Source organism: Salvia miltiorrhiza, chromosome 2, assembly GCF_028751815.1.
Source record: "Salvia miltiorrhiza cultivar Shanhuang (shh) chromosome 2, IMPLAD_Smil_shh, whole genome shotgun sequence".
In the NCBI taxonomy this organism is placed as follows: Eukaryota; Viridiplantae; Streptophyta; class Magnoliopsida; order Lamiales; family Lamiaceae; genus Salvia; species Salvia miltiorrhiza.
Window position 1 is genome coordinate 4,989,940 of NC_080388.1, and position 72,089 is coordinate 5,062,028.

Sequence of the window (72,089 nt, forward strand, 5' to 3'; positions counted from 1 at the left end):
CAAGTTTTACAAAATGAGGTACTCTTCTAAACTTAAATTAAATACAACTAAATATAGAGTAAATTAATTTTTAAAAAATGGTCATTTCTTAAAAAATTATTTGGCTTCCAGAAAAAATTGCATTGTTTAATAATTTTATATTTTACTTTATATTGCGCCGATCACTTTTCTTAAATCTCATACCTACTATTGAGTACTTTTATTAAAGTATAGCTTAATTAATAATATTCTCTTTTTTGCTCTAAAAATATACATCTTTTAAACAAATTTGCAATGCGTGCGATCCCAATATACACACACATTATTTTTATTTTGAAAATACACACGCTTTAGTTAATTACGATGCATAATAGTATAATATATTTGTGAAAATGTAATATTGAATGAATCTAATCTCAATAATTTCATTATATCATATATGTGAATGGTAAGAAATGCATCAAGTATATACATTGCACCTATATATTGTACGAACTGTACGAACTAATAGTCATTGTAAATACAATTTTTTTTTCTTCTAAAATTCAACATAATTTTTATTTTTTGCTCATAAATACATAAACTAAGGCATGCGACCACTGGTGCCACACAATGGGTGTCAACCAAGACCTATTGAAGATACACTCAACTTATCTGCACCAAGACCTATTGAAGATACACTCAACTTATCTGCACAAAGATGATTCTGTGGAACCAAATGACAAAAATTCAATCTTTAACACAGTAAGTGACTTGATATTATTAATTACTAGTCTTGGCTCCCGTGCGATGCACGCTAAAAGTTACTTCCTCCGTCCACGAAACGAGTACCCATATTTCCTTTTTCGTCCGTCCACGAAATGAGTATCCATTTCCCTTTTTGGCAAGTGTACCCTACCAAACTTTTTAATTAATACACTAAAAAAGGTGGGACCCTTATTCTATTCACACTACACTCAATACATTTCTTAAAACCCGTGCCGTCCACAAATGAATACTCATTTCGTGGACGGATGGAGTATTTAACTAAATTATTAAAAAGTATAAATAATCTATACTTTTTAAAAATGAATGTATTTTTATATTATACAATTATAATAAAATTAGTAATATTTTCACAACTTAAATGATACTAACATTCATAATTTTTTAACTTGTATAACATAGATCTCACTAATCCTATAATTGTTAAAATAAAGGTAACTTTTTATAGTTGTATTTGAGTCAAATCAATGACCAATATCTCAATTAACAACACATTTTTATCAACGCTCATTATTCGCCAGTTAAAATGTCCATCAAAATATCCATCTATTTTTTTATTTTAAGTTTCTACTAAGCAAGAAAGATTTTCTAAATTTTTTTTATGCATATTAGCAAATAAGATTTTCTAGAACTTATATGACTTAGTATTTTTTTCAAATACTTCATTCGCCCCAATTATATAGGGTGATTGAATTCTGCACAATGATTAAGAAAATCATTGAAAAAGAAAATTATACAAGTAACTTCCTAATATGCTCATTTGTATTATTTGACAATACATTAATGCTAGAATTAATCAAAGAATTAAATAAAGATATATTTGTAAATAATTTAAAAATACATTATCTTTTATGAAAATCGACCTATATTTTGGAATATCTGGAAAAGAAAATAAGTCTATTTAATTGAGATGGATATAGTATATTATATCAACGCGGATTAGGACAATAAAAATGAGAAGAAGTTGGATGATTATTGTGAGCACACAAAAATTTACACTCTTTTACGATGTGAAGTTATGATTTATTTTAGATAAATTTGAAACTAAAAGAAATTAATTTTTTAATGGAATAAATTGAGTGAGGAAAATGACATAAGATAATTATATAAAAGTTAAAGATTTTATCAAAGAAATTAAATGATTTATTTTTTAAAAATTCAATGAAGTGAAAATATTTTAAATTGATATGTTCACATTCTTGCTTTCTTTTTATATAGAAATAGACGCTTGATGAAAAAAATTGACCATCTTCATAAATTCAAATGGTAATAACGAATTTGATTTTATTCTAAATTTTTTAATCCTACTCACCTCTTAATTCGTATATACTACTGAAAAATTATAAAGTTGGTAACAAATGTAATAAATCACTTGTATTGATTGAGAGCTGCAACTACATTACTCGCCGTATTCTTTGGGAGGACCTCACTCATTATGTTACTGCTCATATGGCGATTCTTGGTGATTTCAACGCCATCCTTGGCGCGCATGAGCGCAGAGGCCGCAGTACTATCTCCCTTCTGGGCTCAATGCTAACATCCTTAGTCTTTTGCCTAAGAAGCCGAATGCTCGTTGCATCTCGGATTATCGACCCATCGTGCTTGGCAACTTCTTCTTTAAGATCATTGCCAAGATTCTGGCGGTCTGTCTCAATACGATCACCCCTACGATTACTTGGGAGAATCAATTTGGTTTTATTAAAGGCCGCTCTATTCATGAGTGCATCTTACTTGCCTCGGAGGGGATAAATTGCATGGATAGATCGTGTCATGGGAACAATATTGCTCTTAAAGTTGACATTCGGAAAGCTTTTGATACGATCAGTTGGCCCTTTCTCCAAGTTGTGCTTCAACATTTTGGCCCTTTCTCTTTGGTCTTGCTGAAGAGGTGTTAAGTAGGCTCCTGCTTGATGCTTCTTCGAGGAAGCTTATAACGCACATGCGTTATTCTCGACGGCAACTCTTTCCTTCTCATCTGTTATATGCCGATGGCGTGCTTTATTTTGTCAAGCTTCTAGATCTAACTGCATTATGATTGATTCCATTCTTCAGCTTTATGCGAATGTTTTTAATGAGGTTATCGGCTGCTTCCATTTCTCTGGTGGTCGCGGGGTGGCCTTCGAAGCGGAGCTCCTTGCTCTCATCATTTCTATGGAGAGCGCTTATCATGCTGGATGGCAGCGCGTCTGGTTCGAGGCTGATTCCACCTTCGTGGTCAGCTTACTGAGCTCGCGCTCCTCCAAAGTTCCTTGGCGTTTCAAGGCTAGATGGACTCGTGCTCTCACTTATATGTCTACCATCTCGGTTCGTGTTTCTCAAATTTTTCGGGAGGGAAATAGGGTCGCCGATTGCTTGGCGTCGCATATCACCGATGAAGGATATTGGCCTCATGATATTCATCATATTCGGCATTTGGTTATTGAAGACCTCTACCTTCCTTTTTTTACGCGTGTGGTCGACTAATCTTCGTCGGGCTTGTGCGGCTGTTGTCTCTAGATGGTTTTTTGCTCTCGGCTTTGTGGCTTTTGTTTTTGTTTTCGGGGCTCAGTGCTTTCTTTACGCTGCTCTTTGGTTTTGTTTGGGGTGTGGAAACTGGGTGGCTTGGGGGCAATGGTTAGGCCGACGTCTTCGAAGCCGCCTTCCCGTTTCACACTGCTTCTTCCTCTTATTTTTGGTTGGTTTTAGACGAGCACTCTTTTTCCTATCCTGGATTTTTCCCCGCTGAGATTTTTCCTTGATAGGTTTTAATGTGGCTCAGTGTTTTGTGCTATCAAGGGTTTTAAGTTTTCTGCTTTTGTTTTCTTTAATAAAGCTTTATTTCATCATAGTTTTAAATAACACGAAGTATATATATATATATATATATATATATATATATATATATATATATATATATATATATATGAGTGCATATAACAAGCAAATCAACTTTTGTATAACCAAGTTTCACTATATTTTATTAAATGAATTTTGTTTAGTTCAACTTATTAAATTGGATTTATGTAGAAATTATATTTGGCTCGATTATAGAATGGCCACTAAAAAAATTGTATACACATATATATATTTATATATTTATGCATATATGTACATAGAAAAATTTAAAATTTTGAGGGGGCGGTGGCCACTACCAGCCACCCCCTGTCTCCGTCTCTGGCGGTGGGTGGGACGGCACACATCAGCGGTGGCAGGAAGAAGGGTTTTTAGGGATTTTGGTATCTTGAACATCACCAGATGCGTCGTCTATGTTGTCACTCTCAGATCCTGTCTCTCATGCTCTTCATCTTTTCTTCTTCATCCGTAACACATTCTGATATAATTGTACCGATTTCCGCCATTCTTGCCATCTACCCTTCCATGTTGTGCCTGCAATCATAAAAAACAACAACGGCCTTGTGCATAAATGAATGGAAAGCAGTTGAAGATTACGTAGTTGGAAAAATTGCTCCGATTTATGAGAAGTTATGGTTGCTTCTAAGAGATTGTGAGAAAATCATGTGAGAGAAAGATAAAGAAAATTGATATTGTTAAAAGAATAGTGTGAGAGAGATTATAATTGCTTGAGAGAGATTGGGGAAGAACGTGGGGAAGAAGAGAATGTGTGTGAGAAACAGTGTTTAAAATTTTGCCGGGAGAAAGTATTCGTTAAACTGCTGTTTTATATAATACTATATAGATATGAAATAGAGGATCTTGCAATTTACTCTTGATGTTATTCGAAAACATATAAACAATTCTATATATTAATATATGAAACGACAGTTTTTAACAGTAATTAAAATTTTCTCGGTAAAATTTGGGTAGTTTTCTTTTCCAAAATTATAGGCATTTTAAATAAACGTGCCTTCAGTATGTTAATCTCAGCAATCTCACCATAGAAATGTGCGAAATTTCTTAAGCAATCGGGTGAAATTATTTATGTAACACAAAGACTTTTTTTTCTAAAAGTGAGTTCTTTTCTCTTTTTAATTGAAAATAAATAGAAATTTGAATACAACTAAAAGAAAAGAAGAATACACATAACACCATTCAAACATTCATTCTCCAGATTGAAAGAACATTATCAACGACACACATAGCTTTAGTAACGTCTGCAGATATAGGCATTTAGGGCTCTACATCTCCAAATGCAATTTCAACGCATTCAACTTCAGTCTGGGGCTATCGACACATTCAACTTTATACTTTTGAAAATTACAATTTCACAACCATTATTTATAGGAATTAAGAAGAAGAAGATGCAGGATGGTGAAAAAGAAGCAAAAGATGTATGAAAAACGCAAGATGAAGAAGAGAAAGAAAATGAAAAGGATGAGAAAGAGAGAAAATTGATATTGTTAAGAGAACAGTGTGAGAGAGATTATAATTGCTTGAGAGAGATTGGGAGAGAACGTGGGAAAGAAGAGAACGTGTGTGAGAAACCGTGACTTTAAATTTTGCCGGGAAAAAGTATCCGTTAAACTGTTGTTTTATATAATATATAGATTCTCGAATCGTTTATATGTTTTCGAATAACATCAAGAGTAAATTGCATGATCTTCTATCTCATATTGTATTTAATTTCAAACTTTATTTTATTTTCACTTATACTAGCGAGTGACCCATCGAAATTCGACGGACATCTATTACTATTACGTGTTCCCCAAGTTACTATCAGTCTAGTGCTATTGCATAGATAAAAAAAATACACTTGATCGCTTCTTTATACATAAATAATATTCATCTGGTTGGAATAAAGATCATTTGAATAAATTATGGTTGCTAATATAATTTATTAGATTATATATTGCGATTAAGAGTATCTTAGTTAACTTGAGAACTTAACACGTATTCCTTAGTTTAAGATGAAATTGTGATGGCATGCACGATATCAAACCGACTTTCCTTAGGGATCACAAAGAGTATATGCCGAAAGTCGCCTCCTAAAATAACCACCAAACCTTCAAAAGGTCTTTTAGCCCTATCGGAAGATCTCATAATATCCTTTAAGCTTCTTTCAAGTGATTCAAAGCATTATCTGTGAGTTATCGGTGCCTCATCCCAAATAATAAATTTTATTTTCTTGTGACACGTGTATCTCTCATCCTATAGATTGAAAATGCATTATTATAAAGCTTTGTATGACTAACATGATTTTTTGGGTATCTTTTTAAGCACTTTGAATTCACCATGCATGATGTTTTTTTTTTGTTAGTAATATTTGATCACTATTTTTATAGCAATAATAACTGCAACTAAACAGTGTAATTGTAGTACGAAAACAGCAAGCAGAGTATCGTATCCACAGAGACTGTAAAACGAAATTACTCTATCTACTTCCTAAACAGACTCTCACAGTATGCAGGTAAAACGAATTTGAAGGTGAATTACGAACTAAGATTAACTAAATAAAAACTAAAGAGCATGTAAACTATGATAATTAACTCAAATATAAGGAAAGCTCTGACCCTAGGGATGTACTTTCACTAATCAACTACATGTATTCAACCTATTGATTCAATTACCAATTTTAATCCAACCCTGATGAAAGATCACTATATTATTCACAAGCGTCTCTAACGACCACCTATGTAGTAGCCTGCTATTTTATTTTATGATTAAGAGCAATAAATGCAATATTTATTTTTGCATCTTTCAGTTGATTTAATCCAGTGATTAATATTAAGTTAATTCAGCTCAGAGTTCTGAATTAGATGCCATTACCTGAGATGACCACGATTGAATTATTGAGTAGTCAATGATTTATTTCAGAATGATAATTGACTTAGCGAAGTCGAGTTATTATTTTATTTGTAATCGAAATATTATTTCTATTTATTTAACTTTATTACTTGAGTCGTGAGTTTACTCCGAATTGTGAAGTGAATTAAATCTACGGATACAATTTAGATTCATTCTACGAGTATCACGATATTAGTAAGGCAGGAAATCAAATATTGAATAACGAGATTTATTAGAGTATTCAGTATAGTAGCAAACTCGAGATTGTATTACACTTTCAGATACACAAACATCACCCAATTCCTAGCCTACTCCCTACATTCCTATTATTACAGCAGCAATAAGAAAAGAAAAGGAAAATGATGCGTGTGGGAACAAGCAAACTGTCAATCAGCTGCAACTCTACACTATCTATTACAAACATCACTCAATTCCTAGCCTACTCCCTACATTCCTATTATTACAGCAGCAACAAGAAAAGAAAAGGAAAAGGGATGCGTGTGGGAACAAGCAAGCTGTCAATCAGCCGCAACTCTACCTATTCTCTCTCAAGGCTTTCACATGGCATAGAGGACTAGATACTCAAGTATAGCTACCAAATTCACGCCTTTAATAATTCAGCAGCAAACTTCCTTCTTATCACCCCCATTCTACACTAAAAACTTCACCAAAAGAAAAGAAGGACTTCATTTACTGCTGCCGACTTCAAAGGATGTAAGCCTTGGCTTTAACTCCTCCACTTCCTCCCTGAATTTCAGCCCTGCATTTAATAGGGAAACAATACACAATTCATTTCAGCTATCTTCTCATTGAGACCAATTCAATGGCAATAGACAGCCACCGACACCAAGCATTTGCAGGTGAATACTAAACTCAGCTCTTCATGCATCATACCATCACATACATGTTTGAATAGAAATATAGAGGTGTAAACATGTATATATGCTTATGGACCCAAGAGTCACACGTAAAGAAGTCAGTTTTTTTTATGTGTTATTCATGAGTCAGACAATGAGAACTTTTGAAACAGAAACGAAACACTATGGCTAGTTTACCCACTGCATAATCGAATTATAGAAATGCTAGAGCTCAATAGAATCATGAACTGAGTTTACAACAAGCTTTGAGTTTCGTTCACAATAGAGTATTAAGAATGAACTTAGCTTTCTTTAAGGAGGGGAGGCTGCCCTGTTCCGCCGAACCTAAGAGCGTCGGCGGAGGCAGAGCTCTGTTGCTCGTCGGGCGAGATCAGGGGAGAACCCAGCGACGACGACAGTGAGGCTCTCGCCAGTTCACAGAGCGGCAGCGGAGGTTACCATGTCGATTCCTCAGGCAGGAGTTAGGGCTCCGATTCCAAACCTCGATTGAACATGTGTACGTCTGCCTTGAGTGGAGAAAAGAGGAAGCAGAGCCATGGGGCGACAATCATCGCCGGATTTCGGAACAGAAGCGGCATCGAGGGAGAAGACGCCGGTCTTTCTCCGGCTTCCGGATTCAGGCGGCGGCGATTTCGATTCAGGAGGAAAATTAGGACTTTCTTTTATTTCCTTTTCAGTCGATTGAGGGCGGAAATTGGGAGGAGAAATAGAAGGATGGCCATACAACTCCGCCGGCCTTCAGCAGCAGCGAAGCCGCCGAAATCTCTAGAGAGGTGGCCGAGCCTCCGAAATCAAAAGAGGAGAGGGAGATGCAAGCTCGGTTTCATGAGGAAATCGAAGGCGGACAAGAGAGAGAAGGGCGTCGGACTCAGGCGCGGCGACGGCCGACGCCGGCCGGAGCCAGAGGCGGCAGAAGCCCTTACGGAAGCGAGCTGTTGAACGATTGAGAGAGAGAGAGAGAGAGAGAGAGAGAGAGGATGAATGTTAAGGAAGAAAAAGAGTTGGACTGCCCTTATTTATTTCCAGTGGGCCGAATTATTAGAGAATTGGGCTGGAGTACTTTTTAACCAGGCCCACATTCCATCATTTAATTATTTGGGCCCAGACTTCTTATTATTTATGTATGGGTTGTCATGGTTAATTGATTGAACCCAGTTTCTTTTATTTTATTAGATTGTTGTAATACCCCGTTTCCCCGAGCTAAATTTAGAATTTATTTTAAACTTAAGATTTAAGATGATTCACGCCGGATTGAGAAAAAGAGTTTATTTTAATTCCAACAAAAGTGTTTAAAAAAAAACACACATTTATAAATTTAGTTATTAAATTTATGTGCGTCGCATATTTATTTAATTTAGCATTCAAAGCATTTTTGCGAGCATTTAGTCAGCAAACCCTGAAGAATTATTACAGTTTTCATAGTATAACCCGGAAGACTTTATTTTATTATATTTAATTTCTCCACCAAATTTCCCACATCTACCTACTCTTCCACCTACTCCCTCCTTTTTGAAAAGTTATCATCACTACCCACTCCCACCACCAACTCCCTGCAAAAATCATGCAGTAGCACACCCACTGATATACTTCACCCATCCCCTTCCACTTCTACTCAATCTCCCACCCACTTCTCACAAATCCCTCGCAAAAACGAATGGAAACTCAACTTCAGGAGCAAGCTTTTTCAGAATGTACATCAAGCTCATCTCCCTCACCTATTTTCAGCACACACAATTGAGCATCCCTCTCGATTAAGGTTTTTACTCTCCAAATTCTAAGTTGTTTCAAATTACGGATTACACTTTCATGTACCTCTTTCATGACTTGTTTTAGACAAAGGCACCACAACAACCCATCCACTGGACTGAATAAAGAAATGAACTTTACATATGCATATATCTTTGTATATCTTCCCCTATATGTGTTTAAGCAAAAGTATCAAATGTTTTTACAATTGAGAATAAAGCAATGAGATAGATATTGATAAACAAGCATGCTTCAAACTTGAGTTTTGAGCTTTGTCGGGAGGTGGACGGAGGCACGGCACGGCAGCGGCGCTGCTGTCGCCCGGCCACGGTGAGAGAGAGGGAGCTAGGGCTCGGGCGCCGCTCTTCGCGGTGGGATGTCGGGCCTGTTTCAGCCGAGAGAAGAGAGAACCGAGGGGTAGTGGTTGTCGCCGTTGCTCCGGCGAGCTCCAGCGGCCGTGAGAGCAGTCGAGAGGGAGACGAGCAGCGAGGAGGAGAGAGAATAAGGGGGGGTACAGAGAGCTTGAGGGCTGGGAATCGGCGATGGTGGCAGCGTATGGCTGCTGCTATCGGCCGGAGTTGGGAGAGGGCTCGACGGCTCTGCTGTCATTCCGAGCGGGCTAGGCGAGAGACGAGCGAGGGAGAGGGAGCTGTGCAACGGCGGCTGTCGCTTTACCGGCGGCTGCTGCTGCGGCGCTGAGTATGTGGGAGTGAGCGAAAAGCGAAAAAGAGAGGACGGGGATGAGAGTCGAGGGTTCCGGAGGGGCTGCGCTCTCGCCGGTGACGGAGGCGGCGCTTCGCCGAAGAAGAAGGGAGGGGCGCCGCTTGAGAATGCTGCTTCATGTGTGTGTGAGCGGCTGAAAAGGGAGGGGAAGAAAAGGGAGTGGAGTGTAGGGTTGGGCTTTGGAGTGGGCTTGAGTGTTGGGCCGGGTTTTAATTAGTGTTGGGCTGGGTTTTAATTAGTTTTGGGCCGAGATTTTTTTTATTTATTCTGATTGGGCCATTTTCATTTAATCAACTGGGCCGATTTTTATTTAGTTATTGGGTTGGGGTTATTTATTTCTTTTGTTGGGCTGCATTTAAAAAAAAAAAATGGTTGGCCCTTGTATTTTTTATTTATTTAAATGAGCTATGCAGATTTTATTTAAATGAACTGCACTATTTTAATTAATTAGACTTATTAAGTTTGATTAATTATTTTTAATTTGCATAATAATATTATATTATTATTATGTGCATATTTTAAGTAAATTACTTATTATATGCTAAAAATGACATGATTTGCATTATATTTTGCAATAAGAATAAAAGTATTTAATTGGTTTTAATTATAATTCCATTATTAAAGAAAGACGAGTAAGAATATTGTTGGTGTTCTTAACTCAAGAGAAATGTTTTCAATTATTTATTCATTAAATTTTGAAACCCGGCGTGATGAATCATAGAATGTTAAGCATTTTTCCCCAAGATATTAAGTTAGCTTCACGAGACCTATTAAGAATAGAATTTCTTGTAGGCTTTGTGATGACCAGGAGGATTAGCGCTACTTTTCCAAGACAGGTTTATATGTGTATGATCTTCAGGCTTTGCCTATCCAGGTGGGCATTACTTTTACTATACGTATATAGAGATCCCCTGCGTGTCGTAGGCCTCTTATACGAATATATGCATGAGATGATTTTAACTGTTAATTTCAGTTTATTATTATGCCCTTTATGAAAATGTTTATGAAAATGAAATGTTCATGAAATGAAATGAAATGTTTATAAAATGATTGACTGCCAAAATGTTTATGTTTTTATATGTATCCTATCTGTGTTGGTTCGCCAACTTTAAAGGAAATCCAATTGGGATCCTATGCTAGACAAAGGTCGCTAGCTAGGGTTAACGTGTACACTTATGGAGACCGCGAGTCGCTTGCGACCGGTCTTGGCGTCCGTGGTAAGGAGGCCTCCTTCCCGGCGCGTGACAGAAAGGAACAGATATGGATCATATGAAGGAAAATGATCGGCCGATCGACTTTATGAAAATGAAAGAAATATTTTAGTAAGCACAGGTCATTTAAGAAAACCCCTGTGTGTTACTGTTATGGCAGTTCAATTTATATATGTATGCATGTTGTATTTTCGGCTATGCCCACTGAGTATTTTTATACTCAGCCCTGCATGTATTTCTAAATGTGCAGGTTGAGCAGTTGATGGAATGGAATGATGTTGAGCGGGTGTTCCTTTGACATTTCAAGAAACGTAACCTTGAGAATACATCTTCATATGTATATCTCACACGTTTTCCGCTGCAAAACACTTTGATTAGGATAACTTTATGTTATGAAATTGTGACACGTGTTATTGGGTAACCCACCTTAATCAGTTCTCATTTATGTATATGTTTTATAAGTATCCAAATAATCATATATGATCCTAGCATTTTATCTATGAGTGACATTTCCATATACTTTAATGTTAAGTAATTGTCCATTTCCATTTCTTATTGTTCACCCCAAGTCATAACCCCTGTTAACCCGTCATTGGGATAGTGGGCTGTGACAGAGTGGTATCAGAGCGGTTCGTTCGCTCTGGCCCTAGAAACCTTATTCTAAAGAGTCGAGTTTAGTTTGATTCTTTATACTTACATGGGTTCATATGGCACCGCTCAACACTCCATTGCATCGTGCTCAATCAAGGAAAGAAGGTAACTGCAGTTTCAACGTTTTAAAGATGTTAATGTTCTAAAATGCTTCATGAATATGTTTATGTGAAGAGCATGTTATGATGAAATGTTGAATGTTTTGCCTTTCATGGCATATTTTTGTAGTCTATGATGTTATGATCAGATGAATGATAGAAAAGTGACATATGTCTTCCCAGAGAACATAGATTGTTATAAGTTGCATGATCACAATTTTAAAAGTACATAGACTACTAGATTAGTAGTATATCTCTACAATCTAGATTCTTAAGGTGATGATGTAGAAGAATGAAAGAGAACTTAGAGCGTTTCAGCTCCCTTAAGAAAATGATGGTTCTTTTGAACTACAAAGAGAATTGAAAAGATATGTACGAGGTAAAGGAAAAGCACAGAATGACGATACACGACGAATTCTAGGTAAACGTTGCATCAAAGGTTGAACCATAATCTCTACGTTCAAATGTTCAAGTGCAACGGAAGTACGACGGAATATCAAATCGACTTTTGCTATAGTATAGATTTTAAGAATAGTGTGTTTTGTCTGTGTACGTATGTCTGTGTGTATATGTCTTAAGAGAGGTTTTGGGGTTTGAGATCAATAGGATAGGGAACCTTAAGATAAGTTTAGTTGTCATGATGAACTTATGCTTTGTTATGTATAGTATGTTCATGGCTCTCCAAGTTCGGGACGATGTTTCCCGTGTGACTGGGAGGTGATGATGTTGGACCTGGCCAGTCCACATGATCCAAATCTCAGTAGACGTCTTTTGGGTTGAAAACCCATGTGTTTCAACTTTCGGTTGAAAAGCCAGATGGGTTCATACTCGAGGTCATTTTGTTCGACCTAGTAGTTAATCATTTCATACCCTCTGGTCATTCTTTTGATTCTCTTGAACAATTTCTACAACACCTTGTTTTGATGTTGTGTTGAGTTTGAGCCTTGCAACTCGTGAGTTGTCATAATAGATCCCCTTGTTTGATATGACCAAGAAATGTTAGTCTACCGATGTAGTATACTACCCAAACTATGGCTTCGTATAATTGTGTCTCATTGTAATTAGTTGATATTAGTTTTTATCCTATAAATGATATCGACCACTCATTATGATAGGAATTCAGAGTCCAAGCTAAGACCGTAATATAGTGTTCGAGTACGAGGACTTAAGTTAATTGGTCTATGATAGTTTTAAGATAAATTCATAGGAAAGTGTTATTCATGTGATAGGTAACAAGAAATGGGTTGATGACTATTTTAGTCTTTGGAAAAAAGAATACCCCGTAGATGAGCCCTAGGAATGAGGTAGGAGCAAAATGAACCGCCGAAAAAGGACGAGGGAACTTATTCTCAAGTAAATCTCGTGTATATAAATTGGAATTAGGAATCCAATTGATATGAGGATAGACCCGAATCTATTCTAGATCGGAAAGTTAAAGTACTAAGGAATAAGTCGATACCCTTAGTAATAGTTCTTTGGAAGCACTATGATCAAAAAAAAAAAGGCGATGTGGGAACTCGATTCTAGCATGAATGAGAAGTACCCAGAATTATTTTCTGTGGTACAAATTTCGTGACGAAATTTCTTTTAAAGTGGATAGTATGTCATACCCCGACTTTTAATCCCTGATTAAGGGCTTAATTATTAATAATTAGGATTCGGCATCCATTTATAATAATAATAAAAAAAAAAACTGGTTTGATTTATTTGATGTGATTTAATCATTATATATGTGTTTTAATGTGCTTAGTTAAAGGAAAATTTTTATAAATATGGTGCATAAGTTTTAATTGGTGAGTTAAGTGTATTTATATGAGCCACATGAATTTTAAATTATGCATGAAGTCATGAATTTTATCTAAATTTGATAGTACATGTAACACCCCGTACTTTTCCCTATGTTGTGAGATAGTGTCTTAACACTATTGAGAATACTGAGATGTCAGAGAGATTGACTGTCCTATTAAGAAAATAGGAATAATGAGTTGGAAATAGAGTCGAGAAAGAAAGAGTGAAAAACTTTGATAAAAAAAAAATAAAAAAAAATCGGTCGGAGAGACGTCTAGTTTGTCTGTGTTTGCCGACTGCTTTGACGTGATATTATGTGAAATTACGTGACTGTGAGTTTTGTTACGTATGAGCAAGTTATTATGATTTTTATTTGATGACTTTAGCACTTGGAATTTTAATTAAGTTTTCAAAGCAAGTGCAGTTTATTTTTACCGAGAAATCAAAGAATGCCGGTTTATGAAAATTTTTCCAAACAAAATATTTTCAAATCATTTTTCCTATGATGAGGAATATTATAATTGAGTGAGTGCACTAATATTAGTGCCATATTTATTTTAAATATTGGTCACAAGAGTTTTGTAGCATTGCATTAATTAGTAATTAGTCTTTTATGATTTTGTTAATGTAGCTTAATACATGATTTATTCTAGACTACACAACCTTACACACACATGATTATTTTAATCTAATAAGCATGTGATTAATTTCCTTAGCCTTACTTGAAGTGGACGTGTGGTATGAAGATGAAGGGAAGGGATTAGTGTATAGGGGGGACAAGTATTAAATGGTGAATAGTGTTTGGTCTCCAATCATCCTTCCTAAGCAAGACAAATTCACTTCATTTCCCTCATTTTCTTCACCATTCGGCCACTCTCAATTTCTCTCCCTCTCTTCCGATTTTGCTCCAAAAGATCACCATAAATGAATCACCAAAGCTTCCAAGTTCACATCAAGATCAATTCCTCCACCAAATCAACATAAACACCTTTCAATTCTTGAAGATTTCAAGAGGACCGTGGGGTTTGGTTTGAAGAGTGAGAAAGGAAAACTTTGATCTTTGTTTAAACTTGGGTAAGTGATTCTTATTTTTATAGATCTAGATTGTATGATGTTATATGTGAGTATATGATCATGATTGAGCAAGAAAATCACCCAACTTATTTCTATGAAATTTTCGAAAATTAGGGGCTTGAAACCCTACGAAATTTTGTTGTTTGTTTTCTTGAATTGGCTTGAGTTATATGATGATTGATGATTATTGAGTTAATATATATGAATATCTTGATGATTAGCCATGAGATATAGATTTTTCTATTAGGTTAGTTTACCTAAAATTGGGATGTTGAGATCCTATGGATCAATTGATGTATTGATGATGGATTTGAGTTTATGAGATGATTTAGATGATTAATGATGGATGAGATTGAAGCTTGAGGTTGAGAGGTGAAAAATGAAAAGTGTTAGTTTGAGGAAGAAGATGACATACATGTGTATCTATATGTGATCTTGTTTTATGATGTTGATTTGTGCTAATTGGTAACCTAGGATGTTAGATCTATGATTTGATCAATAGGTTATACATGATTAGTGATATTTTCAAAAGAGTTTAGTTTAATAAAAATTAGGACTTTTTGCCTATGTGTTATTAAAGTGATTTTGGCTTAAGATATATGTATTTGAGCATGTTATTAGTGTATAATTATGTTTGAGTAAGTCTTTTGTTGGCTAAGAAAATTTTTGACTTAGTTTAGTTTATATGAGTTTTTGAGTTTTCATATTTTGAGAAGTCGATGATTGATAAAATGAGGTTTAATTGCTTTATGACCATTATGTGAAAGTTGTCATGTTTTTTTTTAAGAGTTTTATAATGATACATGAAGTTTCATTAGAGTTTAGTACATGATAAAAGGGAATCTATATGTGTATAATGATTTATATGATGAATGAGATCGTGTTGAATAATTGAGTAATTTTGTGCATGAAAATGAAAAGAGAATTTTAATGATGCGTTCATTGAAACGTTTTACTAGAGATTTGAGGTTATGATGTAAGAAGAGAGTCAAGATTTGAGTATGATGAGCATTATAATGTGCCTGAATGTTTGTGAGTGTTATATGTGTTTAAAATGAGCTTTGATGAGTTTCCTTGAAGGAATATTGAGTTGAGTATTTTAAGAGTTTGAGATGAGATTTTGGTGAATTTCGTAGGCCTACTGACCTACTGTGATCGACGGTTTTTCAATGTCAAAAAGCTTTGAAAATTTTATAACAAGTCTCTACATGAGTCTTGAGAACATCGGTAAAATTTCAAGTCATTTGGACTTCGTTTACTATTTTTATAAAATACAAAACCGAAACTGCACATTACTACCGAGAGTTTCAGAGAACAGGGGAAAGAGTCATTCATTTCAGTAGCTTCCTGTGTGATATAGCTTTCCAAAATTTTATGGTATTAACCTTATTGTGTTATCTAGATATCCACAAAATTTGAGCTCAGTTTGACAACATTTACTATTTTTCAAAAATCCAAGTTTTCGATTGCTCAAAACTGCCGAATATGGTAAACTGTAGTAAAACAGTCATATCTCCTACAATACTTGGAGTTTTGACTTTATTTTTTTATTTTTATATGAAAATAGACTCGAAGACCTTTCTTTTGGTATGAGTCTCGAGTCCAGGAGGTGTCGAAGTAAGAACAGGATAGATTTTGAAGTTGAGTCAGTGTAAAAACAGAGCATGTTTTGATAATGTTTGATTGTGTTTTCTTATATGCTTTATGTGATTGTGTTGTCTATGTGTTGAATGAGATTGGACGAGCCTTATATGAGAGATAAATCGAGACTTAGTACCATGATCTTCTTGAAACTTATCCTTGAACTTAAGGATTTGAGATGAGTGGAGAGTTATATAGAGTTGAGTAAAGAGATAGAATATGAGATAGAGCATGAGTTAAGGCTTTATGAGTATGGATTTTAAAAAGATTAAAGTGTTTTAAATCAATTCCTTTTTAATGGAGTTTAAAATGCTTATTTAAGTCATTTATAAATGAATAATGAGAATGCGTAAAGGAGTTCGTAAATGAATTGCGGCATGAGATTTTCAATTCCCCTAGTAAACTAGGGAGATATTATGAAGGAACAAGCAATGAACGAGACTCTCACCACCGAGTCACTACAACAATTGGAGAAGGAAAAAGTTCACGCACAAACAAGATATGTACACCACCTCAAGATGGAGGTAAAGAAAAAGGAAATGGAAGGAAAACACTAGAACTAAACTTAAGGTATAACCCAACCCCAAGGCTAGTAGGCTCAAGGTAAGAGAGTGAATGCTTTGGCTAAAGTGCCAGAAGCTACAGCAAGAATAAAAGTTGGAACGCCACCACAATGGAAACTTAGAAACCCCATTAAATAATCATTTGGAAATGAGAAAATGAGTTTACATGGCAGAAGGAGTGCCATTAATCTTTAAGTGAAAGTTACCAAGATGATGAGAAAAGTTTGATGTTAGAATTTCCTAGTCAAATCTGAGAAGGTGACTTAGGACGAAGGAAACAATTAAGGTAGTTCACCACTTTACTAAGATGAAGTGGGTGAAAGAATGTTGTTAGGTCCTAAACTGGTCCAATAGATGATTGAGAAAGTCGACCACATCAAGCAAAGAAACAAAGAAACTCAAGATAGACAAAAGTCTTACGCCGATAAACGCCGATCGGAATTAAAATTTAATGTTGGGGATCGAGTTTTCCTCAAAGTCTCTCCCTCAAAGGGAGTTATACGTTTCGGAAAGAGGGGCAAGTTACGACCCCGTTATATAGGACTTTTTGAGATTCTAGATAAGATAGGCCCTGTAGCCTATAGGTTGGCATTGCCACCTAGTATTGGAGACGTGCACAATGTGTTTCATGTCTCTCAGTTAAGAAAGTATGTGTTTAATCCTAAGAGTTTGATTAAGCCAGATAAAGTAGTCCTAGTCAGGACTTAAGTTATGAAGAAAAACCAGTCCAGATACTTGATCGCAAGGTTGAAGTTTTATGAGACAATAATTTTGTTCTCATCATGAAGTGGAACCATCACACGATGGAAAATGCCACAAAAGAAATAAATGAAATGAAAGTCAAGTATCCCAAGCTAGAATACCAGATATGTAATTTCGGGGACGAAATTTTTTTAAGGAGGGAGGAATGTAATACCCCGTTTCCCCGAGCAAAATTTAGAATTTATTTTAAACTTAAGATTTAAGATGATTCACGCCGGATTGAGAAAAAGAGTTTATTTTAATTCCAACAAAAGTGTTTAAAAAAAAAAAAACACACATTTATAAATTTAGTTATTAAATTTATGTGCGTCGCATATTTATTTAATTTAGCATTCAAAGCATTTTTGCGAGCATTTAGTCAGCAAACCCTGAAGAATTATTACAGTTTTCATAGTATAACCCGGAAGACTTTATTTTATTATATTTAATTTCTCCACCAAATTTCCCACATCTACCTACTCTTCCACCTACTCCCTCCTTTTTGAAAAGTTATCATCACTACCCACTCCCACCACCAACTCCCTGCAAAAATCATGCAGTAGCACACCCACTGATATACTTCACCCATCCCCTTCCACTTCTACTCAATCTCCCACCCACTTCTCACAAATCCCTCGCAAAAACGAATGGAAACTCAACTTCAGGAGCAAGCTTTTTCAGAATGTACATCAAGCTCATCTCCCTCACCTATTTTCAGCACACACAATTGAGCATCCCTCTCGATTAAGGTTTTTACTCTCCAAATTCTAAGTTGTTTCAAATTACGGATTACACTTTCATGTACCTCTTTCATGACTTGTTTTAGACAAAGGCACCACAACAACCCATCCACTGGACTGAATAAAGAAATGAACTTTATATATGCATATATCTTTGTATATCTTCCCCTATATGTGTTTAAGCAAAAGTATCAAATGTTTTTACAATTGAGAATAAAGCAATGAGATAGATATTGATAAACAAGCATGCTTCAAACTTGAGTTTTGAGCTTTGTCGGGAGGTGGACGGAGGCACGGCACGGCAGCGGCGCTGCTGTCGCCCGGCCACGGTGAGAGAGAGGGAGCTAGGGCTCGGGCGCCGCTCTTCGCGGTGGGATGTCGGGCCTGTTTCAGCCGAGAGAAGAGAGAACCGAGGGGTAGTGGTTGTCGCCGTTGCTCCGGCGAGCTCCAGCGGCCGTGAGAGCAGTCGAGAGGGAGACGAGCAGCGAGGAGGAGAGAGAACAAGGGGGGGTACAGAGAGCTTGAGGGCTGGGAATCGGCGATGGTGGCAGCGTATGGCTGCTGCTATCGGCCGGAGTTGGGAGAGGGCTCGACGGCTCTGCTGTCATTCCGAGCGGGCTAGGCGAGAGACGAGCGAGGGAGAGGGAGCTGTGCAACGGTGGCTGTCGCTTTACCGGCGGCTGCTGCTGCGGCGCTGAGTATGTGGGAGTGAGCGAAAAGCGAAAAAGAGAGGACGGGGATGAGAGTCGAGGGTTCCGGAGGGGCTGCGCTCTCGCCGGTGACGGAGGCGGCGCTTCGCCGAAGAAGAAGGGAGGGGCGCCGCTTGAGAATGCTGCTTCATGTGTGTGTGAGCGGCTGAAAAGGGAGGGGAAGAAAAGGGAGTGGAGTGTAGGGTTGGGCTTTGGAGTGGGCTTGAGTGTTGGGCCGGGTTTTAATTAGTGTTGGGCTGGGTTTTAATTAGTTTTGGGCCGAGATTTTTTTTATTTATTCTGATTGGGCCATTTTCATTTAATCAACTGGGCCGATTTTTATTTAGTTATTGGGTTGGGGTTATTTATTTCTTTTGTTGGGCTGCATTTAAAAAAAAAAAAATGGTTGGCCCTTGTATTTTTTATTTATTTAAATGAGCTATGCAGATTTTATTTAAATGAACTGCACTATTTTAATTAATTAGACTTATTAAGTTTGATTAATTATTTTTAATTTGCATAATAATATTATATTATTATTATGTGCATATTTTAAGTAAATTACTTATTATATGCTAAAAATGACATGATTTGCATTATATTTTGCAATAAGAATAAAAGTATTTAATTGGTTTTAATTATAATTCCATTATTAAAGAAAGACGAGTAAGAATATTGTTGGTGTTCTTAACTCAAGAGAAATGTTTTCAATTATTTATTCATTAAATTTTGAAACCCGGCGTGATGAATCATAGAATGTTAAGCATTTTTCCCCAAGATATTAAGTTAGCTTCACGAGACCTATTAAGAATAGAATTTCTTGTAGGCTTTGTGATGACCAGGAGGATTAGCGCTACTTTTCCAAGACAGGTTTATATGTGTATGATCTTCAGGCTTTGCCTATCCAGGTGGGCATTACTTTTACTATACGTATATAGAGATCCCCTGCGTGTCGTAGGCCTCTTATACGAATATATGCATGAGATGATTTTAACTGTTAATTTCAGTTTATTATTATGCCCTTTATGAAAATGTTTATGAAAATGAAATGTTCATGAAATGAAATGAAATGTTTATAAAATGATTGACTGCCAAAATGTTTATGTTTTTATATGTATCCTATCTGTGTTGGTTCGCCAACTTTAAAGGAAATCCAATTGGGATCCTATGCTAGACAAAGGTCGCTAGCTAGGGTTAACGTGTACACTTATGGAGACCGCGAGTCGCTTGCGACCGGTCTTGGCGTCCGTGGTAAGGAGGCCTCCTTCCCGGCGCGTGACAGAAAGGAACAGATATGGATCATATGAAGGAAAATGATCGGCCGATCGACTTTATGAAAATGAAAGAAATATTTTAGTAAGCACAGGTCATTTAAGAAAACCCCTGTGTGTTACTGTTATGGCAGTTCAATTTATATATGTATGCATGTTGTATTTTCGGCTATGCCCACTGAGTATTTTTATACTCAGCCCTGCATGTATTTCTAAATGTGCAGGTTGAGCAGTTGATGGAATGGAATGATGTTGAGCGGGTGTTCCTTTGACATTTCAAGAAACGTAACCTTGAGAATACATCTTCATATGTATATCTCACACGTTTTCCGCTGCAAAACACTTTGATTAGGATAACTTTATGTTATGAAATTGTGACACGTGTTATTGGGTAACCCACCTTAATCAGTTCTCATTTATGTATATGTTTTATAAGTATCCAAATAATCATATATGATCCTAGCATTTTATCTATGAGTGACATTTCCATATACTTTAATGTTAAGTAATTGTCCATTTCCATTTCTTATTGTTCACCCCAAGTCATAACCCCTGTTAACCCGTCATTGGGATAGTGGGCTGTGACAATTGTCTTATCATTTATTGAGCCCAAGTAGAGATTGATTCTAGAATTATTAATCGATTAATTAGACTCAGTTAATTCTAAATATGGATAAATTTAGAACAAGATTATGAGATTGCTAAGCGGGTTAGCGAACCCTAAGACAGTGGATAAATTAAGATTAATAATTCGATTTCATAAGATGAGCTTTAATCCCATAGTTTGGATTATTATTAACGGAATACGAGATTCATGCATAGTTAAATTACGCATTCTCATTTAATTGAGAATTTTCCCTCGATTTAAAGTCTTACGTTATTTTCTCGGATTAAAGGTCGAGCGCAAGAATAAGAACTCGTCAAGGAGTCACTAATCTGTAGCAAAGCTTTGCTATCAGGTGGGCATTACTTTCATATATATCAGATGAGTTTAAATGTTACGTTCAAGCAAGTTATTTCATGATAAAATCTTTGAGTTAAAGTTATTTCAAGTATTGTCTTGCCATAAAATGTTTCAATTTTAGTATGATATCTATCTGCTTTGGCTTTGCCAATGATGAAATCGAATTCGGGTCCTGAGCAGTTGATAGCTATCCTGCCAGGGCTAGTGTACACCAGTGACCGTGAGTCATCTAGCGGGTTGGCCGGTCAAGTGATCGTGAGAGGTGGCCACCTCTCCGGCACACAGTTCCAGATATGATAGATTACAAGAGAACTTAGACTGCAGTCGAACTTTAAGAATCACAAATGAACTTAGTAAGCTTGGGCCTTTTTAGCGAAAAACTCCCTTGCTGTACTGTTTATGATGGCATGACAATTTACAGTTTTGAAGCATGTATTTTTATACTTAGGCATACGTGCCCACTGAGTACTTTTGTACTCAGCCCTGCATATATTTCTAAATGTGCAGGTTGAGTAGCTGCCGAAGGTGATGAAGTGACGAGCGGGACTCTTTTGTCTTATTATGTATTAATGAACTCTAGGGATACATGTCTTCATACATGTAATCAGAACCTTATTCCGCTGCGTACTCAGAAGTTTTATGTTATTTTGGCTAAGTCGGAGTTATCCGAACTTACTAGTTATTTGAGTCTCTACGACTAAACCTCCGTTATATTATAAATATCCCTTTTGTTAACAATGATGAAATACGATCCTTCCTTGTTTGATTATTCCCCTTTCTACCCCGCTTCTAATCTCCCTCCATTAGTCACGGTTTCCCCGGCTTAATTATCCTTAATTAAGGCCGGTCGTGACAACCTATGAACGTAGATTAATTAATCCCTTTTCGCATTCAAGACTCCAAGGAATAAATTAACTCCAAATAGCACATAAAGAATAGCTTCCTATAGCTTCACCTATCGCATTCAAGACTCAAGGCTAACACTATATCATGCATTCCTGAATCGGGTGAACAATTATCGCATTCAAGACTCAAACTGAACAGCTAAACATGTAAATCATTGATCAGATAATTCACAAGAAATTAAGCACCAGGAATCATGAATCACAAGTTGGAGGGCAAATTGATATCAATAAATCAAAAACACATAATCAATCAGCTATATACAAACCCTAGGTTCAGAATAAAAGAACTAGCCAGACATAATAAAATCAAACATAAACATAATTAAATTGAACGCAATTGTAAAAACAAATTGTATAAAAACCGAATTAAAACGATTGTAGCGGCTTGAATCTTCAATCTTGATCCAAGCCTTGAAAACTGGAAAGCTAAAATATTCTAAAGCTATAAAACTGAAATATGAATGTTGGGAACTCAAAAACTAAAGCTAGGAACCCTAGATAGGTCAAAAGAGGACCTATTTATAGTCTTAGGGTAAAATACAGAGTTTGAGCTCGAAAATAACTTGGAAAAACGTAAAAACGCGGAAGATATAAAAACACGCGTAAAAAACGGCGACCCGTTCGGCGTTCGCCGAACAGGTCGCCGAATTTGGCCTGAAAACAGCTGAAATTCGGCGATTGCCGAATTTTCTCCTCAAAGCCAATTTCAATCCAGGGATTTCGGCGACCTACTCGGCGATCGCCGAGTTGGTCGCCGATTTTGCTCATAAAATCGCCCAAATTCGGCGGTCGCCGTTTAGGTCGCCGAATTGTGACTGCTGCGCGCGATATTTTTGTTTCGGCCATAACTTTCTCGTCCGAACTCCGATTTATGATCCGTTCACGCTCACGAACTCGTATCGAGATGATCTACAACTTCTATTTCAGAACATTGTTCCAAATTCGAACTCAATAAATCTGAAAATTCCTTCAAAGTTTGAGTAAGAATCATGTTTCACAAGATAAAGCAAATTAAGCACAAAACAATCATCCAACACTCAATTTCCTATAAAATTAACATCATAATAACATTAAAAACCATGGAAACATGAGTGTTATCAATATTTTTCTTGCTTTTCAAATTTGATGAGGAGTAATATGTGCAGAGCAGAGAAATGGTCTCAGCCAGAGGAACGGGCTTGACAGAGGAGCGGGCTTCATCAGTGAAATGGGCTTCCGCAGAGAAGTCAGAGGGATGGGCCTTATCAGAGGAACGGTCAACACCAGAGAAGTCAGTCCCGCCCGGGAAATGGTTTTTTGCCAGAGGAGTCACCAAAAGAGCGGGAAAATCTCCCGCGTGAAGACATAATTACCATTATGCCCCCGACCATGCAAGATGCGTGTTCCAACGATGAAATTACTCTTTTACCCTTAACGTGTAATCTATAAATAGCCCTTAGCATGTACCTTATAAACTTACGCTTTCAATACTTTTACTACTGCAACAATCTTCTCTCGTGCTCTCAACAATCTAGCAATCTCTTCTCACTTTTCCGATCAATCTCTAGGTAAAATCCACAATTCACCGATAATTTACCGAACAAACGATCACCGTTCATTTATGCTTCACCAAAATTATTTAGTTTTCGTATTTTTATGATCTAAGGGTCGGCTGGATGTAACAGATCAATTGTAAGCTTTGCATTTTCATCATGGTGTATCAGTCCACTATAAATTATCGAAGCAATCGTCTAGCAATAAGTAATTTTTCCTTCATGATATATTTAAAAACTAAATATCTAAAAAATTATTATATAAATATTCTAATAAAATAAATTATATCTTATGTGGCGTCGTATAATCACTCCATTCTAATTTTCCTCAATTCTCATTCATTGTTATTTTTTTAATTTTTAATCAATGTTCATATCCAAAAACTATTAAATATCTAAAAATCATTTTATTAATATTTCACTTATCAATTAAATTTATTTATATCCATACACGAAAAATAGATAATACACAAGTATTTGTAATTTTGAGGTTGTAATGATTTTGTAATATTATACTTCATGATATCCAACTTTGCAATTTCAAGTTAAAAATGTACTTCATCTACTTTAATATATATGACTTTGATGTTATTAGTTCTATTTATATGTTTTAGATTTGAATTTCATAAATTACTTTTATGTTTAACAAACATAAAGATTTGAACATGTTGTAAGTTATCTATAGGTTTGTATGATTATTTAATGGTGTAGAATTTTTATTAATAAGTTTATATAATTATTTAATAATTTTTAGATGTAAAGATTGATTACGGATTTATAAATAAATAAGAATAAATTAGAATTGAGGAAAATTGAAATAGAATGGTTTTTAGATAGTTAATGATTTTTTAGATATTTTTCAATTGACCCACGAAAAAATATGTTTTAGGATTTTATTTTATGCATATTGATGGCCAATATTATAGTATATATCTTTGTTTAATGGTAGTATGTATTTTTTGTGTTTAAAATTAAACGCATAATATATAGATACACTTAAATGGCATGATGAAATTTCGTTGAAATAGAAAAAGGATCAGTTTCAAAAAGTTGAAATTTTTGGAGTTTATCATTTGATAGTTTCTAATTTTTCTTTCGAATTTTTCAAAAAGAAGAATGGTTGAGTTGGAGTTCTAGCATATATATTATTTATTAGATATCGAAATTTGTTGATTAAAAATTTAGAAAAAATAAGAATGAATGAGAATTGAGGAGAATTGGAATGAAGTGGTTATACGACGCCACGTAGGATAGATTTTATTTTGTTTTAATATCTATATATATCTATATATATATATATATTTCACTACTAAAATAATAGTACTCGATTAGCTGTAAAAATAATGTACAACAGTAATTGTGTAATGGATATAATGGCATTAATATACATTGATAATAAAAACAGTGTAAATGAAACTACGTCTAGCTAGTCTCATACTATTCATATATTCGAATTATTTTTCTTAATTATGTAATTAATTCAAATGGTTACAAACTTGCTGGCAGTCTTTGTCCTTAATGTAAGTTTCGTTGACTTAATTGTTTCTAGTTTTGTGTATAATTCTTGGGGGGGGGGGATGCCAATTTCCTTTCTCGTTCAATTATTTTTCGCAGCATAGTTTTAGTATATAATAAATTAATCTAATATTAAATTAATTGATGACGAAAGTTGTACCTTACGTTTTATGTATTTTCATAGACATTTCCAGTGATTGGTGGTATGAAAATTATTGTAATGACTTTTAGCTCCATCTGAATAAATTATAATTTGGATTTTACTCTCATTATAACATTTCTGAATATATACGGCTCAAATTATTTACAGAAAACTTTGTTGATTATGAAATTTTTTGGACTCATTTGTAGACCATCAAAGATATTTATCCAAAGCATACACAAGAAAAATCACACCATAAAAAAAATTGGCGAGATATGAAACTATTTTTTATTGGGTAAATATCATGAAAATCCCTGAACTATACTCACTTTATCAAAAATACCCTGAAACTTTCAAAATGTTCTCTAAACCCTCAAACTATCAGGTTTTTATCAAATATATCCCACATCTATTTTTCGGTCACCAGAAACGTGATGTGACTCGCCAAATGCCACAATATAATTTATATTCTATTTTTTTAAAAATGACATGGCAAAAACGGCTTCGTTATTAGAGTGAATTTCAAACACGATAGAAGTGAATTTTACATTTCAGAGTAGATTTTTTAAAGTGATATGGTACGAAACGACGGCAATTTTCCATTGCATTTAAAAGAACTGGAATATAAATTACATTGTGGCATCCGGCGAGCCACACCACGTTTTTGGTGATCGAAAAATAGATGCGAGATATATTTGATAAAAATATGATAGTTTAAAAATTTAGAGAACATTTTGAAAATTTTAGGGTATTTTTGATAAAATGGGTATACTTTAAGAGTTTTCATGATATTTACCCTTTTTATTTTATACATGAACTTAAAAGCATGACATTCCAATAATATAAATTTTACACTTATTGTAATTTTCACAAGATTTTTATTTTTGACCAAATTACTGTCGACATGATTGAATGCCACATTAGTGTTCATGTCTCTAACATGTGGTTACAAATGAATCGTGTGAAAGTTACATAAAAAGTTTAATTAAGGATTAATTCTATATAAATAATCAAATAATTCAATAAAATTTCATTTTGCACACCAACTTTAGAAATTATATTAATTTTTATTTTATTATTTTACATACTAGCCTATTTTTCAGCTAAACTTTATGCTTGAAACGAAATTGTTTCAATCCAACCATACAATACAATGTCGATTTTATTTTCCATGTTGTCATATTTATATAACACGAGCATATTTATTGTCACGTCACCACGCTGAAAATGAACTAGTATATAAAATGAGAAAAAATTAATACTTAAATAATTTAAACATAGATATTAAAGTTGGCGTGCAAAATAAAAATTTGTTGAAAGGTCAATAATTTGTATGCAATTAATCTAAAGTTTAATGATTATTTTATTTTATACTTGCTTCTCCGAATGGCATGTAACTTCGTCTCTTTCATTTTTATTTATTTATTTATTTTTTTTTTCGGTGGCTCCGGGGTAGCTTTACATCTCTTTACGGGTCTCTGGTATGCTAAAACTCGGAGGTGCTTTTGCTTGGCTCCACGTGTTTGCTTGGCTGGTCCGCGTCACTTTACGGGCTTCTGGTGAGCTAAAGCTCGGAGACATGCGATTGTTGATTTGTTCCTTTTCATTATGGATTTATGTTATTTCAGGAATGTTTTTCTTTTTTATGGCCTAGCCTCCTTGAGTTGGGATGAGATTATCGGATTCTGGGTGATGATTAGTTCGAAGCTCGAGGTTTGTCTATCGTTCTGAATTCTTGTTGGTGGTTGAACTTCTTTGTTCGTTGTGATGTTTTATTGTTTTTTTGCCTCTGATTTTCCTTCTTAAAGTTTTTCTCACTGGATTTTTTTAAGAAGATTTTAACGAGACCTTTGTTTGTATCATTGTGCTTTCAAGGGTTCTTCTAAGCTATTTTTCTTTTTCTTTTTTTATCTATAATAAAAATCATAATTTAATAATAAATTCATATATAAAATTAAGACGGTCTAAAATTCGTGTATTTACGGTAATTATTCATGAACCATGTCTTGATTACTATATACACCGTCCCAACTTTATTTAATTTTATTAGTTCACATAATTATATTACAACACAAATCTATACTAATTTATATATCTAAGTTTTTTTTTTTTTTACTTGAATTTATATATATATATATATATATATATATATATATATCTAAGTTAACATTATAAACTGTTAAAATCGAGCTAGACATGAAATGAAATAAACACAAGATATATACATTACATCGCATTGTTTGTTAAAGGCCAAACACGTCCCAACAAATGAACTATCTCTCTCTCTCTTCTCTCTCACTCTATATATATATATGTATATATAACAGAGACAAATCCAGACACACTTTATTATATACGCACAAAAAATATTACTTTCTCTCTCTAGAAAAAACACACACACACGCACATACAAATATAGAATCGAGTCTAACCGCTCACTGTGTGAACTGTGTGAATATCTCAGTGGGTTGAGTCTTTGTCTTGTCTGCTGCTAAAACCCTAATTGCGGGGAATCTCAAAGCGAAGGGGAGCTGGAGTGTTAATCATCCTCTCCGCCTCCGTGATTGGAGTTAGGTGTTGATTAATTGCGTGATTATGGAGAGATCCGACGGCAAGGATTTCAACGACTTCACCGACTTCTCCAGCAGCTCGGCTTCTGGTAGGAAGCTTTTTCTGTTTCAGCTGCTCTGTTTTGATTATTGTGTTGTTTTGATTCAATTCGTTTGTCTTTCGATCCGTGTTCGTTTCCATTTTGAGTTTGTGTTTTGGGCGTTCGAGCTTTATGAAATGAGTGTGGGTGTGATTTCAGCTGGAATTTATGGACGCGAGGTTCTGATATGGCGTTTTGATTATCTGTGCAGGTAGTGCGATGTTTGACGCGTCCCAGTATGCCTTCTTCGGTAAGGAGGCAATGGATGAAGTGGAATTGGGGGGTTTGGAGGATGATGAAGAGGTTGTACGTTCGATTGGGGGAGGATTTTGTGGTGAAGAGGAATTGAATGAGTATCATTTGTTCCAGAAAGACGAGGTGAATACGTTGAATTGTTGTCGTGAAACTGTATTTTCTATGAAGTTAGATGTGTTACTGTGCTGTTCATCTTAATGGTTTTGTTGGGCTCAGTTAACCCTCATTGTTGAACCCTAGTCTTATAAGTTAGAGCAGTAGAAGCTCATAGTTGTTCTATAGTGAAGTGGTTAATCAACATATGAAGGCCATTAAAGGATAGCCGTATTTTTTATGTGCCTTAGTAAAGAGGGAACCTCTCTTAAACGAAAATGATATTGTAATTCTTAATGATGTTCTTTGAATTTTTACTAATTTGGTCCTGTCTAATCGTGATCTTTTAATATATTCAGATAAGAGGGGCTCCTATAGTTCTTAGGATGGTCTTATTTGTTGGCTATGGAAGTCCTGTTTCTTATGTCAAACTTTGCAAATCTTCTTGTATAAGGGCCTAACTTCTTTTATACATTTATTTTGACCTAATGTCTTGTATACAATTTTCATTTTCCAGGGCTCAGGAGTAGGATCTTTGTCTGATATAGATGATCTGGCAACTACATTTGCAAAAGTGAGTTGTTTTGGAACATATACTTCTGGTGCATAGTTCATTCTTGTGATTTTGGATTGATATTTTTCTATCGATGTGTTACTCATGTTATTGTTGAATCATGTATGCTTGAATCTCCATCTGAACTTTCAATAAAATTGGTGCAATGCTAATCCGTGCTTCGTTAAGCATGTCTTTGTGCACCGTCCAGAAATGGAAGCATAGCCACACATGAAATACAACAAATAATACATTTGGCAGCAAGAATTTGATCGTTGGAACGCAGCTCAATGAGATATGAAAAAAGCTAAATGGAAAATTGTATGGCCAAGAAAGCTAAATGGAAAATTGTATGGACAACAATATTATGTTGCTTCTAGTAATTTATTCTAAAAATAGACAACAATAACAGGATGTACAAACAAAATAATCAAAAACTTAGCTAATTGAAGTCTTATGATCTCCTAGATATGTAAATTTGTCCAATATTTGCTCAGTCTTGATCACTTTAATACCTGCTTCTAATTATTGTGTCATGCTGTTATCATGCAGTTGAACAAAGTTGTTTCGGGACCAAGACATCCTGGAGTTATTGGTGATCGAGGGTCTGGATCTTTTTCAAGAGAGAGTGAGTTCTTATTATATGCCTATGACTCTATTTGTGGAGTTATAATTCAATTTATCTCTCTGCCCTTAGTTTTATGCCAATGATTGCAGCCACCCTGGTTTCTACTGTATGTGTACATTAGTTGACCCTTTTTTTTAAGAAAGTTTGTTCCAAAATGTTAAACAGTTGAAGCATTTTTTCTCAACATGAACTATGAAGCTTTGCAATTAACTTTTTTTGGCAATTACAATATTGATACCTCATGTAATGTGAATGCTCTCAAGGCAAAAAATAAGCATCAAACCCTTTTCTCAATGTCTTCACCAATATGAAGTATTCAGAAAGTAAAAGCAAAAATAAAAAAATTGGATTCTCTCCTTGGTGAAGGAAAAACACTGTTCGCACTGGGATTCACATCATTATTAAACCTAGATTAAGACATTTGATCTTTTGGGTTATTATTTCTTGTTCGTTCCTGCATGCTAGGTGGTATTAATGGACACTTGTTTCTTATTTATTCTTGCAGTATCTTGCCCTTTTAACAAGCATATATTATTTTATAAATTTTCTGTTAAGAAGCTAGGTATTACAAATTTACAATATTTGTGAATTTCCATGAGGTCTGATCTTTCTAAGGTGTATGTGAAAGATATCTTAGTAATCACATTCTAAATGATTGCTTTTTGTTAACGACACACCTTTAACCTGCTTTCCATTCCATGCTATGTTCAATTTCTTCTTTTCTTTTTCCAGTTGTTTTCTGGCCCTCTGATTAACAAATGTTAATTCAGGTTCATCAGCTACAGAGTGGACGCGGGATACAGATTTTCCTGAATGGTTTGATCACCATATGTCTGACTCAGAATGCTATGAAGAAAATAAGAGATGGTCATCACAGCCCCACCTGTCCTCAATGTTTCTCTCAGAATCTAAACCATTATATAGAACATCATCCTACCCTCAGCAACAGCCGCAGCTGCTTCACGCTTCAAGCGAGCCTATTTTACCCCCTAAGTCATCATTCACTTCTTTCCCTCCACCAGGTTCTCAAAAAACTTCTTTCAATTTGTCATCTCTTTCTAGTGGACCTCAGTCGCCATTCTCTGCACAGAACAACTCTCTGCTCTCTAACTCCACCCTCAATTGGTCAAGTTTACCTGTAGGGTTCCAATATAATGCTAATATGAACCTAATGTCTCCAAATATATCTCACAATAATCATTTGCAAAACCACTGGATTAGCCATGCCGGTGTTCTTCATGGGGATCATTCCATTCTCTTAGACAATATCCTGCAGCATCAGTATCATAATGGACTATTACCTCCACAGCTATTATCCCCACAGCAGCCAAGACGACACCTTTCTTTCCAACCATCTTTGGCCCAATTGTCAGCCTTACAGTCTCAGATGTTTAACAGTGTTCCTTCTTCATCAGATTGGTGCAAATATAGATTGACTCAGAAGAGCAAGTCAAAATCTAAATCATCACAGAAAGGTAAACATTCTGTACGGTTCTCTAATCAAGGGTCTGATGCTAGTATCCATCGGAGTGATAGTAATTTTCCACAAATCAAATCTAAGCACATGACTGCTGATGAAATAGAGAGCATACTCAAAATGCAGCATGCGCATGGCAATGACCCTTATGTAGATGATTACTACCACCAAGCTCGCCTTGCAAAGAAATCTGCTGAAATGAGGTCAAAGTACCGTTTCTGCCCATCCCTCCCTCGGGAACAGTCTTCTCGGTCCCGTAGTAGTACTGAATCAGAACCACATCTTCAGGTTGATGCTCTTGGAAGGGTTTCTTTTTCTTCAATTCGCAGGCCTTGCCCACTTCTTGAACTTGACCCCCCTCCTTCGGCCTGTGGAGATAGTGGCTCTGAGCCGAAGATATTCGAGAAGCCACTGGAGCAGGAACCGATGCTTGCAGCAAGGGTGACAATTGAGGATGGGTTTTGTCTTCTTCTGGAGGTGGATGACATTGATCGTCTTTTACAGGCTACTCAACCTCAGGATGGTGGAAACCAGTTAAGGCGAAAGCGCCATACCCTTTTAGAAGGATTAGCCGCCTCTCTGCAGCTAGCCGACCCACTTGGTAAAAGTGGCAATTCAGTCGGCCTGTCTCCCAAGGATGATATTGTGTTCCTGAGGATAGTTTCTGTTTGCAAGGGCCGGAAGCTTATTTCAAGGTTTCTTCAGCTTCTTTTACCCGGTAGCGAACTTGCTCGAATAGCCTGCATGGCTATCTTCTGCCATCTGAGATTTCTGTTCGGGGGGCTACCAGCTGATGCAAAAGCGGCTGACACCATTAATGATCTCGCTGAGACAGTCTCCATCTGCATTGGTGGTATGGATCTTAATTCCCTTAGTGCTTGTCTTGCTGCAGTTGTTTGTTCCTCGGAGCAGCCTCCTCTCCGACCAATCGGCAGTCCCGCCGGAGATGGTGCCTCGGTCATCCTGAAGTCTGTTCTAGAAAGAGCTACTCATTTACTGAGAGATCCTATTCCTTTGCCTGCCAGCAACTTGAGCACGCCCAACCGCGCCCTCTGGCAGGCGTCGTTCGATGCCTTCTTCGGCCTCCTGACGAAATACTGCGTCAGCAAGTACGAAAGTATAGTGCAGTCCCTAATGTCTCAAGACAAGGAGGAGATGGGCTCGGAGGCTGCAAGAGCTGTAAGCGGGGAGATGCCGGTGGAGGTTCTACGCGCTAGCATCCCTCACACGAACGAGAGTCAGAAGAAACTGTTGCTGAATTTGGCGCAACGGTCGATGCCCACCGCGGGGTCCGGCTTTAGTTCCCAGGGTGGAGGTGGTGGACAAGTGAATCCTGAATCGGTGAAGGGGTAGGTGAGCTGTGAACTGTAAATGCTTTGCTCTGCTCTGCTTCTCTTGTCACTGTAGGGGAAAAGCAGCATCTGCTGCTGCTTTTGGGGTTTGGCAGATTTTTAATGCCAAAAAATTTCATTTTAATTAATAAGTTTCTTGCAAACTTTGTATAATGTCAAAAGCTCCCTTTTAAGCTTTTAATTATTATTATTATGGCTCCTTTGGGGACACCCAAATGGGGATGACTTCTTGTGTTAACAGTCTCGGTCTAGCATTTTCAGGGTGAATGTACAGGTATGAGGTATCATCATTAAAAAAAGGCTCAGGATTACATGTCTCTCTCTGTCTCACACACACACACATAATTTGTATTTTGGGGGAATCTATATATAAAAGCTCAACCACTCTAAAAAATAGTAAGTTATATTTTTTTGTCAAAAATCACCTTACTATTTTTGAAAATAATTTTTTGTTTCTATTTTTTTTAATTCATTTAGTCTTATGTTAAATTATACAGGTATTTTTTTATTCTAATGTTTTCTATTGATACAATCATACAATTTATCACATTTTCATAGTTTTTACCGTAATTTTTATTTAAAATGGAATTATTGGTTAACACTATCTTATATGATTAATATTGCATGTTTATTTAATGAAATATATAATAACATATTTTTGTCTAAAATGATCATAAAATGTTTTCAGAGCGTATATACAATATTCAGTTACATGTTTATGTAATAAAATACATATTTTTGTCTAAAATGATCATAAAATCTTCAGTTAATGTATATGCGATATTTAGTAAACCTAAATAAAATTATTAAAATATTAACATTGATCAAGATTTATGCTTTCATATAAACTTTTAACAAAATTAATTAATTATTTATTTATTTATTCTTTCTTTTTTTCATGAACATTCAGTTAGCAAGTACTCCATAAAATAAATTAACATTTAAAATTAATCAAGTCACTATAATTGTATATCAATTATAATCGCACTAAATTAATTATAATATAATCATGACACTATAATTTATAGTATTATTTAATTTTTTATCTCTTAAATATGACTTATAATCACACCATTTTTTTTTACAAAATCACTTATAATTTCGGTTGGAAAGTTTAATTGTTTGTTGGTCGAATTTGATCGAATTAATTTATTCATTTAATGCATAAAAACTATTTAAAATGTCATGATCCTTGATCATCTATTTTAGGATAATCCTTGCTAAGTTGTATTTGTAATTTTTTTTTTATCAAAATATAAATTTTAAAATTAAATTATATATTCATTAAATATAAAAAAAAGTATATATATATACATATGTATATATTTTAGGGAATGGGAACATATAGATCCCAATGCTTATAATAGATCCCTAGATCCAAATCTTGACCACACATTTATGACATGTGGCGCATCAAGATGGTGACACGTGGCAAGGATTCCAAGGCAAAATCTGGAGAGGTAAAATTGGAATGTAATTTTCGGATTTAATAATTAAAAAAATATATTTTTTTTTAGATTTTCTCAAAATAGATATATTTTAGATGCATATAGTTTCACACAAAGATGCAAAAAGTTTTCACATGAAATGCATAACTTTGAACAGAAAAATGCATTTAATTTTTCCAGTTTTGGTATTTTCACCACCCCACCCCATACCACCCCCCAATCCAGCCCACACCACCCCCCAACCCTCCCCATTACCACCCCCCAAAAATATGCATGTTTTACATGCATATAAAATCAAACAAAAATGCATAAAGTTTTCACATAAAAATGCATTAAATTATACAAAAAATGCATTTCATTTTAATAAATCTGGTAGTTTCGCCACCCCACCCCTGCCCCTGCCCCCCCCCACCCCCACCCCCCCCTCCCCCAATTTTTTTTTTTTCAAAAACTGATTTTCTAATTGCTGGCCCACCCCCACCCCCCACCGACCCACCCCCCCACCCCCAACCCCCCCCAAAAAAAAATTTTTAGATGCATATAGTTTCACACAAAGATGCATAAAGTTTTCACATGAAATGCATAACTTTGAACAGAAAAATGCATTTAATTTTTCTAGTTTTGGTATTTTCACCACCCCACCCCATACCACCCCCCAATCCAGCCCACACCACCCCCCAACCCTCCCCATTACCACCCCCCAAAAATATGCATGTTTCACATGCATATAAAATCAAACAAAAATGCATAAAGTTTTCACATAAAAATGCATTAAATTATACAAAAAATGCATTTCATTTTAATAAATCTGGTAGTTTCGCCACCCCACCCCTGCCCCTGCCCCCTGCCCCCCCCCCCAAAAAAATTTTTTTTTTTTTTTTCAAAAACTGATTTTCTAATTGCTGGCCCACCCCCACCCCCACCCCCACCCCCAAAAAAAAAAAAAAATTTTTATTTTTTTAAAAACTGATTTTCAAAAAAAAAAAATTTGGGGGGGGGTGGGTGGGTGGGTGGGGGGTCAGTGGTCAGAAAATCAGTTTTTGAGAAAATAAAAAAAAATAAAAAAAAAATTGGTGGGTGGGGGGGTGGGTGGGGGGGTGGGGTGGGTCAGTGGTCAGAAAATCAGTTTTTAAAAAAAAAAAAAAAAAAAAAAATTGGGGGGGGTGGGGGGGGTATGGGGTGGGTGGGGGTGGGGGTGGGGTTCTGGGGTGGGGTGGGGTTCTGGGGTGTGGGGGGTGGGGTGAAATCTTATGCATATTTATATGAAACTTTATGCATTTTTATATGAAAGTTCATGCATTCTCGTATGAAACTTTATGCTTCTAAAATATACCTATTTTGAGAAAATATAATTTTTTTTTTTTAATTTCGAAAATTACATTCCAATTTTACCCCTCTCCAGATTTTGCCTTGAAATGTCTTGCCACGTGTCACCATCTTGATGCGCCACATGTCATAAATGTGTGGTCTAGATTTGGATCTACGGATCTATTATAAGCATAGGGATCCACCGGAACCCAACCCTATATTTTAGTACTGTATATATTTAAGTAGAAATTTCGTATAAATTATTTTAATATAATGTGTATATATATTATATCATCTTTAATATAGATTTGGACGAAATTAAAATTTAGGACAAATTTTAGAATGGACTAAAGTTTATGTATTTATATTACAACTTTATATAGTTGAAAAAAATACCAAAATTTACTAATAATTTGTGGATTTACAGTCAATTAACGCCTAAAAAAAATATGTTGTGAAATGCAAATTAATAAAAAGTAATTAAAAGTTTCAAAAACCATTTCAAGACTAATAGAAAATTTGAAAGAAAAATATCTAGATATTTTGGTGGAAATTTTAAATAGATAATAATAATTATTAGATAAAAAAAGTTTTGCCAAGATCTTGATCATTCATTTAATGCGCCTCCAATTATAAGATGAAACAGTTTCATCTTTATTTTAACGATACTATCTTTATTAAAGCTATTTTATACAATAATATAAGCAATTTATAAAATGTTATTTTTTAAATATAATATTCTAAAAAATATAATTTTTTTACTATTTTAATTAAGTAGGTACCGACGTGCATCGCGCACGAGAGTAATACTAGTTTGTATGAAAAGGGATCTTATAAATCTAATTGGGCACATTGTTAACAGAGACAACATTTAAGTAGAAAACTGTACGACGACTTGCTCATAGACTGGCCTGATCTGTATAGTTACTATAACAACATAAGGGAACATGTACAGTCCAGTCATAGTTTCTGGAAATATAAGTGGAATAAGCATGGCAGGTTTTTTAAATATCGGCCTGAAGTATATTTCAGATGTGTTTAAAACGTATTCAACCAGTTGCCTAGCTATAAAGGTACAATTATTCTTTATTTCTATTTTATTATTACAAAATATAATCCATTAGTTTTGATCTAAATGCAGATTTGGGGTTGATACCAAGAAAAGTGAAAACAGTTAAAGACATACGAGAAGACATAAGACATGCTGTAGACTATTGGGTAGAAATTTGTGGTGAGGAGAGCAAAGAAGGACTAGTAATCAAAGAGTTGATATTTCAAGTAAACCGCGTCGGGGAAATAGCAAGTAACAAAGATAAAATTTCTGGGCACATTAAATCTGAAAAAGACTTAATTATGTTGCTCTAAACGCCTAATTTATTTACAATGTTGATGCAAGGTTACTTTAACATTTATAATTTATTTTAACGATACTATCTTTATTAAAGTTATTTTATATAATAATATAAGCAACTTATAAAATATTATTTTCTAAATATAATATTTTAAAAAATATAATTTTTTTTACTATTTTAATTAAGTAGGTATCCTTGTACATCGCACGAGAGTAATACTAGTTTGTATGAAAATGATCTTATAAATCTAATTGGGCACAATGTTTCAATTAATTCTTATTTTAGATTTGAATCGAGTTAGATTTATGAGGTATGATTTTATGAATACCTAAAAATATATAGTCTACAATTGATGGACTAATTCTTTTGGTCCAAAGTTGTACTTTATTTATTTTAAGAAGTAACAAAAATTGTACTTTATTTATTTTAAGAAGTAACAACGTCAAAATACACGATTCTTTACACATTTTTTATTTTACACATGAACTTAAAATTTTGCTTAGATATATGAACTTTCATTTTGATTTTGATTTTGCATGCAATGAATATTTTCGACGAATGAATGTTGAGGTAGAAGTTGGAATTATCTATATGGTTTAAACGGAAGTCTTTTTAAATGATGTAGTTGGACATTAGGTAAATTCTTTTACAAGAATACAAAAATACATTAAGAAATCACTCGTCAAAAATATTCATCGTGAGCAAAATTAGAAAGAAATGAAAGTTTGCGTTTAAGTTTATGTTTTGAAAATTTGTGTATTTTAGCGTTATTATCCCTTTTATATACATGTATATGTGAATTGTGGTATGGAAAATTTGTTGTAAAAATTATAGAATAAGTAGTGATAATTTTTTTTGGAATTTTACTTTCTCCCATCGCAGTAGACTCATCCCCAACCCTAACTTTAGTCTGCAAATCGTTCAAGCATATGCATCGTTTTTTGAGACTATGTTTTAGAATTGTAGTTGATTTAATCATATTTTAATTTTTTTTTGGAGAGAAGTGGTTGAATTTAATCGTGATTGTTTTAAAAAATTACATCCCAAATAGTTTCGATTTTCTAAAAGATGCAAAGAAAAGTTGATATGAAGTACTCCCTCCGTCCACGAAATGAGTATCCATTTGTGAACGTCACGAGTTTTAAGAAATGTATGGAGTGTAGTGTGAATAGTTTAAGGGTCCCACTTTTTGAGTGTATTAATTAAATAGATGTGTGGGGTACACTTGCCAAAAAGGGAAATGGGTACTCATTTCGTGGACAGACGAAAAAGGAAATATGAGTACTCATTTCGTGGACGAATGGAGTATTATTTATTTATTTATAATGTAATGATTTATTCTATAATTGGAGTGAGCAATCATAAAGGAGTTGTAGTGACACATGTTGTATGATTGGTTGTATATAGTGAGATATGACTAAATTAATTTCCTTTTCTATACACCATAACTACCTCTTTATTTGTGTTCATTTACATACCTTTTTTAGAAATAACAGTGCACGAAAGTGATAAGTTTTTTCCCCATCGATATCTTATCTTGGGTGCACCCTACCTAAAAGTAAGAGTTGTCGAATATATATTATTATTATTAGGGGTATTGGCATGATAATACTCGAACTTTTTTTATTTTTTGATTTTGCACCTTAATTTTAAAATCTGTCTATAAATACCTGAACTTTGTATTTTTCTGAATTTATACTCGACGAATTTTTACTCTCAAATCATTGCTGACATGACAGTTGAATTGAGAGAGAAGTTTGAAGTGCATAGTGCAGTCGATAAATTTGTTGTCAATATGGTATCTAGAATATGTAATTGTAGGTTTTGGGATGTCAATTCCGCTGCCATGTCAACAACAATTTGGGAGTAAAAATTTACCGGGTGTAAAATCAAAAAGAATACAAAGTTTAGGTATTTATAGATAGATTTTAAAGTTGGAGTGCAAAGTCAGAAAATAGGAAAAATTCGAGTATTTACAGCCCAATATTATTATTATTATTATTATTATTATTATTATTATTATTATTATTATTATTATTATTATTATTATTATTATTATTATTCATGAGGGACGATTCAATAGTTCCAATTTTCAACCACTTTTGTAGGAAATTAATCTATATAATTTATTAAAATCGTATATCTTTTTTAGTCTTTATCTAAATTTATTCGACTTGCCTTACACCTCAAGTTCACGTTTATTCCATTTAATATACATATTATATTCATGTAACATTCAAGAATCTCGTTTGCAAGTCGTGCAATAGTTTTGCCATTTAGAACTGCAATTTTGTTTACTTTTTCTTTTCTTCCATATATCATTTGTCGTTACAATTTAATAAACTTTGGCACCTATATGCTATTCTAGCTTAAGCTTTTTAAAAATCTTTACATAGCTATTGGGATGTGATCAGAACTCCCCCTCTTCAACTTTAAATTAAAAATAAAAAATAAAAAAATGACGAAATACAATTTGTTGTTAAGACACTTCTCCTTCAATTACTCAATTCTGGTTTCGATTCGTTTGGGCACCTCTACTTAACGATCCAATTAATTATGTTTAATTTTAACGTTATTTTTCATCCAAAATATGCATGAGGTCACATATGAATCATGATTATTTATTTTCAATGCATATATATGAGGCTAGTTCTCACATGTAATTTATCTATTTATTTGTTTAAATTGTGTCCGGAAAAATTAAATTATGTATATGTAACACTTAAAGATACGAAAATATGACTAAGCATATTTAAAAAATAATGATATTTTTTCAAATAAATTCACAATTTTTATATAATCATTTTAGTAAAAAATTGTGAATGCTTAAAAAAAATCATAAAACGCTAAAGAAATTATAAACCTAAAATAAGTTGCTTAAACATAAAAATAAGTAGTTCGGCCACTTGTAGCCTAGCACAGTCCGGCCCACTGCAGTGCCCGATTTGACCCGATCCACTTACTAAACAGGTCCGAACTATGCTGGGTTCGACTCAATTTCGCGTCATGTGAGCTAGGGATGGCAATAATACCAGCGAGTACCCGATCCTAATGGGCCGGGCATGGGGTGAAATTTCTGGGGCGGGTTCGGAGGCGGGTACGAAACTTATACCCGTGTCAGGTTTGGGGTATAGATATCCGCTCCAAACCTGCCCCGATTATATTTTTATATGTTTGATAGAGTTTTTGTTAGAAGATATATTTACGTTTCAATCGTGAAATTTATGGTTTGTTTATGGTGTTGAATGATACTGTTATTTATTTTGAGTTTTTATATATTTGATGAAATGGACAAAATGCTTGTTGCATAAGAAAATTTTGCAAAATCAATAAATAAATAACTTGGTGGATACCCAACAGGTACCCTTTTTCCGCTGGGTAATCTTCGTCCTGAACCCGACCCTATTTAAATGGGTATGAAGACGGGTATGGGGTTTAAAATTTTGAGGCGAGTATGAAGGTGGAAAAACACTCCCCGCCCCGAACCCACCTTGTCGCCATCCCTAATGTGAGCCAACCAAGCTCTGTTTGTTCTATTCGTCGGCTTGGGTCAAGCCTCATACCTAGCGGGCCTCTTGGCATGGTCCATTTGACAACTCTAATTTGAGTCATTCGGAGGGATAATACGTGAGTGTGTTGTTGTTTTAAAAAACACTTTTAAAATACTGAAAGTTGAGGGTTTTAATAGAAAATAAAAATTGGGATAGTATTTAAAATTCAATAAAGGCAACATATTTAATCCTATAAAGGAATAATGCATATTGACATAAAATCTAAAAAATAAATATTCAAAAATATTAGTAAAATTTATGAAAAGCGAAAAAGTTGTTGTCATGGGCAGTCCAATTCCCTTCGGCCACTTCCTCTTTCTTACCAAGAAGAGACTTGGACTCTCTCTCTCTCTCTCACGCACGAAGACACACACACAGACTAAACGTGAATGCATGGTTGAATTCATTTTTTTCGGCAGTATTTTGGTGTCAATATACGTTTTCTCCTCATTTCATGGCTTTCTTCATGTTGCTATACTCATCAAACACCAAGCTCCATTTTTTCTTTCGTCACATTTATCTCATTCTATGCCACTCTCTCTCTCTCTCTCTCTCACACACACACACACACACTTGCCGTTTTGATTATGTGGAATTTGATTATATTTGGTCTAAACTTCAGTTACTATGCGGGCGTTAATTCTCCATTGAAATCTCTTCTTTTGTTTTCTTCATCTTTCTGGTAAGTCATTATCCATCCAAAAAAAATCAGTCTTTTTCTTTCACCAAACTTCTCATTAAAATGAATTTAATTTGGAATTAATGCTTTGAAACTAGATTTTTTATTTTATTTTATTTCATTGATTTAATTCGGAGTTTGGGGTGGGAGCTAAAAGTCAAAAGTTTTAATTTTATTTACCTTGATGTTTAATTAGGTTGAGTTGATTTTTCTCGTAAAAAAAGTCGTGATTTTTGCCAAACTGTATTTATTTACTTGGAACCCCCCTCTGAATTAATGGTCATTTTTCAGTTGAGAATTATTTTATTTGCCATGAAATAAGTGGCAAAATCTGTTGGCGAGTATGTGATTTTTTGGGGATTTTCATGACATTTAATCACGTGGGATTTGATTTCTTGAATCTGCTAATGAAATTAGTTCTATATTTGGAGATTGCTGTTTCTGTTTTGTATGTAATATGATTGTGTTAATTGCCCTCTGCATATATTAATGCTTTTTTGTTGTCTTCCAAAATCGATATACATATTAGCTTTAGGAAAGTTGGAGCTGTGATCAATCACCATTGCTGAGCAAGTTCCATTTTCTTTATTTTATTTGTGAATTCTAGCTTTTATTTTAAGGTAAAAATATCAGGTTTCTTGCTTCTTTGATGCTTGATGGATTCTGTTTTGGCTTTTGGGATGAGGTTTTTTCATTCTGATGAAGTTGAAAATGGCTGTTGAAAACCAATGGTGCAGAGGTATGCTGCTTAAGGATCACAATTCAAGTGTAGGGATGGATTACATAGAGATGAAGCGACGGAGCAGCTTCACGAGAAGGATCCTCTTGGTCGTTGTTGTTTCCGCGCTTTTGATCTTCATGGTTAAAGGCCCTTCTAGTATTAGTGGCTCTTCAAAGGTATATATAAATTGCCTAATTTGCCTGCATTTGGTTTTTCATTTTGTATGATTGCAAGTAGACTTGAAAATGTGTGTTGCTTTGATTGGAAGAGATGGTTTGTTAACTAATTCACTTGCAAATCAAATGCTACTATTCTGTTTCTGAATGTGACTAGTTGTTTAGCTGTGTTGTTCTTGACCTTTACATCTTTAGTTTTCTGAGCACGAGGCAGGCGTCACACATGTCCTAGTGACGGGGGGTGCAGGCTACATCGGCTCCCATGCTGTTCTTCGCCTTCTGAGGGATTCATACCGCGTAACCATTGTGGTACATCAGCTTAATCAAGCACAAAGTGTTGTCTCATTCTTGCAAAAGTTGATTTTTTTCTTGATTTTTCTCGTCGTTTAGGACAATCTCTCTCGTGGAAACATGGGAGCCGTTAGGATCCTCCAAGGACTCTATCCGGAGCCGGGGAGACTTCAGTTCATATATGCTGATCTAGGAGATGCAGCTGCTGTATCCCTTTAGAGTTTCTCCGTATCTTCGACTAGTTAGCTCCTTGTTTAAGTTGCTCCTTAAGTGTTGATATCAGGTAGACAAGATATTCTCTGAGAATGCTTTTGATGCTGTTATGCATTTTGCTGCTGTTGCTTATGTTGGCGAGAGCACCGCTGAACCTCTAAGGTACTCGTCTCTCGTCTCACACGATCTCTCTCTCTCGAGTTGATTCTTAAGACTAAATGGTGTCCCTAAACATGATCCAGGTATTATCACAATATTACATCAAATACCTTGTTGGTTGTGAAAGCAATGGCGGCTCATGGTGTGAAGACGTTGATCTACTCGAGCACTTGCGCGACGTATGGAGAGCCCGACAAGATGCCCATCACAGAAACCACCCCACAAGTGAGTTTCAGTCTTCTGCATACATTCATTTGTAGTTGTTTTTGGATCATACATCATTTACTTGTGGTTGAATGAACCTTAGGTCCCCATCAATCCATATGGTAAAGCCAAGAAAATGGCAGAAGACATAATCATCGACTTCTCTAAGACAACGGACATGGCTGTCATGATCTTGAGGTTTGTATAGTTCATCATGTTTCTTGAAGAAACTACTGTCAAATTTGATCATTCTGTCATTAGGTATTTCAACGTGATTGGCTCGGACCCCGAGGGGAGGCTCGGAGAAGCTCCTCGACCAGAGCTACGAGAGCAAGGAAGAATATCCGGAGCTTGCTTTGATGCAGCCAGGGGTATAATACCCGGGCTCAAGGTACGTCTCCAAACGTTAAAAGGAAAACGCGTACAATTCATCCATGTTATGTATTGTTATCAGCAAAAGTCATAAAATTTTTGCAGGTGAGAGGGACTGATTACAAGACTAGAGATGGGACTTGCATACGAGACTACATCGATGTGACTGACTTGATAGACGCGCACGTGAAAGCCTTAGGCCACGCGAGGCCCGGGAGAGTCGGGATCTACAACGTTGGAACAGGAAAAGGTCTGTCATTTTCTTACAAGAAAGCACCAAAACATGCTTGGGGTTGTGTTGGACTTGAAAAAATCTTGGTATTCACTGTCTGAGCACAGGTAGTTCAGTAAACGAATTCGTGGAGGCTTGTAAGAGGGCGACTGGGGCGAACATAAAGGTGGATTACCTGAGCCGGCGGCCAGGGGATTACGCTGAAGTTTACAGTGATCCTTCGAAGATTCTCAGGGAGCTCAACTGGACGGCTAAGTACACGAACCTGCAGCAGAGTTTGAGCGTTGCTTGGAGATGGCAGAAGGCGCATCTCAACGGTTATGATGATTGATCGTCGTGCTCTTCAAAATCGCGGTTTTTTTGCTGTAAGATTAGTGGCTTGGCACCATGCTTATGACAATAAGAAAATGTGAGTTGAGGAATGTGTAAAATGTGTAGTAAGATATGACAGAAGGTATTGATATAGGTGATGTGAAATGAGACTGTTTATACTGATTTTGGAGAGTGTAGGCAAAAATGGTTAGTGTCTAACTGCATATGGCCTAAGAGCAGTTTATTAGTGAGCCAAGATTTGATAGAGCAGAACCGAGCCCAATATTGTCATGCTCAAGTTTGGTTCGTTTATAATCGAGACGAGTCTCGAGCTTTATTGACTCGAGCTTGATTTATTGAATATTCTGATGTTTACAAGCTTAATCGAGTGCAAATAAACTTTCTAAATTTAGATTTAAATTAGTTTATTCACTAATATAATAATATATTCAATATTTTCTTATAACAAATGAAATGAATTAGAGACTTGATACGATTATGGGTCGGGTCATTCAGTCGTTCGTGATTGAACTGTTACGAGATTATTTTAGTCACACGGATAGGCTAAGACTCAAAAGTCATGGTATTATTTCGAGATTGGGTAGTATTATTATCTCGTGTAAATAATGAGTTATGTAAATTTTAATAACGAGTTTGTTCACAGATTAAGAAGAAAAATACTAGCATCAAGCTAAGCTTGATTCATTTAGCTAACGAATTTTACTAAACAAGCTTCTATGAAGTATGATTAAAAGAATTAAATAATCCAAATCCATTTACCAAAAGCAGAAACAATAGAAATCCAACTCACACGCAAACAACAGAACTGATATGTGCATGATATTGATATACCACTATTTGAACAAAGGTAGTAGTAAAATTCTTGTATAATGTAGTACAAGAGACCAAACAAAATTCTCTAAATAAATCAAAAATGGCTCATCAATAATAATATCTATGAGTATCTTAGTATTACAAGGAGATAGATAAGGAAAGGAACGATGCAATATAATGGTATCCCTAAGTAGTCTCCGATCCAAGGCGGCCGCGATGGCAAGACAAAAACCGACCATCAAAAGAAGGGCTCAACGCTAAGCTAAGCTTTCCCTACGTCTAATCATCATCATCATCATCTGCAGCAGCAGCATTCATATCTATTGGCACCTTTGGTTTTGTGTGTGTTACCAAAATGATTATTACAGCTCATCGTGACCGTTGGACTCAGCTTCAGCCTCGACATCGTCCGATTCAGTGGTCGTCTGGTCTTTTGAAGAGGTGGCCTCTTCAGATGCAGAGTCTGTGCTGTTTGCTTTATCGTCACCATTCTCTGTTTCCACCTTCACGGGTTTCTCAACTTTCGGTTTTGGCTTGGGGATTCTGTTCACACTTGCAACCTATGCATGAGGGCAAAAACAAAAATGAAAATCAAATAGTAACTAAATAAGAGATTTTCATATATTACAAAATGCATGCAAGTGGCAAGGATTAAAAATGATCGTTTGCTAAGATGGATTGGAACTTTGGGGTATCTCAAGGCCCTTGATAATTTCTATCATTTGAGCTAACTTTTACTTGATTAATATCTCATTCATGAGGATAAAAGTACTTACGTGTATCTTATCAATCATGAAAAGTAAACGCACCCTAATAGTGACTTCGAATATTTATTTATTTATATTATAATTCCAGACCTAAGCCTTGCGCCTCAGTCATAATTGATTGGCTTGGAACCAGAATAACAAACAAGGCACCAATAAAGATAAATCTAATGTAAAATATTCGGCATATGTAGTCTTTGTATATGGTACCTTGTCTTGGAGATCTAAAATCTTGTCGTATACTTCATCAGATGTGAAAGCCGGTTTGCTAAATGCAGTAGTCCTGTTAGAGGAGACATTAATGCATTAGCACAGGGAAAGGTTTCGGAAAGAATGATGCAGTGTGAAAGAACAAAACTTCTTGTCTTCCAATATTTTGTGGTAGAAAAAAATATTATCTTAAAATAAGAGGGTCTCCTTGTCACGTGTAAGATGGAAGCAAGGTTGCAAGCCAATGGAAATGAAAGAAAAAGGCCAAACTTACTTTTGCTGCACAGCTTCCTTGTCACTTAACCAAGTCTTCAACTTATCAGCTCCACGTAAGACCTATAAAACCACAGACATCAAGGTGATGCCCGTCATGACATTAATATTCGGAAATTGTGTGTCTGCATGAGATATTCACGCTTTTTAGATAAGAGATTTAGCGTACCTCGTCTATTCTCTCTCTTGGCAACCAGGACTTGTTTTTTTCCCATCCTTCCACAATCTGAATATTCAGGGCGACAAACAAGTAGTTAGAGATTGGTCTAATAACAGACATCCAAGCATGCATCTAAAGATTCGGGTCGTATACATTAGCACCTCAATACAAAAATTCATAGCTTGTACTCTGTTCTGCAGATGAAAGAAACAGAACTCAAGCAAATGAATGCAGTTTTCCACTGAAAAGCTCTTTTGTTGACTAAACCCAAGTTCAGCCTCCTCAAATATTTTACTCGGTTCATGCAGTTCATAAGCATAATTGCATATAACAAGTAAAAAATCATATTATCATCTGAAAGCAAAATAATCGGACAGCTCGTCAAGGTTTCAAACAGTCAAATCAAACCAAGTGGGAGAAAAAATCTCTTTTACATCATTTTATCACTTAAATCACATATTTTCTCGTGATGTCCAGCTGTGAGCAAACATTTATACTTCCAAAGCTATAGTTTATTTACCTGCTCTATTTCTGTCAGATATCTTCGTGCTTGTTCAGATGCAGCAGGCCGTGCGGTGAGTTCAGTATGCCTACAACAAATAACAACATTAAGACCAACTTAGACAATGAGATGTAATAAATTACTGGATTATTGAAATTAAAAGAAGACCTGAAAAATATAGGGTCGCCAATAGATTTCAATGTGTCCAGACGTTGTTGAAATTCAGAGGCAGAAGCATCTTCACCATCAGTATACAACCAATCCTCCACCTGCATCAATAGATAACATCAGCAAATATTTAAACCAAATACCACATAACAAAGCGTGGACCAATTCATGGAACAATGAACACGCATGCATGCGCGTGGAGAGAGGGACAGAGAGCAAACCTCATTAAGTTTTTCCATAAAAGATTTCCTCTCTTGCTCAGAAGATATTTTTTCGAACTCTTCAGATTCAAGCTGGTATATCAGCACACAAGTAAGCACATGTAGTTTAGCAAATTTTAAAAACAAAATCACAGGATGCTAAAAAATATCAGAAAACTAAATCCATAAGCAAAATTGATAGATAGCAAAATAATCCCAAAATGCAAAGCCACCTCAGAGTCCGACAGATGCCAAGGTAGCAATGAATGGGGATTCAGAAAGTAAGAAAAGATAATATGAGCTAATAGTCTTGTAAAACAATTACTGTGAGAATAGTGGTATCATGCATATGAAATTCTAATGGGACAAGGCTAGCTGATACCATCAGGTATATTACAATTACAGGTCAACGAGAGAATAAAAGGTAAGACCTTGATTTGACTATTCTAAGATGACATTTACTAGCATCCATATTGTTGACATACATAATAATAGCAGAGTGATAGGCACAATCAATGTGGGGATTTTTTATGCATGTTCAAAGTCTACACAGTAAAAACTAAACTTCTTACCTTGTCCTTAGTAGAATAGATATAGCCTTCAAGGTTATTTTTCAATTCAGCCGTTCTTCTCCTTTCTGAATCCTTCTTGTCCAGTACTTCTAATTTGCGTTTAGACTCAGCATAAGATTCTTTTGAGAGAGGCATTCCAGTCCCTGTTGTCTTCTCAATAACCTACATGCAACACACATATGATTCTTAAAAGTACTATAGAATGAACTATCAAGTGCAAATCATTTATTTTAGAAACCTTAAGGGGAACTCTGAATGTCCTCTTCTTTAGCTTCTTCTCGGTACCAAGATCTACATTGCTAGAATCATTAGCACTGGAATCAGACGTGTTACTATTGCCATTATTTGTCTCCAACTTGTCAGTGCTCTCCTCTGAAACATTTTTAGCTTCAGCATCAGTTGTGTTGGCAGAGGCAGATGTTGAGTTGTCCGCAGTGAGATTCTTTCGTGGGACTTCCACCCATTCGGTTATCTCAACAACAGCCTCAGCACGATCTAAGGAAAATATACCACTTCTACTGAGAGAGAAATGTAAATTGGCCTTAATCGGGGAGGAAAGGTTCCGTGATGAGTACCTGGAACATACAAGGAGGGCATTGAGAAAACCTCATGGCAAAAACACAATTATCCGATGAATGAAATCAGAATTTTAATTAAAATAATCCTTACTTCTCACTCGCATCAGCAAGACCTAAGATATCATAATTCGCAAATGTAAGAGAGGCAGCACCAGGTGGTAGCAGATCTTCACTCTCATAAGCAAGTGAAACTTCGAAATCTTTGTTGTGAACAACAGATCTGAACATCTGCAGTAAAGTAAATGAGATATAAAACCATATGAAGGAAAGAGATACACCAAACTTCTACATCCAAAAAGTAATTTACCTACCTTGCTAGGTAGCTTTTTCATTCTTGGTACAATCAGCTGTCTGGTGTTTTCATCTTTCAAAAGACCATCACCATTCAACTCCAACACAAAACCATAAGTAGAACCATCAACCATTCCCAACTTGCGGTTTAATTTGATTCCATCACTTAAATTTGCAGCATGTAGTGAGGCACCTAGAACAATAGCCTCATCAGCATCCAGATGTTTGTCCAACTGCTTCCTCCCAAGAAATTCCTGAAGCTTGGCCTGAAGGAAAAAGGCATGGTCAAATCCAAACCATACATTGATACGGAAAGGAAGCTGAGATTCAAAAGATAAAACTGTTGTTTTGTTCTGGGCCTCTGGCATTACTCTGAGAGTAAGTCAACACGTGTTAGCAAAACTTGGAAATTGTTCTTATTAACAAGTGACATATAAACATGGTATCTTCCATAAACTAAGACATACAACACAAAGCATGAAAATGTAGCACCATTGCATCAACACCCTAAAATAGAACTTTGAAGTCAGATGTACCTGTAACTTCGGAACCCGTGTGGCACCACCAATCAACTCTACTGCGTACAAATCATCAGTACTCATTCCAGAATGCTTGAGAACTTCTTTTATGGGAAGAAGGGCTTTTTCCCAAAGATCTCCACAAATCTCTTCAAACTTCTCACGAGTAATTGAGCTCCTATGAAAAAATAATTTCTAAGAGGTTAAAAAAGGGATGAATAATCAATGGATATTTTGCAAAAGAAAATTTCTTGTTTCTCAGGCTAACCTAAAGTCACGATCATCATAAAGAGATTCTACAGATATCGGAGCCATCATATTGGCACTCAAGATTTCTTTTGTGCGCTTAACCTGCTTCTTCAATTTGGCCATGGCCTTGGGTGAATTCCTAATATCAACCCCATTTCCAAATTGTTTGTTGAACTCATCCGCAAAATACTCTACCAACCTCAATTCCATATTCTGACCTCCGAGTTCAGCATCCCATTTGACATCCTTCACCTGGTTACAACTATCAAATGTCAAACTATCCACACTCACAGAAAAAATTTCTGAAACATGGAAGTTTGATATATGTGATATTATCCTTCATGGCAAACTCTATACTAAAGTCGAACAAATTTGAAGATTATGTTTGGGAAGAAGGGCTCAAAGTGCATTGAAAGTTTGGCTACTTATGGTAATTTCACTCACAGGTACCTTTTCATTTATTTGATGGACCAAAAAATGTTTACATTTCAGATTTAGATATCAAGATAGCGACCCAAACTGCTGGATTTACTTATAACAAGAACAATCCAAAAATATTCTAATTTCTGATAAGATTGTCACTCAAAATATGTAACTCAAGAACTACACATTTGAATGATCATTTGTGAAAGGTTCAATAACATATTCTAATTTCTAATAAGATTGTTCAGAGCTAGGTCTAAAATATATATATAAGAGAACCAAAATGCCCCAGTGAACTCGCCTTGATTCATTTGTTTATCAAACAAGCTCAAAATAACTTACATAAACCGATAAAATTCAAACAAGCTTGAACAAGAGTAGTACGTTCAAGTTCAACAGATTCAATCTATTCACACTCCTACCTGAGATGCTAAACCTCACTCGTCAAAAGGAACCGAAACAATTTAAATACCGTACTCAATATTCAAAAGAACAAGTTACCTGAAATTGATTAACTGACACCGTCTTCCCCAACTCCTTAGCATTGTAAGCCGAAAAATACACCAATGCGGCATAAGTACTGCTAGCCCCCATGTCATAAAACACCACATGCCTTGATCCATTTGAGAAATCCTTATCGATTCCGTACTGCAAAGCAGCCCCGGAGTGCTCATTCACCAAAGCCAGCACATTCAGCCCCGCCAAATCCGCCGCAGCCAGCAATCCCCTTCTCTCAGCCACTCCCGTGAACGGGGGCACCGTGATCACGACATCCTTCACGCTCGTCCTCGCGTGAGACTCCGCCAGCCCCGCCGCGTACTTGAGCACCATCCCCACCATCTCCTCCGCCGTGAAATGACCGCCATCCCCAACCTCGGCCTTGAAAACCGCCACACCCCGCGCGTCCTCGGGCGCGATCTCGTAGCTCAGATACAGCTTGCGCAGGAAATCTCGCGTGAAATTGTAGGGTTTAGCGACGAGCGAGGGGAGATGCGAGAACACCTTGGTCGGGTAGCGCGCGAGGAGATTAGCCGACTCCTCGCCGATCAAGCGGGAGTCAGCGTGGAAACTGATGAGCGTCGGTGTCTTCCGCTTCGACATCTCGTTGATGGCGACGGAGATCGGCGCCTGGCCGGGCTTGAGGTTGACTACGGCGACTTTGAGCCATTCCGAGCCGAGATCTATGCTGGCCACCGCCGATTCGGTTTGAAACGAATGCAGCAGGAAGAGCGAGAGGAAGAGCAGCGCGTGCAGTGAACTCGGCGTCGCCATTTTTGTGGAAGTTTCGAGCTCACCACCGTTGCATCAAATTGGGGAGTTGTGGGGAATGGGTTTTTGTAGGGGAGAGCGTCCACGTGGAAAGAGCAGGGGCTGTGAACCAATCAGAATATTACACGTGGAGTAAAGAACACGTGGCAGGATGTGAGTTGCCGGATGTGTTGTGAATGGCGTTGTTAAAAAGTTCAGACTTCAGAGTTCAACTAACATGTGGAGCCGTGGAAATGGGTTCGAGTCTTCCCGGGTCGGGTCGGTCAAGCCCAATTTCTAAGATGGATTGGATTTGAGTGATTGGCCCATTAAATGACGGCCCGGCCTGGCCCATAGTCCAGACATTAATTGAGAGGTTTAAATTTGTGGCGACGTAAAGAGATAATTGGTGTTGGGCTATGACTCCAACATTTTCAATTTTTCATATTTGGACAGTGCTATTTTTGTCCATTTATAAAAATTGTAGTTTTTCTTTTTCGAAAACTATATCTTATATTTTAAATTTTATTTATGCTTAATATTTATTAAAAAAATTAATTATTTAATGCATCAATTTTGATGTGTTACTTTCTCCACTCAACTTTAGTGGATATCTTCATCAATTTTATACACATCACTCAACGATTTATTAATAATCGTACCCTTCGAACTACAATACATTTTCATGGACGCATGAAATATTGGACAAATAAAATTTAGGATTTCTCATAATTATCAGGAAGGTAATGATGTTTTTGATAGGATGATGTGTCCTTCGATGCCCAATGGTTGTAGGCGGCAAAGATGACGCCAATCCCTGAATTCGACCCGATGGTCGCTTGGACAAACTTTTTTATTATTATATTTAAGTTGTATTTTGGATTATTTTAATTACTTTTTATGTATAAAATTATAATTTGCCCGCCCAAATTCGTACTCATTTTTTAAATCCTAGCTCCGTCCCTATAAGGTGACTACTTAGGTAGATACTATACTGATAATTAATCGAGATATCTATATTAATACTCGTATTGTGGTTTAGACGGTTACTCTATTTATAATAGTACGAGTGTGTGAATGAAAATAGATAAGAGACTGATTTTGCACATCGAGCACTTGTTTTGTATTCATATTTGAAAATGGACTTGATTAATAAAAGTAAGATAAATAATACAAAAATAAATATTGAATAATCGTCAAGATTAATTTATCTTAGGGATTATGTGAGTTTAATTTTCAAAAGAAAATAGTGAAAAAAAAATAACATTAGTCTATCTCGTACTCTCTTGATTAATAACATGAGATACCAAATAAATAAATATTATACAGTACCAAATATTAAATGTTGATCTCTTGTGATCAAACTGAACCATGAAAATCTCATGTCAAATTGTCAATAGTAAATATATTTAACCTAAACGACAGAAAAAAGCGTGTGGAGCATAAAGTGTCTTATTTATGTGCATGTTTATCATGCTTAAATAAAATAATATAATACTCCTCAAAAAGCTTTTACTAGGTGATAGAATAAATTAATAAAAATAGTATAAATTCATCTATCATTGAGAATGTATCTCTTTGTACCAAAATCAATTAATTTTACATTTATTTAATCTTTTTTATTTCAAATATTATATACTACTCCCTCCGTCCCAAAGGAAATGTCCTCCTTCTTTTGGGCACGGTTATTAAGGATGCATAATCTCTCTAATCTAGTAGAAACTGAAATGATGCATAATCTGTCATTGAATCTTATATGCTGCCTAATCTAGTAGAAACTGAAATTTCCTTAATATTCTACTAGATTAGGCAGATTATGCATCCTTAATAACCGTGCCCAAAAGAAGGAGGACATTTCCTTTGGAACGGAGGGAGTACATTTTATCAGTTTATTCTATCATTCAAATTTAACGTCGTCTTAATTTTTAATGCTCTATCATTTGTTAACTCAACTGACTTATATGATCTGATTTTTGAAAATATGGTATGCAAAGTAGGATTAGTAATATCTGATTAAAGTATATTTATTTTTTAATTAAAATTTAATTCAATTTTTTAGGGTAAAAAATAATTAAATACTTAATTGTAACCTCTCTGGTTAGAATTTATTGATTTTCAATTAGAATGTATTAAAGATAATAATAATTTAATTGTTATCAAAATCTCACCACACGTTCGTGGAAAAGCACCCAAGTAACAAAAGTACATAGTGTTTAATTTATTCTCAAAAAAAAAATTATTAATAGTTATAGGGCCAAACATTAATAGGTGTCACACTTAAGATTATTAGCTATTTAAAAACGACGGCATGAATAAAATGATCAATAATATAAGACCGCACAATGTTGATTATGGTTAATACGTGTCTTTCAATAATAATTAGTGAATTTAAAAGCATAACACGTGAAAATCACAACAATTTCAAAAAGTTACATGAAAACACATTTCTCAAAAGCTCATCAATATTTTTATGTTTTGTAAGTTTATTTTGGTTAAGCGTATGTGATTCAATCATCCAAAAAAAATTAACTGTATTTTTTTATTTTATTACAGAATAAATAAACATATTAATGCAATAATGATTATTAGCAAGCTTTGAAAGAGATTAAATTTAAGCAATCAAACAAGAGTTAAGAAAACGGTCAAATTCATCTCTAAGAAAAGAAAAAAGGTCAAATTTAAAAATTGGGTGGTTTGAAAAATTGAATCAAACTGACCTTTTAATATCAAAGAATCGTCTGATTATAACAATTAAAAGTATTATTATACAAATTTTCAAGTCGTGTCAAACTCCCACTAAAAAGTAAAAGCTCATTTTTCTCACCAAAACAATATAATAATAATTATAATAATATTCTAAATATAATAATAATAATAATAATAATAATAATAATAATAATAATAATAATAATAATAAATGAATCAAAATATCTTGATAATCATGTGTATCTTTTTTAGATTATTCCATTAAATGAGCCATAAACTTAGCCACATGTTTGCTAATATCATGCCACATGCATATTTGGTTTTGGTTGCAATATGAATTAACAAAAAAAAAATCATCTATTTATTATTTATAGTCTAATATTTCATGTCGGTTCTCAATCTATATATCCATAATAAAATAAAAATATAATATTAATTACGAATAAATATCTCAAGTTTATATATATTTCAGTTAAAACATCTACATCATGTTTGGCTCATGCATTAATTTATTTATGAGTACGCTCGTTTCACGAATTAAATTATTCATGAATATTTATCATTTAAATAACTTATTTTATTAGTATATATTTAATTTTAGTTTATCTACACTGAATCACTAAATTATCGACGATTCATTAAATCTTACACTATTTTACATAATTTAATTTATAGTAGTATAATTTTACTTCTCAAAAAATACGTTATTGATTTATCAGCACATGCTTAATTACAAACGTGGATACCTTTGTTTTTTAGTATTATATATCGCATTATTTTCTCTAAATATTTAATAATAATAATAATAACAACAACAACAACAATAATAATAATAATAATAATAATAATAATAATAATAATAATAATAATAATAGGAAAAAAAAAAAACTCAGTTCTCCGCATTTTGGAAGTTTTCGCCTGTCTATTCATAATTTATGCCACCTTTGTCGAGTCATTGTAGGTCGTGAAATTAATTTGATGTGACAAGATATGAATTTAGGATTTATTAAAATAATTCAAAAATTGTGGAGTCATCAAAAATACCAAAATAGGTACTCCCTCCGTCCACCAAAAACATGCCACTTTACTTTCGGCACGGGTTTTAATAAAATGTGAGTGAAGTTGGTAGTGGAGTAAGGGTCCCACTTTAAATGTGAGTGGAATAGTGTGGACCCTACTACTAAAAATGGATGTGGCATATTTTTTGTGGACGGACAAAAAAGGAAATTGTGGCATATTTTTGGTGGACGGATGGAGTACTATATTATTAAAAGTTGTGGACATTATCTTAAAATATGTGGAATCTAAATGCGTGTCGCTATGAAGAAATAAAGCGTTGGCATTTAAAACACATTGTTATCTTTTCTAGATTTTTTTTCCCTCAGCTTGAGGAGTTGGCGTTACAAAAAATTATACTCCCTCCGTCCACCAATTAAAGCCCCATTTGAGTGTCGGCGCGGAAACTAAGAAAGCTGAAAAAGGTGGTGTAAAAGTGGTGTAAAAGACTAAAAGGGTAGTGTTATTTTATAAGCTATTTCCTTCTTTCTTTTTTTACTCTTTAATTAAATAAACTGAAAACTGGAAATAAATAAATAAATAAACTGAAATTCAGAAAATAAATAAACTGGAATTAAATAAATAAATAAACTGAAAATTCGAAAATAAATAAATACATTAATTAAAATCTGGAAAAATATGTTTTTTAGAAAATAAATAAACTGGAATTAAATAAATAAATAAACTGAAAATTCGAAAATAAATAAATAAATAAATTAAAATCTGGAAAATTATTATTTTTAGAAAATAAATAAACTGGAAATAAATAAATAAATAAACTGAAATTCGAAAATAAATAAATAAATAAATTAAAAACTGGAAAATAATTTTTTTAGAAAATAAATAAACTTAAAGTTCGAAAATAAATAAATAAACCGAAAATTCAGAAAATAAATAAACTGGAAATAAATAAATAAATAAACTGAAAATTTGAAAATAAATAAATAAATAAACTGGAATTAAATAAATAAATAAACTGAAAATTCGAAAATAAATAAATTAATTAATTAAAATCTGGAAAATTATTTTTTTAGAAAATAAATAAACTGGAATTAAATAAATAAATAAACTGAAAATTCGAAAATAAATAAACTGAAAATTCGAAAATAAATAAACTGAAAATTAATTAAAATCTGAAAAATTATTATTTTTAGAAAATAAATAAACTGGAATTAAATAAATAAATAAACTGAAAATTCGAAAATAAATAAATAAATTAATTAAAATCTGGAAAATTATTATTTTTAGAAAATAAATAAACTGGAAATAAATAAATAAATAAACTGAAAATTCGAAAATAAATGAATAAATAAACTGAAAATTTGGAAAATAAATAAACTGGAAATAAATAAATAAATAAACTAAAAATTCAGAAAATAAATAAAATGGAATTAAATAAATAAATAAACTGAAAATTCAGAAAATAAATAAACTGAAAATAAATAAATGAATAAATAAACTGGAATTAAAATTTTCAGAAAATAAATAAATAAATAAACTGAAAATTGAAAAATAAATAAACTGAAAATTCGAAAATAAATAAATAAATTAATTAAAATCTGAAAAATTATTATTTTTAGAAAATAAATAAACTGGAATTAAATAAATAAATAAACTGAAAATTCGAAAATAAATAAATAAATTAATTAAAATCTGGAAAATTATTATTTTTAGAAAATAAATAAACTGGAAATAAATAAATAAATAAACTGAAAATTCGAAAATAAATGAATAAATAAACTGAAAATTTGGAAAATAAATAAACTGGAAATAAATAAATAAATAAACTAAAAATTCAGAAAATAAATAAAATGGAATTAAATAAATAAATAAACTGAAAATTCAGAAAATAAATAAACTGAAAATAAATAAATGAATAAATAAACTGGAATTAAAATTTTCAGAAAATAAATAAATAAATAAACTGAAAATTGAAAAATAAATAAACTGAAAATTCGAAAATAAATAAACTAAAAATTCAGAAAATAAATAAACTGGAATTAAAATTTTCAGAAAATAAATAAATAAACTTAAAACTGGAAAATAAATTTTTTAGACAAAGGGTAGTAATTTAAAGTAAAGAGAGAGGGTAAAAGGGTACAAAAAGCACAATAGGGCTTTAATTGGTGGACAAAAATTTAAGGGCAAGTAGGGCTTTAATTGGTGGACGGAGGGAGTAGTATAAGATTATTAAGAAATGAAATTTTTTGTAATCTTTGATGTATAATGTTTAAAAAAATTATACTTATTTATGTTTTGTTAGTATATAGTAGAAATATTGAAAAGAATATGTGCATGAGCAAAATGAGATGATATATTTTTTTACTATAAGTACGAGAACATGTCATTTTTACCATAAATTCGAAAAAATCAATATTAAAATCATTCAAAAAGGCGAGTACAGATAATTTAATTATATATTGGTGGTCCAAATGATTTTATCATGTTGATAAATTAATTGAACAAAAAAAATTTAAAGCAAATTCCTGCCACGAGATTGTTATATCACGTGTAGCAAATAAAAAGTTCGGCTATTAAATGAAGACTTGTTATTTATTGATATCATATTAAACTATTATTAATATATAACTTTTAATACTATAAGTTATTGACTGTGTGTTAATTTAATATTTATATATAGATACATATATTCTTGAATATTTATATCCGACAACATTGTAGAATTACACGAAAATATCGTTGAGTGGCATCATTTATGGAGTATGAGGTTTGATTAATTTAAATTCAAAAGATGATACATATTTATTTATTTATACCAATTTTTCTAATTAAGTTTATAATATCCAGTTGGATTAAAAAAAATCCAAAAAGTAAACATTCAAATGTTTTTCGACCATATATATATATATACATTTAGCACGTGGAATAGTGAATTGTGAATAGGGATGTGCAATTATAAATTATGAATTGACATCTTCTTTATAATTTATATTGTCTGAAAGATAACATTCAAAAAAAAAAAAAAAAAAAAGAGATAATGTTAAAATTAGATCGGCGGCAGATTTTGCACCACAAAAAATAAATAAATGCATAATTACAGTATAAAAAGTTTATATTATTAATAATTGTGGGAGTATATATATATACAAGTCGGTAAATTAATTAACAAGCATCAATTAATTTAATTCATTCTTGGATATAAAATATGAGTTATTACTAATTTATTGTGTATTATTTAAATTATAAATATTCTGTACGTAGATGTTTTTTTGGTGAGAAATAAGATAAAAAAATAATTTTTTTTAGAATAACATAAAAAATAAATTAAGATCGCATATACAATGGAAATGTATATTAATTTATTTCAGTTGCACCTTCACGAATTGAACTACATTGATGTTTAATTACTTATGGCTTATGAGCATGGGAAATTTTTTTTAAATATATGGAACATAACAAATGCATGATACTTCATTTATAAAGTTAAATGTAATTTATAAAAGAGGGTCCATGCAAAACTATATGTATCAAGACTCAACTAAAAAAAAAACTTTCTTATTAAACTTTAATTGGGTAAATATATTAGCAATAAATATTCGTATTATTTGGAGTAATATGTTAAATGATATATGGGTCGATATTTTAATTTGAATATATAAGTAATAAACCTATACTTTATTGATTATTCTTCAATATATAAATTGAGGAGTAAGCACGAGTTAGAGTTAGATATATAAATTTTAAATTTGAATTTCATCAAACACTTTCTAAGTAAATTTTTCTCGTCATTATCTAATCAATAAATCGGATAAATTTATAAATATCTAAAAATATAATTTAAAATTTAAAATTGACTTCAAATTTATTTAAAATAGTAATTTTGAAAATTATAGAGAAATCAAAGTCATATTTTGCAAAACTCAAATTAATACAATTGTAATATATAATATTTTTTTAATTATGTAAAAAAAAAACTCAAGTTAATATAATATTTTTTAATTATGTAAAAAAAATCATTCTTTAACTACTATTTTTTTATTATTTTTTTATGAAAACTGCTATTAAATTTTTAATAGTCCATTTACGTACTTCCAAATAAATATAGTATAATAAGACAAATTTTATGAAATTTAAAATAGTTAAAATTTTATATAATTGCTTTTGAAATTCGAAAATTTATAATTTCAGGTTCTTTACACAATCACGCCATCCATATAATTCTAGGGTTTTTACGTACATCAACTATATAATTTTAAATATAGTTATGATTAAAAAAGTTACTAATAAGTTAGGAAATATGTAATATTTTAAAATCAAATTTATTGTACAAAATGGACGACGGCACAACGGCATAAGTATTAGTTTAACTTTCATGAATGGCGATTACGATAAATAATTAAATAATTTTATCTAAAATTTATTTTTTATTATAAAAATAAGATGTTAGTGGAGTAAATATTACCTAAATTCTCCACTCCTACGCGTCGCAACATGGAATACAAAAGTGCATTAAATATTATATCTACTTTCAATTGCTTGAGTCTTTTCAGACAACTAACTGAACTTTTTTTTTTAAATATCTTTTTAATTGTCACATTCAAAACTTTATTATATATAAAATTGCACCTTTACTACATTAATATGGAGGATATAATATATGAAAATTGCTGAGTTATTGCTTTTATACGTAATGTAATATTTCTTACGTGAAAATGACCAAATGTGCTTAGAAAAAAGAATCAAGAATTCACCGTGTGTTTACAACCAATCACACACAATCTTATAGTGACGTATTAAAAATAATAATCTATGCTATAACTTATAACAATTATTTTATAGTGTTAATAGGCAAAAATGCCATTTTCTTATAAACACTTGTAAAAATGCCCTTTTTCATAAGTGAAAAAGGGCATTTTTGCAAATGCCTCTATTTTATATGTGAAATAATCCCATTTTAACCAAACATTTGATTCCCTCAAAAAAAAAAAAAAAAACCAAACATTTGATGTGACCTTAATTTTACCACCTAATTCTTAGGTAATTGGTAATATTTCACACGATAATTCGATATGAATATATAAAATTAATGAATTAATGTCAAATTTTATTAGATTTGTGTCATTATCAAATCAACTTAATAAGGATATAAATTATCGTGTAAAGTTTAGGTCGGATATACAAATCACATGTTAATATAAATTCATACTCATATAACATACTATTACTTTATATTTTGTCCCCTCAAATTAATCTTCATTTGTAAATTTAATTTGAGGTGTGCAGTTTGCATTGTTGAATATTTTCCAAGAATATTTTGTATTTTTTAGATTTGAAACTGAATTTGTTGTGCAAAATCATAGTTTTTGCATTGTTTTTTTTTTTTTTTTTTTTCATACTTGTTCATTTTTTGGTCAAACTTAATAATTGAAGCGACGTTATTTTAATCCAACTATTTTATTTCTTCACATAATCATATTTATGTCAAGCAAGTATTTTATGTCATGTCATTATACCGAAAAAATGGATGAATATGCAAAATAAAAAAAATTAATGCTCCTATAACAAATTTTAATATAAAATAAAATCTTGTTGAAAATTATTCTATCCGTCCACAAAAGAACTTCCTTGAAAGGAGTCATACGAGTTTTAAGAAAGAAGTTATTGAGTGTATTAATAGTGTAGCAAAAATTATGGATTGTAATTCAAAATGTTGAAAATGTATTTTAATTAATATTGAAAGTGATGAAAATGTGAAAAGTAAGGCAAATAAAATATTTATAAATAGTGGGTATAATCGGAACATAGGTAGATAAAACTTTTGTGAACGTCTGAAAAATATAAAAAATTATTTTGTGAACGAAGACATGAAAAAAAAAAAATATTTACATAAAAAAAAGTTCTCGAAAAAGAATACAAAAACACGTGGGATTGCTATCATCTGCTCTCCATAAATTCTCCAAAAATATTGTAGAAACTACCTAACTTTTTCCATCTCTCTCCTCTCAAAAAAATCCTTACTTCATCTCTCTTCAATCTCTCATTCATCATCGCAGCAATTTCTCCCCGCAAATTCCAACTGTTTTTGTTCCAAATTCGTTGAAAATTTGAGTAGCTAGGAGAAGCTGCGGAGCTCAACAATTTCATCACTTCCGTCATCCATTACTCTCAAACATATCCCTTTCCATTGTCCCCTTCAGCTGCTGAGCTGCTGCAGAATTAGTATTGAAAATTTTGCGATCAATTCGTGAATTATTGTAGCTATCATTTTCGTTCCGATCGTCGCGAATTATGGAGTCGAGGAATAAGGGCAGTCGCCAGCTCGAAAGAGGTGAGCTCTAACTCTGTGTGTGTGTGTGTGTGTGTGTGTGTGTGTTGTTTACTTGTTTGAGTTAGTTATTCGCGGCGCTAGTTTTGTTTAAGCTGAATCATGGCTAAAATAAGTAATTTGTGACTGGAATTGTTGATTTTCTGCCTGTTGTTTTTTCCTTGATCGACGTGAATTTTTAAGCATATTTGTTACTGTTTTTCTGAGGGAAATGTAGATAGAAGTAAATTTGATGTTTAGTCTTAAAAAAAAAAATCCATCCCATACAAAGAAAAGGAGAAAAGATGATGACGGTTGCAGCCTTGGTGGATTTAAGTTTTATAAAGACAAAATAAATCTAAAACTATAATAATATTTTAAATTTATAGTGGACTCGACTTCGACCGTTAGAATCTTTGCATATTTTTTGTCTTACATATATAAGTCAATTTGCATATATAAGTAGCTCCTTTTGAAGAACAAGTTGATGGCCAGACTCCAGTCATTTTCCTTTCCTTTCAAGATATATATTCTATGTAATTTTTCTACTTTTAACCCTTTTAATTATTTGCTGATTGATGATTTATTGATAAAACGAGTATATTTTAAAGTGAAAACAAATGAGAAGGAATCTTGTTAATTGTTATTGTAAAGGTTGTATATTGAGCAAAAACTGCATCTTGCAGCTGTTTGCTATTCAAACTTTGAGAGGAAGTCTATGGCATCGCCATCTGTTATTGTTATAGGTGCCGGTTTTGCCGGCATTGCAGCTGCACGAGCTCTACATGATGCGGAATTTCAGGTATATACTCGAGATGTTATGTCATCTATCTCGGTATGCATAAGGATATAGTCTTGAAGAGAGTAAATCTTGCAGGTAGTTGTGCTCGAATCACGTGATAGAATAGGTGGAAGAGTGCACACCGACTATTCTTTTGGTTTCCCAGTTGATTTGGGTGCTTCATGGTAATTTTCTTGCTCTTTAACGCTATTTTTATACGCGTTAGTTGTGCCAATGGTTTGGAAATGCATGAATACATAATTTTTATACATCATGTGTTAATTATATTATTTGGTGCTTCAAGAACTGAAAACGACTTAATCATCTCTTGTATGTAATGTAGATGTTAAATTCTTCCAAAACTTTTCTTATTATTGAGTTTTCCCCCCTAAAACATTAGTTATGAATATGCATGTAGCTTAGTCCCCATTCATAATTGTTGCTGCTCTCTCTCTCTCTCTCTCTCTCTCTCTCTCTCTCTCTCTCTCTCTCTCTCTCTCATATGTATGTTTGTGCAATCTCTATATGCTCTTCCTGTAATCCTAATCCTGCTTGCTACCATCTTCCATCATGTTTCAGGTTACATGGTGTTTGCAAGGAAAATCCGTTAGCCCCTGTTATTGGACGACTGGGTTTACCACTTTATCGCACTAGTGGGGATAACTCTGTTTTGTACGATCATGATCTCGAGAGGTAATTATCCTCAAAACAATATGTTTTCTTATCATTCAGTCTTCACCTGTCATTTTTGCATGTGTATATTCTGTTTCAATAGTAAATGTTTGCTAAATTTTATATTAGCTTTGAGAAATTGATTTGATTTATATAACTTAAGAAGATCCATCTATTTTAGCTGTATTTTACCAGCTAATATCTGCTCATTTTCAGTTATGCGCTTTTTGATATGGACGGAGAGCAAGTTTCTCCAGATCTTGTAGCGAAAGTCGGGGAAACATTTGAGAGCATCTTGAAAGAGGCAAGTCTTATCTCTCTTCGTACACTTGTGATTTCAGAAAATGAGAAAAAACATTAACAATACATGGGAATTGCTAGGAATCATTCTCTTGTAACTTCCCTTTACCTACTATACATCTAATTGTTTCTCGAATCAATTTTATGCAGACGGAACTCATAAGACAGGAATTCAGTGAGGACATGTCCATAAAGCGCGCCCTCTCAATTGCTGTCGACAGGAGACCAGATTTAAGGTTCTATAGATGCAGCAACATCCTACACTTAATAATATCAAGATACTGTCTTAACGGCCCTCTAATGGAAATGCAACTTGTCTCTATTTCAGGTTGGAGGGGCTTGGTCATAAAGTTTTGCAGTGGTACCTATGCAGAATGGAAGGCTGGTTTTCTGCAGATTCCGATACCATATCACTTAGAGGCTGGGATCAGGTTATTTTCCATTGCTATGGCGTTTCTGATTGAAAATCCGATTGTGTGTTGTTAGATGATAATATTCTCCATTCTTGCATGATTTTAATATTTGCATTTGCAGGAAGAGTTACTTCCTGGTGGGCATGGGCTAATGGTGCGAGGATATCGCCCCGTTATTAATACTCTTGCCAAAGGTCTCGACATTCGCTTGGGCCACAGGTAAACAATTGTAACATGTTTCCTTAATTTTCTAGTGTAGAATACTGATTTTAACCTTTCTTGATGTGAATCTTTTAGGGTGATAAAAGTTGTTAGGCGCTACAACGGAGTAAAGGTGACTGTAGAAGACGGGAGAACCTTTGTAGCAGATGCTGCTGTTGTCGCTGTCCCTCTTGGCGTTCTAAAATCGAACTGCATCAGTTTTGAGCCGAGACTACCCGAATGGAAGGAAGCAGCCATCAAGGACTTAGGGATTGGGATCGAGAACAAGATCATCTTGCACTTCGAGAAAGTGTTTTGGCCTAATGTAGAGTTCTTGGGCGTTGTTGCTGAGACCTCGTATGAGTGCAGTTATTTTCTCAACCTGCACAAGGCTACGGGCCATGCGGTGCTCGTCTACATGCCCGCAGGCCAGCTGGCCCGTGAGATCGAGAAAATGTCCGACGAGGAAGCTGCAAACTTTGCCTTCGCACAACTACAGAGGATCCTCCCAAATGCTGATGCACCGGTTCGTGTTGCATTCTCTAACGTCGTGGCTCTTTGTTCTCTTTTTCACACGTATTAATGCTCGTGTTTCGTGTTACTTGCCGTGATCTTGCAGGTGCAGTACCTGGTTTCGCATTGGGGATCCGACAGAGACTCACTGGGATCCTACAGCTATGACAAAGTCGGGAAGTCCCATGAGCTCTACGAACGGCTGAGGATCCCGGTCGACAACCTGTTCTTCGCCGGGGAAGCAACGAGCATAGACTACCCAGGGTCGGTCCACGGTGCATACGCCACCGGTCTGATGGCCGCGGAGGACTCCAGGATGCACGTCTTGGAGAGGTACGGGGAGCTCGATCTTTTCCAGCCGGTGATGGGCGTGGACGCCCCGACAATTTCGGCCCCGTTGCTCATCTCTCGTATGTAAGCAAGTGAGTTGTAGTGGTAGATATATGGTGGTTGTTGCTTTGTGAGCAGTTGTGGAAATCAGAAGATTTCCCAATTGAGTGATCGGAGCAGCAGTCCATGTGTGTGTAGTTATCCTTAAAATATGCCGTTTCAGGTAAGAAATGAACTATCCTAGTAATTGTTAGTTTCATGTGTATAAGGTTGTAAGTCTTTGAGTTCCTTTGCTATGCATTAATAAGAGTGAGATAATGTATTGTCTATTTTAAAAATCAAAGCTTTTTATAAAATAATGATTATTTATCTATTATTTATATCTTTTTTATTCTGTATTACACATGAGCATGACACATTTTTATATATTTTACCAAATATAATATTAATATCTAATAAAATAATAGACATCTCAATCAGGAGCGGATCTTTATTGGAGCCTCACAGGGCACCAACCAGTGCAAGTTCCAAATTTTGTCATATATATATATATATATATATATATATATATATATTAAAAATATATAAGCTAATGTTTGCATAGTTTAGTTCACAAGCCAGTCCAGCTTTCAGTAAAAAATTATTTATTCTTGTATATGATAAAGATAGATTATTTTTTTTAAAAAATGGTTAAGTACCAAATTTCCCCTATCGATAGCGTCCTTATCGCGTACAGGACCCTATAGTCAGGGTAAGCGCTGTTTACTACCTCAACGTGACAAAATCGAACCAATTTTCCCCCCATCACTAAACGGACGTTAACACTGTCAATTTTTATTTTATTTTTTTCATTAATATGAAAATCGAACGTTCTTACCGGACCAAATACCCCATGCGCCGCCGGGCCTCCTCCCCCTTCCCTGTTCGATGCACGGCGCACGGCCAGAACCATCGCCACCTCCGTATCCGCCGCCCGAACTATATCTAGCACCACCTTGGCACATGCCAGAGCCTCCACCACCACCGCTACCCCACCCTCCGCCACTACCTCTCCCAATATCATACCCACTTCCACCACCACCGCCATTACCAAATCTTTCGCCGCCAAACCCATCCCCACCAACAGAGCCACCGCCAAACCCGTCACCGCCTCCATGGTCACCACCCCAACCCCTTCCAGACCCAAAACCTCGACCTTTATCATATCCACCAACCGTCAAGGTATGAAGAAGAGAAAATCAAAATTTAAAAATCAGAAACCGTAGATGTATTTTGATTTGGGGAAAAGGAAGAAAAGAAGAAGTGAGGGGGAATTAGAGAAGTCGGTCTCGCTGCGCCGAAGGCGGCGAGAACCTGCGACTTTCGCTGGAACAGAGGTGACGACGGTTCTGGTCGTGCGCCCTGTATCAAACAGGGAAGAGAAATGAGGCCCGACGGCGCATGGGGGTATTTGGTCCCGTAGAAATGTTCGATTTTCATATTAATTAAATATATATATAACGGTGTTAAGCTCCGTTAAGTGGCGGGGGGAAATTGGTTTGATTTTGCCACGTTGAGGTACTAAACAACGCTTACCCTGACTATAGGGCCCTGTACGCGATACAGATGCCATCGATAGTAGGAAATTTGGTACTTAACCCTTAAGGCTGCGTTTACTTTGATGGATAAATTTATCCATGGAAAAGAAAGGATAACAAAAAATTATACCTTGAAATGTCTCCTTGTTTTCCCTACATTTGACACAAAAGAGATGTTCACCATTTTTTCTTCCTCATTTTTACTTCAAGGATGGATAATATTATCCCTCCATTTTTGAGTGGATAATATTATCCCTCATTGAAAGTGAAAATAAGGAAGAAAAAATGTGAACATCTCTTTTGTGTCAAATGTTGGAAAAGAAAGGAGACATTTTAAGGCATAAATTTTTATTATCTATCATTTTCCATGGATAAATTTATCCATCGAAGTAAACGCACCCTAAAAACATATATGGAAGTTGTTTTTTATGTGCTTTCAACCTTTCAATGCACATGTTATTGAATCAATAGAAAGAGAACTGATGAGGAGTAAAAAATATGCGCTGCCCTAAGATCATGACACGTAGCTTATTTAGATGGATTCGAGTACCATGGAAAGTCAAACCAGACCAGATCGGACCAAACCAGATCAAGGCTGACTCAAGATGACCTTGTCCTAGAAACGCCAGAGAGGAAGTCTCCAGACAAGTCTGCCAGAGAAGCAACTGCCAGAGTAGAAGCTACCAGAGAAGTGAATCCAGACCAAGCTAGAGAAGCAACCACCAGAGAAGCGGTCTATGATCAAGCCAGAGAAGCGGTCTCCTCGTCATTGATAACACCCATAAGAGCTTCTAGATCTAGGCCTTCAATATGTTCAGAGCTGGCCCCTACCATCTCCGCAGTTTTGTGCCCAATCACAACAATAATATTGGTGATAAGAGGAGCAAACCAGCGAAGGAAATCATGAGTGAAACGAAAAGCTTGGAGGGTCCCTTCAAACAAGATCTTGAGAAACTGATGACCATGAGGAGAGAGGAGAAATTCCAGCCTTTGGTCTCGGGCATCGAAAAGAAAGCCTTCCCTGTAGGTAGAATCACGAGCTGTTTGCCAGTGCTGTTTTGCTTCCTGATATTGCTGGGAGTAAGTAGCTTTGAAACGAACCACTTGCTCATGCCCCTCTTTCTTGGCCCTAGTCAACTCGGACTCAAGGGAAGCTTTTTCCACCTCCACCTCTGCCAAACGAGCCCTCAACCTTGACAGCTCGGTATCAGTAGTGCAGTATTTTTTAGTGATCTCTGTGAGCTCTTTCTTCCGTTGCTCCAGAGTTGCACGGGCCTTAGTTAGATCATACTCCAATCTGTCATAATCCTCTACGCGCCGTATGGCCCCATCCAGGCGCGATTCACCCTACAAAGAGAAATTCAAAAAAAAAAAAACAAAGAATGAAGAAAAAGTCCTTACCACCAGCCAAAATTTACTTAAACCTTCAGCCAAAGTCTTTCCCTTTAATTATTGCGCAGCAGCACGGTCATCAGGATGAATGCGATCATGCATACGCTCTCGAAATTCCCGCCCCTTTAGCTGAGAAACAGGTTTAAGGGAAGGAGCCGAACCAACAGAAGGATGGGCCAAGTCTCTGGCTCATCATCAATTGGAACATCCTCGTCTTCATCCACCAAAGCAAAGTCCCCTACGATGGTTTTCTTCAGAGATTCATGACGCCGTTTCTCGGCCAGTTCAACCAGTTTCTCCTTGTTTTCTCTTCTCTTCTTTCGGTTAAGATCAACCTCATCCTCAGAAGGACGCGCAGGACCGGTACTTGATGAGGGGCGCACGTCCAACTTTATTATCTCAATGTCTTTATTTGGTTGCTGAGAAGAAAAAAGGAACAATATAGGATCAGAAGCAAATTGGGACACAGAGTCCGGGACGGGAGGGATTAAATTGGAAACAGCGGGGTTAAAAGGAGGCCTCCTCGGTCCAGGGATGAATAAAGCAGAGGTGCTGGCAGCCCCTTGGTCAGTGATTTATGCTTAATTGTGCTAAATTTTGGGGTTTATATGAGCTTTATTTTAAGAGAATCTTCTGGAAAATGGTGCGTTTTATGGCTTGTTTGATGCTTTACAGGAGATTTAGGTTTTTAGATGGAAAAATACAATTTTGGAGATTTCGGGGCTAAAGAGGTGTTTTTAGCATAACTCTGTAGCCAGAGCAGAGCAGCATAGCTCTATCGCCAAAGCCCGCGCTCCAGACCAGACCAGAGAAGTCAGCCGAAGCCCCGAGTCAGAGAAATCAATCTCCAGAGCAGCGAAATGGATAGTCAAAGCAGAGAAATCAAGAAGCGCCAGAGGAATCGAAGTGAGCGCGGAAATGCCAAAGGAATCGAGGCGAGCGCGGAAATGCCAGAGGAATCGAAGCGTGCGAGGAATCGCCAGAGGAATCACTTCGCTACTGGAAACATAAGTGTCAGAGGAATCACTATGCCAGAGAAATCACCATTTCTCTGTAGTCAGAGAAATCACCATTCCGCTGGCGATAGCCAGAGCTGAAGCCATTCCGCTGGCGAGAACCCCGAATTCGGCCAGAGAGGAGATTATTTCCGGAGCGCGCGTCACAACTGGAAAGTTGCCTTATCATGCACGATTCTATTGCCTTTCGAGTTCTACTTTGCATGGCAACTTCCATGGTGATCCATAGGGATTCGAAGTCTATAAATAGGGCCTAGTTTTTCTTTCAGATACACAATCTTTTGCCCTAATTTTCGTACTTCCTGGAGATCAACTTTCCCTTGGCAGCCGCAACTTTAGACTTAGATTTATTAGTTTACTTTGCTTACGTTCATACTTTTGTTTCAGTTTTCAGTACCGACGATTTCTCTTTTCATTCCAGAGTAGTTATTTTATTGCGTTTTAATTTATTCTCTTGTTTTATGTTTACTTCTATTTCTTTGTTTGTTCTTAATTTAAGCATGAGTAGCTAAACCTTTAATTCGGCGAGAATAATGAAACTCTGATTTAATTATCTGTGAGACCTAATTGGTTTAAAATTGACTCATATTGATTCCGATTAATTCCTAGGTTCAATGATAATTCTGATTTTATTTAAGTCTGGTCAACTTATGTTTAATTGGATTATAGTCAATTAGCACCTCCAATCCGTAATTGTTGGAATAGGGCTGATTAGTGACAAAGCTACCATGTTTGTAGTAGGAATAAATTGGTGGATTAATTATTACTAGCGTATCTAGGATAATTGGTCTAATTTGGGTTCCTTCCTCTTAATGCTGTTAGAATATTAAATCTAAGACTGGCGTATCCAGCTAGGTTATATTTTAATAAGGAAAATAGACAAGACTAGCGTATCTAGCTGTTTATCGACATAGTAAGTAGGAATTGGGGTATGTCAGTGCGTATCACGGTATCCTATAACTGGTTGGTTGATAGGGATTGATTAATTATTGCGTCGAGGATCAGAGTTGAATTAGAGTGGATTTATTTGAGCCGAATTACCCTTTTTATTGATTTACTTCAAGCGTATTTTATTTGATTTAATTCTGCATTCTTAGTTTAATTAACTCCTCTTAAATTTAAGGCGTGGTGGCATCACCGATTTTATAGATTTAGGGATTTGAATGAGTTTTAACTGCTCTCTGTGGGATCGACCCTGCTTACCATTGTGCTAATTTATTTTGGTAATTCCGCAGGAATTATTTGTTGGTTGGCGACGTCCACCAGTCAGCGTTGGAAATAGGGCCTTCCCCGTCTGCACGATCAGAGAGGGTCTGGGAAGTATCTCGGTCCGAAGAAACAGAGGCCTCTAAGCTATCTCGAAGTTTCTTCAAAGGCTTCAGGAACACTCTGCAATCATCCTGCTACGACATATCTGTAGACATGACCAAGAAAGGAAGATGTTAGAACGATAATGAACATGCAAAAGTCACTTATAAACACCACAGTAACAAGAAAGATTACCTATGTTAGCAACGGGAAAGAGTTCGAATAGCCCTGTAGTAGCCATGGCTGAATTGTTATCTGTAAGTTTCTTGCATTGAAAAACTTTATTTTCCTGACTAAGATTTAACCTATCTATTGTGGACAAGTCATAAGAAGAAGGGCGTTCAGGGGGCTGGGGAACGTGCGAGCGTCTAACAGGGTGCCAGATAATATCACCCAGTCGATAATAAGTACACCAGTCGCCTTCCACTATAGAAACCCAACAATATCTAGGACAAAATCCCTTATCATTCGAATTCAAACTGGAAAGAAAACGAATGAGATAATTCTTATGGTTCGAAAACTTGTAGTGGGTATTGGCTTTCTTCATAATCTGAGTTTGGAAAAATAGTTTGGCGGTGTCCTGAACGCCATGATGACTAAGTAGAATATGAAAAGCAAAAGCCCGGTGTAGGGCATAGGGGGCGATTTGGTAGAAGGGGATACCAAAATAATTATTGACATCCTTTATAAAGGCTGGGGGAGGAAAACGGAGGCCCGCATCTACTTGGCTTTTCCAAAGTATGATGGTAAAGATTGCCGAAGAAATCCCTCGGTATACCCGGAAGATGAAAACGAAGGTTGGGAGGGTTCTTTAATTTAGTTTCTAATTTTCGTATTTTTTCGACAGTCATTACAGAATCAGGAACAATTGCAAACGCCATAACTTATGAACCTCACTGCCTAAAACTAGTTATATCTAGAACAACAAATTCCAAATAAAGGAAATGGGAAAATCGAGGGTTCAAGACGATACCTAAATCAGAAAATGGGAAAGGTGCACGAAGAGGAAACACCCAAGAGGAATTGCAGGCGAACGATGGTGGACCAGTAACAGTGATAACCTTGAGAGAGGACGAAGATAGGAAAATGAAAAGACGGTAAGATGCGACGAAAATTTTAAATCCTAAAGTAATTATGAGACGAGAATTTGAACGGTATGGATTACCCGCAGATGTGAATGAAAATAATCTGACGGTTTGAGTTTTCTGCGAAAATAAAGAGTTTCCTTGTCGAAATCCAAGAAAGGTAGTCAGCTAGAAAGTCGGAAAAGCTGCCATCCTAACAGCAAATTAAATACGCTTCAAGCCAGAGGGGAAAATTGTTTGGAACGTCAGTTCTGACATATGGTCAAACTCTGGAAAAGATCATTTGACCATACCAGAGGGGAGTAGCTAGTAGCTTTAAAAGCAGTTCTGACATATGGTCAAACTCTGAAAAAGATTGTTTGACCATACCATGGGGGAGTAGCTGATGATGAGTAAAATATGCGCTGCCCTAAGATCATGACACGTAGCTTATTTAGATGGATTCGAGTACCATGGAAAGTCAAACCAGACCAGATCGGACCAAACCGGATCAAGGCTGACTCAAGATGACCTTGTCCTAGGAACGCCAGAGAGAAAGTCTCCAGACAAGTATGCCAGAGAAGCAACTGCTAGAGTAGAAGCTACCAGAGAAGTGAATCCAGACCAAGCTAGAGAAGCAACCACCAGAGAAGCGGTCTCTGATCAAACCAGAGAAGTAGTTACAGAGCTGGTGTTAGAGACAATCTTCCGACAAAGAATCTGACACATTTTTAGGATATATCCGTCTAGGTCTAGGTAGTTAGTGCGCGGAGCGCGTGTATTCCTTCGTGTAACCTTTATAAATAGTTCATCCTCATAATAATATACACACGATATTCCACCTACTCAAGCATTCTAAGTTTTCTCATATTTCTCTTAGCCATGGGAATTCAGGTGAATCCAAGAGATCTTCCACCGTAGAATCGTCTAGGCTTGATCTTGAACTCATCGAGAACAATTATTTATTATAGTCGGTAACAAATTCTGATCCTAAGTTCATTAAGATTCTATTTAAATATAAAAACTAGTTTTGCTCCCGTGCGATGCACGATAATAGTTATTTAGCTAAATTATTTAAAAATATAAGTAATTTATACTTTTTAAAGTTGAATATGTTTTTATTTTACACAACTATAATAAAATTAGTAATATTTAAGATAACATATATAATTTTTTAACTTATATAAGATAGATTTCACTAATACTATGATTGTGGAAATATAAGTGACTTTTTATAGTTGTATGTGAGTCAAATCAATGACCAATATCTTAATTAACAACATATTTTTATCAACGATCATAATTAGTTGTTTAAAATGTCCATCAAAATATCCTTATATATATATATATATATATATATATATATATTATTTTAGGTTTCTACTAAGAAATAAAGATTTTCTAAAACTTTTTTAGACATATTTGCAAAGAAGAATTTTTAGAACTTTTATTCTTTGTGTTGGATTTGTATACTGAAAGCAAGAACGTTTTATGCTTGTATACAATGATTCCTGTGTTCACTATTTAATCTCCTATCTGATTGTGTTCATGATTGCATATGTATGTTCTTTATCTCTATATAAGTAGATTATATGGTGTGTTGTAGATCACAGAAGACCATATAATTGGAATAACCTTAAGAGATATAAACTGATCACAGCCGAGATGACTCTAGGACGAGTCGTTGGTTTAGGCTGCAGTATAGATGGAAGGAGTTTGTCTTGACCACTTGTCTATACTGGTACGTCACAACGTATTGATAGGATCACAGTGAGGTGTATTATTCTATCTGACATAAGTGAAGAATCAAGATCTCGGCGACTTAATATAATCTTAATACTAATAAGATTTCAAATATATGTGTTGATTCGTATATCACTTTGACTTACTATAGGTGAGAGTTATATAGTAACTTGAGTACTCTGTATCTTGGGTGATAACAGTCAATATATGATATTTGATTATCTGTATTAGTACCCGTATCTGGTATAGGATAATGACATCCCCTTAAGGAGCTCAATAAGGTTTATTGCGTTAAACCCTGCAGGTTGATTAAGTTCAGGCGCAATAATAAAGTTTGAGTGGTACTGCTTAAGGATTACAAAGAGATTAATTAATTTAAGCTGTCAGAGCTCTAATTAA

The 72,089-nt window shown here is 34.8% G+C and overlaps 4 protein-coding genes and 2 long non-coding RNA genes across 10 annotated transcripts; 5 read left to right on the forward strand and 1 right to left on the reverse strand.

Moving 5' to 3' along the window:
- Positions 1 to 8,731: 8,731 nt before the first annotated feature.
- On the forward strand, positions 8,732 to 11,569 carry LOC131012790 (uncharacterized). The gene is made up of 3 exons (XR_009097445.1): positions 8,732 to 9,099; positions 10,605 to 10,686; positions 11,274 to 11,569. It is a non-coding gene; the product is annotated as an uncharacterized LOC131012790 (long non-coding RNA).
- A 6,391-nt stretch (positions 11,570 to 17,960) lies between these two features.
- On the forward strand, positions 17,961 to 20,799 carry LOC131012791 (uncharacterized). Its single transcript, XR_009097446.1, has 3 exons — positions 17,961 to 18,328; positions 19,835 to 19,916; positions 20,504 to 20,799. It is a non-coding gene; the product is annotated as an uncharacterized LOC131012791 (long non-coding RNA).
- Positions 20,800 to 27,589: 6,790 nt separating this feature from the next.
- Positions 27,590 to 32,585, forward strand: LOC131012792 (protein PAT1 homolog 2-like). Its single transcript, XM_057940794.1, has 5 exons — positions 27,590 to 27,996; positions 28,199 to 28,365; positions 28,853 to 28,909; positions 29,441 to 29,516; positions 30,287 to 32,585. Exons 1-5 carry the CDS (start codon positions 27,933 to 27,935, stop codon positions 32,344 to 32,346), a joined length of 2,424 nt encoding a protein of 807 aa, XP_057796777.1. The 5' UTR covers positions 27,590 to 27,932; the 3' UTR covers positions 32,347 to 32,585.
- A 7,698-nt stretch (positions 32,586 to 40,283) lies between these two features.
- Positions 40,284 to 43,724, forward strand: LOC131012793 (probable UDP-arabinose 4-epimerase 3). Of its 5 annotated transcripts, XM_057940800.1 has the most exons (11): positions 40,288 to 40,686; positions 41,213 to 41,303; positions 41,421 to 41,580; positions 41,776 to 41,889; positions 41,971 to 42,078; positions 42,155 to 42,246; positions 42,327 to 42,468; positions 42,551 to 42,645; positions 42,709 to 42,838; positions 42,925 to 43,069; positions 43,159 to 43,724. In XM_057940800.1, exons 3-11 carry the CDS (start codon positions 41,425 to 41,427, stop codon positions 43,380 to 43,382), a joined length of 1,206 nt encoding a protein of 401 aa, XP_057796783.1. In that variant the 5' UTR covers positions 40,288 to 40,686; positions 41,213 to 41,303; positions 41,421 to 41,424; the 3' UTR covers positions 43,383 to 43,724. The 5 variants fall into 5 exon arrangements, with proteins under 5 accessions (XP_057796780.1, XP_057796783.1, XP_057796782.1 ...); XM_057940797.1 differs by lacking the exon at positions 41,213 to 41,303 and having other exon boundaries at positions 40,284 to 40,400; XM_057940799.1 differs by lacking the exon at positions 41,213 to 41,303 and having other exon boundaries at positions 40,293 to 40,686.
- Positions 43,725 to 44,179: 455 nt separating this feature from the next.
- Positions 44,180 to 50,425, reverse strand: LOC131012794 (heat shock 70 kDa protein 17-like). The gene is made up of 14 exons (XM_057940801.1): positions 49,607 to 50,425; positions 48,702 to 48,934; positions 48,452 to 48,611; positions 47,936 to 48,181; positions 47,716 to 47,852; positions 47,285 to 47,621; positions 47,047 to 47,208; positions 46,496 to 46,567; positions 46,275 to 46,375; positions 46,125 to 46,194; positions 45,614 to 45,670; positions 45,446 to 45,507; positions 45,172 to 45,244; positions 44,180 to 44,757 (listed from the first exon to the last, which is right to left on the reverse strand). The coding sequence occupies exons 1-14, from the start codon at positions 50,375 to 50,377 to the stop codon at positions 44,560 to 44,562; spliced, it is 2,679 nt and encodes an 892-aa protein (XP_057796784.1). The 5' UTR covers positions 50,378 to 50,425; the 3' UTR covers positions 44,180 to 44,559.
- Positions 50,426 to 60,045: 9,620 nt separating this feature from the next.
- Positions 60,046 to 63,966, forward strand: LOC131012795 (polyamine oxidase 2-like). The gene is made up of 10 exons (XM_057940802.1): positions 60,046 to 60,404; positions 61,067 to 61,182; positions 61,258 to 61,346; positions 61,741 to 61,854; positions 62,050 to 62,137; positions 62,284 to 62,369; positions 62,462 to 62,564; positions 62,668 to 62,765; positions 62,844 to 63,273; positions 63,367 to 63,966. The coding sequence occupies exons 1-10, from the start codon at positions 60,365 to 60,367 to the stop codon at positions 63,676 to 63,678; spliced, it is 1,476 nt and encodes a 491-aa protein (XP_057796785.1). The 5' UTR covers positions 60,046 to 60,364; the 3' UTR covers positions 63,679 to 63,966.
- The last annotated feature ends 8,123 nt before the right edge of the window (positions 63,967 to 72,089 follow it).

Bases quoted from the DNA above. Each gene is read 5' to 3' on its own strand.
- LOC131012792 (XM_057940794.1), top strand. From the start codon at position 27,933: ATGGAGAGATCCGACGGCAAGGATTTCAACGACTTCACCGACTTCTCC. The intron at 28,910-29,440 runs GTGAGTTGTTTT...GTTATCATGCAG, and splicing joins TGGCAACTACATTTGCAAAA to TTGAACAAAGTTGTTTCGGG. The intron at 29,517-30,286 runs GTGAGTTCTTAT...ATGTTAATTCAG, and splicing joins TGGATCTTTTTCAAGAGAGA to GTTCATCAGCTACAGAGTGG.
- LOC131012793 (XM_057940797.1), top strand. From the start codon at position 41,425: ATGCTGCTTAAGGATCACAATTCAAGTGTAGGGATGGATTACATAGAG. The intron at 41,890-41,970 runs GTACATCAGCTT...CTCGTCGTTTAG, and splicing joins CATACCGCGTAACCATTGTG to GACAATCTCTCTCGTGGAAA. The intron at 43,070-43,158 runs GTCTGTCATTTT...GTCTGAGCACAG, and splicing joins CAACGTTGGAACAGGAAAAG to GTAGTTCAGTAAACGAATTC.
- LOC131012794 (XM_057940801.1), bottom strand. From the start codon at position 50,377: ATGGCGACGCCGAGTTCACTGCACGCGCTGCTCTTCCTCTCGCTCTTC. The intron at 46,195-46,274 runs GTCTTCTTTTAA...TATTTGTTGTAG, and splicing joins GGCGACCCTATATTTTTCAG to GCATACTGAACTCACCGCAC. The intron at 44,758-45,171 runs GTACCATATACA...CCTCATGCATAG, and splicing joins TTTTAGATCTCCAAGACAAG to GTTGCAAGTGTGAACAGAAT.
- LOC131012795 (XM_057940802.1), top strand. From the start codon at position 60,365: ATGGAGTCGAGGAATAAGGGCAGTCGCCAGCTCGAAAGAG. The intron at 60,405-61,066 runs GTGAGCTCTAAC...TGCATCTTGCAG, and splicing joins CAGTCGCCAGCTCGAAAGAG to CTGTTTGCTATTCAAACTTT. The intron at 62,370-62,461 runs GTTCTATAGATG...TCTCTATTTCAG, and splicing joins GACAGGAGACCAGATTTAAG to GTTGGAGGGGCTTGGTCATA.